The following is a 72089-nucleotide window of genomic DNA, read 5'->3' on the forward strand; positions in this document are numbered from 1 at the left end:
ATGTGCAAACTGAGGTAGTTAACTGTGAGGGATAATGGTAAGGTGCATCTAATGCTTATTAAAATGATTAAAGTAAAATAGTGCAATAGCCCAAGAATACACAAACAGTAGTAATGAGATAAAACTAAATACAAATTGAGATATTAATATTGAAAGAAACAAAGTGAGCGCGTGCCGCATATGGAAATTAACAGGAACGAAAAATATTAATAGCAACAAAAAAGTAATTATCAAGCAAAGCGATTTGCGTCTCTAATATAGCCGGTAACTGTCCACACCAATGACAGAGTGCAGTTGAGCCCTCATTAGCATGCAAGCTCAGCCCGCCATGGCTGGGAGGAGCTGAATATCTGTATGGCCTGGGGCGAAAACGACTTCCTCAGTCTGTCCGCTGAGCAGGACTGAGACAGCAGTCTGCCACTGAACATACTCCTCTGATTGGTGAGTGTGCTGTGCAGAGGGTGGCGGCGCATTGTCCACAGTTTGTCCAGCTCCATACCAACCACACAGCCAGCTCTCCTCACCAGCCCGTCCAGCCGCTTAGCATCCCTCTTCTCAATGTCCCTCCCTAGAGGAGAACGCTGGCGACAGCTGACTGGTAGAACATCAGGAGCAGTATCTTAAAGATGTTAATGACCCCTAGCCTCTTCTGGGAATAGAGCTGGCTTTACCCCTTCCTGTGAACAATGTCAGTGTTTGCCAACCAGTGTAGTTTGTCATCCAGCTGCAGCCCTAGGCACTTGCAGGCGCTGACCACCTCCACATTTACACCCTCAATAGACACCGGTTGGGAATGGGGTCTGGTCCTCTGGAAATCCACCACCACCATTTCTTTGTTCTTGGAGGTGTTCCACCAAGCTTGGAGATAAGTGTTGTTTTATGTAGCAATAGAGATTTTGAAAACAGTGCATGCAGATAGCGGAAGGAAGGATATAGGTGCCCAATGACATGCTTTATACCAATAGTACACATTTGGTAAATCAGACTATATAAAGAGCCAATTTGACGCCTCAGAGGGTACACTTTTTTCCTACTCCATTGCTATGGAAATCCGAGCCGTCGATGTGCCGGCAATTGCGTGAGAATTGCGGAGGTGTCGATGACGTGCACTGTTGTCGACCCACAGCCAGGGAGTTTTTAAACCAGGACACAGCTGATCACAGCAGTCCATTACTTCATCTGCAGACGTCAAGATGAGCATCTGGACAGCCGCTGAGATTTGGGAGATTCTAGCGTGTCCTCAGTCTCTGTAGCTGTCTTCATTGTCCGCTTTTTGTTGTAGCAGCAAGCTACTAACGGTCGCTACTTTCAAATTAAAAGCCCCCCGCTATGAACACAGCCCTAAACTCCAAAGGGGGGGAGTGTAAAGCTCTTATTTCGAAAACAAATTTGCCCTGCTTCACTGTTCAAGCCCAACTTGTGCAATCGGCAAACCAATTGAGTTTTTGGTTAAGGACCATTTAAAAAAATGAAAATCGATTTTTTATTTAACTTTCTGTGCCGCCGCTCCTCATGGGCTCCTGTAGTTCATAGTGGGCTCCGCCCTCCCCCCGCATTGACTCTCCACGTAGAAGCAAACACAACAAGCAGTGAGCAAAGACTTTGTTCCTAAAAAGGCACTGTCTCGTTAGTAGTTTGGTTTTGTGGTGTCGAACCTTGAACAAACCACCATCCGCTGCAAAGTTTGTTCAAAGGCTGTTGTAACTTAAGGCAGCGGACTGAACCTTTTCTTTCAGCATTTCAAACTGACGCCTGGATGGGACACTTGTTGTTCACTACGAGAAGACCGTGGCAGCCCACAAATACCCGCTAAAAAGCATCCAACATTAGGGGAATCATTTAATCATTGTGTCCTGTATGAGAAGAAAGGGTCCCGGTTGATGCAGTCACGTTGCATATCGCTAAAGACATGCTGCTCGTATATACAGTGGAAAAGCCGGAGGTTCATCCACATGCAGAAAATGTTCGACCCCAGGTTTGTGTTACGAAGCCACAAAGGGGCATAATGTCTCAAACCAGAGGAAGCAGACAGGCTCGTCTTCCTGGCCAAAAATGTGTAAAACAGAGAACAAGCACACACCTCATGTCCTGTACATCTACCAACATGTCATGTTTACTATGCAATGCATGCAGATGTTTAATTTAGATTACATATCCTTAGGGGATATAAAATACTTTTTTGTAAACAAAGGCACCTTTTGCAAAATAAAGTATTTAATGAAAGTTATATTCACACTTCATCAATACCAATTTGGAAACTGATCTGTTTTTATAAAAGCAAGCAATCTGACATGTTAAATGTATGTCTACAAAAGCATTTTATCAAAAAGGGACCCAGAATTTTCAAAAGGATGCACTTTTATATATTTTTTCAAGTGAGTTTGAAGCTTCACTGTTTACAATGCTAGGGCACATTTGTTATAAATCATAGCATTAAATAAAAGCGATGCTTTTAATAATTTCTTTGTAATTTGAAGTTTGTTCTTAAGAAAAACAAAAAAAACGAGTTTGGTGTGAAAAAAATCGGAGATTAAATTTTTAGGCCATATCGCCCAGCCCTACTTCACATTTTTACGCCTACCCCAGTGGCGGCCAAGTGACCGCTGTTTAGAAAAGAAGGAATATTACACCTCCCTTTTAGATAGACAAGGCAGGACATTGCAGCCTTTACCTTGCTGCAAATGTGCCACCTTTTATATCTAAAAGGGGCTATTCTGTTGCTTTCACTAGGAAAATAACAACAACAACAGCTCGGCGTATCTGCACAAATGATTCAGGAAATCACACACAGCATCCATCCAGTCACCAGGGCACAGAAATATTTAACAATGCTATTGTACACAAATAAAACAAACACTCAGCTCAGTCAGTTATCTTCATGCCTAGACGATTCAATAGTTTCTCCCATTTCCTTACAAGAAGGTAAATTCTGCAAGTGATGTTTCTTTAAACCAGACTGTGACGTTTCCCTCAACCTAATCAGTTGCTTTTGTTGCCTTAACCTAACAAAATTTAACCCAGCTTAAGACATTCAGAAGGTTCAGTTTGTCTGTTGCTGGTATGTTGCAACCGTTTCAGTTGTTTGGATATGATGATTTTGAACTTCTCTCTTCATTTATACTCAAGCAAAAAAATGCATACAGTATATAATTATTGTTGTATTATTATTACGATCTTGGAATAATGATTTATGATTTAAATGGAGTTATGTGGGGCAGTTGTGTATGCTATGCTAGGCACATCACTTCCTCACTTCCTCTAAATCTTGGAAAGAAGGACAAAACATGTAATTTACCAAAAATGTTCAACACAGCATCTGTCAGCGTGATGACAAAAACAAGGATTTCCATGAATATTCTGGCTGTCTTTGGACAGGTTTTCATATTACGAAGGAGGGAACAGTGTATTTAGTTAGCTAAGCTTTACATGGCAGCTAGGCAAGTATCAAGTCACGTTGTCTCCCTTTAGTCCTCTGCACACTGTATGAACATTTGCTTGAATTCTTTCCAAATCCTTTTTTCTAGAGTCATTTGCACAACAGCTCTTTACCGTTTTAGCAGCATTAGAACATTTTTTTTCTTTTTCTGTCTGAATGCACAGTAGCAGATGCTAACTGCCTTGCATTTGCCACTCACTGGGACAGTGCCAGTGCCAACTCATGACATCACATGAATAGCCCACCCTCTATAATTATAATCCATATAATTCTCCTCTGAAAACAGCCAGCCATGTTTAAATCTTAGAGCAGGCTGACAAAATTCTGCAGGCAGGGTAAATAAGGGCAGGATTTTATTTTTGGAGAGAACTGTTCCTTTAAGCCTTATTTATATCGACTTTAGAAGAAAGGACCAAGGAGAAAAGGTGTGCTCAGAGGTTGCACTAATAGAAACGCAGCGCAGAGCTTCTGCCCCTGTCACCGCTCACCTACCCTTGACCTCTCCGTGCAGACCCACCGCACAGCTGGGTCAGCAGAGGAACCTCTGTGACCCGAACAGACAACTCCTCACTCCGGAAAATGCAAATGAGCCCGGTAGCTCCGCCCTGGCGTGTGTTAGGTGGAAATCCACTGACACCTCCATCTGTTTAGTGAGAGGGAGGAAGGAGGGAACAGGAGGACGAGGAGGGGGAGGACAGAATGGGCAAATTGGCGAGACAGTGTCATACATATCTTGTCGGCGATGCAGTTTACTTCAGTGTTCATTGAAATTATATTTTTAACTTTGGTTTTCATTGATGCAAGGAGGAAACATTTTCATTTTGTCATGTTTTCCTCAACCTGTACTAGAGCTGTTGTGGAGCTTTGTAGCTGTAGAACACTGGCTGTACTCTGTGAGTCACCATTCATCACTCACTCGCACACACATATATGAACACATTTAAATGCACACTGCGCACAGACTCAAAGTTCAGAGAAAGGATTTACAGTGAGCTTGCTCGGTGAAGTACGCATGATATAGGCACTGTCACTTGATTTTGTGGTAGATCATCAAGCCCGGTCATAAATAACACTAGGATGCAAGGACAATGTTCCAGTTACCCTTGATGATGAAGACACTTCACTAAAATAGGAGGGTGGTAAAAATATCCCAGAGATTTAAGCATCCCGGGTTCTTTGTTCAATACTGTGTTTATGCTTTGTTTGTCCCTGCAGAGAACACAGGTCAGCACAAACAATAATCCCCATCCTCATTACTGCTGAGTGCCACTCAGCCAGTCTGTATTGAGCCCCTCTCCAGGGCTAATGTATTGTGGTGTCCTGTTATTTAACCTGTTAGTCTAGAAAAGTTCATATTCATGCGTGTAATATGGTCACAACAGGCACCGCGCAGGGTCTAATGGAGGCTTGATTGTAAATAAAAGCTACCAGAGAAGTACAAGTCAAATACAGGAAATGATGATGAGAGAAAGACTGCTTTTAAAAATAAACAAACCTGAAGCAGTTTGATTGACATTCCATCGAGTGTGCAATAAAAACATGATTTAGGAGAATCTTATCAAAACAGCCCAACACTGGCTTGATATTACCTGCAGTCTGCGCACACACACACACACACAAAAAACACGAGTTAGGAAAATGAATAAAAACGGAGATAACTGTTTGCGCAAGAACCCTGCAGTTTGACATTTTGGGAAATAAACGTATTCAGTTTCCTTCTGTGAGTTAGATGAGAGGATTGATACCAGTCTCAGGTATCTGTGTTAAGTACAAAGTGAGGGTAGGAAGCCTGAATGCCAGGTTGCCAGGTAAAGACAGTGAGGGCAGGTATCAATCTCGGAAGGCACAATGATGCCACACCTGTCAACCTCAACATGTCGATAAGACTCCAGGAAGTCACTGCACCGAGTCACCAAGACTGTAATGCCAAGTAAAAGCCTCCTTTTTGTTTGTGGATGGATTATTCAACACATGAGCGTTCACATGGCTGCCATTTTCCTCTGATGTCTGATGTCGTGGGCTACCACTGTGCTACAGGTTTCAGGTTGTATAAACATAGGGAATCCCTCAAACCAATCGCATTTGATATTTGACATAGCTGACATTACTGCTTGCTTATTATCTTGAGTTGATTTCATGCCCAGGCACAAATTATGTTGAAATTTGTGTTGATATGTTTACACCTTTTCTATCATGTAACCCTGTCAAGCAGTAATGTAAACTAGTAAGGGGTTGGATGCTAACATTAGCCGTTGTCTAATCGGTTATCAAATACATTGTTGCTGTTGCAAAAGTAACCCTAGATCCAGTCTTGCTTTACTATCTTTACTTAAAGTTTAATATAGGCAATTTAGTTTAGAAATTAAAACAACACATATGACATAGTATCTGGTTATACTGTCCAGTTACTAAAGGTGTATCAACACCTTTCAGCTAATCAGAATTGAGAATTCTTAGTGGCCATGGTGTAAAAATGTTTATAAATAATCATTGGAAATGTGGGCATGTATATTTTTTACCATGGGAGTGAGCGAAGACAGATAGACGGATCTTGCTCCATGTCGCCAGTGTTTATGCTAAGCTAAGCTAATCACCTCCAGATCTTTTTATCCCACAAGCAAATAGTACAGTTTAACTTTTTTATGTAACATCAGCAGACTCAATTTATTTAAGCTGTTGGCTTGGTTTCTTGACGTAGTTGGGTCCAGTCTCAAATACATACATTTGTACATGTGCCACTGTTTAAACTCTTGAATAAATGTTTGTGTGATTGTGGTTGAGGTCAGTCTTGTATAAAAAGCCAGCAACTTAAGTCATTGAATAGGAAGGCAGATACTGTCTGTAGGAATATTGATTTCCAATACCAGTGAACCACATTAAAGTTTCGATTGAGTTCCCTTTGTAAACCATTTACCAACTGTAGCAGAGCAATCAAATGAGCACTTGGATTGTAGAGTCTCCCTTCACTGAGCACCGACCTGATGTCAGCAGGATAAATCTAAAAGATACCAAATCTGACACATTTTGTGATCAAAAATATGTCATACTATTTGACCCAGTAAGTACAGGCTGAATAATCTGAGTGAATTCAGGCATTTTCTTTTCACCTTAAATGGTAGTTTTAGTGTTTATTTCTTGATTTGAAGGACCCTTGAGTCCTGTCTGCACCAGCTGTGAGCTGGTGAGTTCTTCTGGCATCTTGCTCAGAAACCACTGGGGAAACATACCTGGAAGCTGGAGCGAGTATTACAGTATTTGCCTGCAGTGCCAAATCCAACATCATCTGAAAACATGCCAATGTGAATTTGTTTGGAGTCAATCTCTGGATTAAACCTGCCATCATAATTGGCCTTGCCACTTCATCTCATGCAGAAAGCAAATAAAGTAAAGCGGATGAGTCAGTTTAACACTGTGCTGTATGAGAGATCAATCTTCTGTTTCTGATTCTTGTCTGAGCAACTCTACAAGACTCTTGTCTGCTGCTGCTCAAAGTTCATTGATGCTGAAGGCACGCTATATCCACTATCACCATGCGTCAATCATCAATCATGTGAAGTATGGACACATTCATCATCCTACCATGTTTTTCTTATGTGACTAATGCTTTGCTATTGTTGGCTTGCTGAGATGAAGTGCTTATGTATATGTTGCTGCCTCTGATTCTGTACAGTTTTGTGTTGGACAAGATAAAGTAGTCCCCTCCAGAATGGTTTAAGAACCTTTTCCCTGTACAACCATTTGCAATAAATAGTCAGTACAACAATTCAATGATGATTTATTTCTAAACCACACAAACTGTTATTAACCATACATTTTCTAAGCTATACTGAAGCATTTGTAACCTAAAACAAGACATTTAGAAACCATACCATTCCTGACCTATACCATACCATTACTACACCATACAAAACCATTTCTGCTCTATATAAAACTATTTCTAAACCATACCAAAACATTCCTAACCCATAATGAGACATTTCCAAACCATACCAACCTTTTCTAATCTATTACAAGCCATTACTACACCATACCGAATTTCAAACTTCTTCCTTCTGAACAATACTAAACAATTTCTACTCAATCCCATAACATTTAGAAAACCATCCCCAGCCAGTTTTAAAACATGCCATAACGTTTCTTAACTATACTGAAACAGTAATAACCCAAAATAAGACATTTCAAAACCTTGCCAGCTAACCTATTCCAAACCATTGCTACACCTTACCAAACAATTTATAAACCATAGCAAACAATTTTGACTCAATACCAAACCATTTCTAACTTATTACAAACCATTTTTAAACTATAGTAATCCACTTCAAACCCATACCAGACAAATTCTAAATGATACCAAACGGTTTCTAAACCATTGATCGGTATCACTGATACCATATCATTTAGGAACCATCCCAAACCATTTTAAACCATACCAACCATTCCTGACCCATACCAAACTATAAATTTACCATTCAAAACAAGTTGTAAGCCATTTCTGCTCAATATAAAACTATTTCTAAACCATACCAAACCATTTATCACCAATATCATATAATTTAGAAACCATACAATACCATATGTCAAGACATGTATAAATTATTGTTCATTTTATTGATTGTCCATAGTACAAACAGCTAAACTATCACACAAATACTAGAACAGCTTTACACCTGCTAACACTGCTTCCCTTACATAAGTGTATCTGATTTGAACTATGGTAGAAGATCTCATTGCTGAGGTTGAAATGTCAGGACTGAAGACTTTGCAGTACATAAATCTGGTATATTTAAAAGTTTAGTTACTTTATGGTGTCAGTTGCAGTAGGATTTTTGTATGTATTTGTATTCATACATTCAATCCACAGCTCTAATAAAGACAGAAATCAAAACTAGCTTTACATTAAAATGTTCTGATTTGAGAAATTCTGACTTTGCTCAGGCCAAGACTTCTTCAAAGCATTACTTTTGATTAATCATAATTAGCTTTCATTTGAGGAAGGCTTGTCCTTAGACAGCCCGACCTCACTGATATGAGCTTTAAGTTATAAGACAGTGAAGTTGACTCTCTGTGGGAGCAAATGTTTCCATTAAGCTGAGTCTCCATTGATCATCAGATTGAGCACACAAGTGTGTTAGATATGTAAAGTTAAAGAGAGGGAAGAAGCTGGCAGCTTGGGAGAGGAATCAGAATAGTTACTGCTCCTGTGGAATATTAAGTGAACTCCAGAAATTACTTTTTAAATGAGTAATGACTAATAAATAATAGATGTGACTTCTTTCGAATAATGAGCCCAACACTGCTCCCTTGGGTAGCGGTTCCATGCTACAGCCCAAACTTCTGCCCTAGCAGTCTTATCATCCTGTCCAGATCCCAGAAGCGACAGTGTAGCTCCTGATCCAGCTCAAACACCGCTGCCGTTACTCCACCAGGGCCTGTGGCTCTTGGCAGGGCTACACTTCCATTTAGGTCAACAGCACCAGCTCTGTACTATCTGACAACTGATAACACAATGAGACCATTAGTGTTGTAGGCTCGTAGCCCGGGTCCAGCCTGCTCAGTTCTACCTGTGCCGGCATCAGGCCAGAGGGCTTGTCTCCCAGAGATTAATGACCCCTGGTGCTGCGCAGAGTAGGCCACTCCTTGAGTGTGAAATACACCTCATCTGCCTGGCTGGAGCTCTGATTTATTCCTGCCTGCATGCTTGCCCTCGGTGTCTGCAGGGGGTTTGTCTGTGTTTGCGGTGTGTGTGAATGTGTGCATGTGTGTGTGCTTCATGTTAGTTCTCTCTGTGTTGGCCTGTTCTAAGCTTTGTGTTCAGAAGTGCAAAATCAAACTAATCTCTTCCAAAATTATGTAAATGTTTTGTTTTACCAGCTCGATCATGCATGCGTGCACTTGTGTATCTGTTTGCATCTGAAATGGCATTTGAATAAGCAGGCAATAACTTGGTGCTAATTTGATTTGAATCATTTCTGCTTTTTGTTTCTACCAGTTCAGTGTACTGTGTCTGTTGTTTTTTTTTTTTTATATGAATCCCATTATTTAACCACTTTTTCTATTGATTTACTCCCCTGCATGATATAGCTTTCATGCAAAAGACTGCCACATGGGTCATTGGGTCTTTTCCCCCTGGATTCTCATTGTGCAAGCCAAATAAAATGTTTGGATTTTACATTTCTGCAAACCACGGGTACGTTTAAATTTGTACATGTAATATGTATCACTTGAGCATTCCTACAATACATGCCCACTTATATTCTCATTCCATGAATATGAGCTGACTTCCATGTTGGGACATGAAGGGGTAATCTAATCTCAATATGTTAAAACTTTACATTTCTCTCAATGCCCATTTAGGTTCAATTTACAATTTTATCTTGTGACAATGCTGTTCTTATGATCTAGTTTAGGTTTAGCCTCAAATCCAAAGATGACATATTTTGGCTTAATTTGCCTGGTTGTGTCACCACAAACAGCTGTGTTGCCCAGCTTAACTCAACCCCACTGTCCTCCACCACTTGATATCTAAATCAGGTCATAAACATGTAGTGTGAACACGATATGACTTATTGTTAAAAATATATATATTGTATGTCTGAATCATAAAAGTTAATATATCAGTGGTTTGCAAAAACATTAACTGCCTACATTTTATTCTGGTGACTGGGAACAGAACTGGGTAAGCCCAAACATGAACTTGTCTTAACCTTAACCAACCAGATCAAAAGAGTTGTCACAATATAATATTTAAATAGAACATAAAAAAAGGAAAGTTGCAACATGTTCATGGTTAACAGAAAAGCTACATTGCCAACATTTACTTTTGCAGCCGAGTTGCTTCTTTTTGTGTATTTCACTCAGTATTACAATAGACTCTTCTCACCTGAAAGAAGAGGAACAACATAACTTTAAATGTTCATTTAATAGTAGTTATGCACTGAAGCTATTGCTGTCATAGTCTAACTCCAGAATGTACCCTCATAGCACTATCTGCTCTTCCTTCCACGCTTTACAAGGTACACATCAAACTCTGCTTTAATCAGTGTGTATGACTTCTGTTCTGTTAGACACCAATTAGAAAGACAAGAACCAGAGTAATCAAAATAGCTGGTATGTTTGGCAGAACTGTATGTCTGTATACTATTGGCTCCTTGTCTTGCTTCTTGTTTCATTTCATCTACCTGTGATGTGCTCAACAGGTATCAAAATCAAGAGGATTAAAAAAGCAGTACAAATCAAATCAAATCAATTGTATTTATATAGCCCAAAATCACAATCACATTGCCTCAGTGGGCTTTACAATCTGTACAGTGAACAACATCCTCTGTCCTTAGACCCTCGATTCGAGTGAGGAAAAACTTCACGTTGATGGAAAAAAAACCTTTTAACAGGGTAAAAAAAACAATGGAAGAAACCGCTGCTCTCTAACATACTATAGGGAGATGCTACAGCTGATAGCAGAGCCTAGGGGACCAAACAGTAAGAGCACTTCAATACCCATCATCCAAATCCTATCAAATGTGTGGCAGGTGATTTTTGGTGGTTCTGTGGACCTTAATTATGCCACGATGCAGGAATGCTGAATCACTGTACTTAGATCAACTTTGAGGTACTTGCAATTCACTTAAGTACATCCATATTATGCAACTTTATTTCTGCTTTACATTTTAAAGGGAGATGTTCTACTTTTTATTCAACTGCATGTATTAAATAACTGTAACCACTAAAGACTGTGCCAATCAAAGCCTCTGCACACCCACACAGGTGGTTTCAATTACCCTGGCTGATAAGAACTCTAGTCAGATGTAACAGCAAACTCATGTGGTGTCGGAATAATATGAAAAATGATCTCCCGATTGGGAAAATTGCTGTGAATAAACCCGCAAGTCAGAACAACAACCCAGAAAGTAAAAAAATTAATTAAAAGATGACGCCATCTACACAGAAACATGGTGTATGTAAGTTAAAGTAGTTCAAGTATTGCATATCAATTATTTGCTCACATATCATTTGTAATATGGAATTAGGTTTCTCACTGTCATGGTTTGGTTTCCTCTTCCTGTCTTTGTCTTCTTACCACCCTTTCTCTGTGTACAGCTGTGTTTCATTAGTGAATCAAGTTATGTGTATTTACGCCTGTGCCTTTCTTCACTCTGTGTTGGTTCACCTGTGTCTCTTTTTCGTTTCATAGTCTGCTATATGCGGACTATGCGGGTGCATAGGGCCCCCGCACCACTAGGGGGCCCCTTCAAGTTGCAAGTCCGTCCTCAATATCTGAGGAGTGACCCGACGGAAAAGGTGTGAAAAGTACCTGGCACTTTTATTAGTAGCACCTCTGCTGAGGTTCTAAGTGAGCCAAGGCGACACTATGCACGCTGATTGGTCAGATCTGGTCTCTACCACGCTGCGTTGCTATAACAACCAGTACTACTAAGCAAGGAGAGGCGAGTCCAGGTGCGCTGAGCCACCGGTACTGGTCATTAACAGCATGGCATTAAAACAAACCTATTGATCTGGTTCAGAAGATAGAAAAAATAAGAAACTAGATGAAGAAAAAGGCTCACATGATAAAGGTAAGGGTTTTTTTTTTATGAAGTGGGCTGGAGGGGGAGCTTTAATGCCGAATTTTCAACTTTTACAGAGTTAGTTGCGTTTTTTTCTTTACCACTTATATTAGAACATTTATTGTGACAATACCATTTGAACACATTTGCCTACATTCCTACAGTTTAGTTATGTTTTTTATGTATTACTTTCTTTTATTTAAAAAGAATCATAATAACACAAAGTAAATTAAAGTAAACTATAGTATATATCACTGTTAGTTCTGCCCACCGACCATATCATCAGTTAGGCACAGGTAGTCAACTTTGTAATACCTGTAAAATATGCACAAAATATTCCTTCAGTATCACATAGTGCTCACCAGTCATTTATCTTTGTTTTAAGTACAGTGTGTCAAAAACTGCGTAAAAGTGACAACTGCATGCTTAAAGAGACACTGTACTGTATCTTGCAATGTTTAATATAAAATATGCTTATGAATTTCTGCAGTAGTGTAACATAGCTCAATTATATAGTATGAATATTTGCCTAGGATCTATTTTTCTTGGTAACCTGAGGAGTTGTGTCTTCGCAGGAGTAATTCTGAAATATTTTGGAGCTGCGCACCAGCAAGCAGCATGACCGCCTTCAGAGCCACCTGACCAGGATGTTTAAGTTTAAAAAAATGTTGTACAATTTGAAAAAAACATTTTCAGGAATACTGCATCAGTTTCATTTATTGACCTATAGAGGATCCCCATCGTTTACCTTGTATTATCATTTTCTATCAGTTCAACTTGCTTGAGTGGGTCAACTTAAGATGTTTGATTTTAATTTGAGAGAGGTTTTCACGCCCCTATCCTGTTTTCCTCTTAAAATGTAATAGATTGTTGCATCTTTGTGGATGAGCTAAAAGGGTTAGGAATCTATCCATTGTAGTTGACAAAACAGGGGCCCCAAACAGCGTCTTTCATAGGGCCCCCAAAAAGACAGAAACAGCTCTGCTTGCGCCTGTTCCCTATGTTTCTAAATTGGTTCGAATGGCTTTGTGTTTTGTCCTCTGTTTTTGTCTTTCTATTTAGTTCCTGATTGTCCTCGTTGCTTTTTTTGTCACCTGCCTTTTTGTTGTGTTGAGTTTTTGGATTTTCTTTTTGGGATGTTATCTGTTTTTTAACCTCCCTGCCTCTGTGTGCCTTGCATTTGCTTGCTTTTTGACACACATAACAGTCACAATTAGCTGCTGTCCATGTGCAGTGACCTAGATTAGTTTGAAAAGTTATGTTATAACTTTGAAAAATTAGTGAGGCAGAGCAATATTTCAGTGGTTTTAGGGAATATACTGGTGCAACAACAGCTCTAGCTTTAAAATCACTTTGTAATACAACGCATCTTCTTTGTAGCATCCATGTTATTTGCACATTTAGACTTAAAAGCTTATGCAATTATTGTAGACTGAAAAACAACTTACCAGTGGGGAAATGGGTCAACCAGAGGAGCAGGTGAACGCACTGTATGTACATGTGCTGAAGTACTTTACTGAAGTCCAATTTTGAGGTTCTTGTAATAAACTTCACAGATGAGTTTACCCAGAATCTAAAATTCAGTCATTATCTATGGAAGCGAATTTGTACCATAATTCAAATTAAAATGCATTTACAGAAATGCTTTTTCATTTTAAGAATGTAGCTGCATTTTTTGACTCATAAATAAAATTAGTAATAAATCATCCAAATTGCATTTTCATTTTCTTCTTCAAGACTGCTCATTTTGTAACTTAATTCAAATGATAAAGAAAAGGACATTTAAGATTTAATATTCAAAAGATGGCCCAGCAAATAGGTACCAAAATTCAATTTGAAATGTCAAATTTGAAAATTAAAATGCATTAGCAGAAATGCTTTTTCATTTCAAAGTCAGAGCTGCATTTTTTGACTCATAAATAAAATTAGTAATAAATCATCCAAATTGCATTTTCATTTTCTTCTTCAAGACTGCTTATTATGTAACTTAATTCAAATGATAAGGAAAAGGACATTTAAGATACAATTTTCAAAAGATGACCCAGCAAATAGGTACCAAAATTCAATTTGAAATGTCAAATTTGAAAATTAAAATGCATTAGCCGAAATGCTTTCTCATTTCAAAGTCAGAGCTGCATTTTTGACTCATAAATAAAATTAGTAATAAATCATCCAGATTGCATTTTCATTTTCTTCTTCAAAACTGCTCATTTTGTTACACAAAGACAAAGAAAACTGCTTTTTCGTTTTGAAGCCCTCCCCCCGCAAAAAAAGGTCCAAAATTCAATTTGAATTCGCAATCCCAAGCGGCGCAGGAGAGTGACGTCAGCGGCCTCTCTTCTTCTTCAGCCCCCAGTCTGACCAACCGTGCTACGCATCTACGTTAGGGGGCGGCGGTGTGCTTATTCGACACTGGAGCAAGAGAAGGGACAAGAGGAGAGTGTGAAGGCTGTGTTGGTAGCATAGACTGTGGTACATGTTTTCAGAAACAGCGGGGAAATCACCACCATGTCCAGTCCTGTACTGCGGTCAAGCCAGCCATGGTTCGCGTTTGCTTGGTTAAATCAGCCGCACATTTTTTTTCCAGTGCGAAATTCTCTAACATTTACGGTGATCATAATGAAGCCGCTCTGAAGAGCTGCTGGCAGTGACGGTGGGTCAGACTGCAGACTCACAGTCAGACCCATGAAACACACACGGTACTTTACAGTCAGTATTCCCGGTAATAAACTGAAGGTTATCAGCTGGACCGTACATCGACGTCGCCCCCATATTGGATGTGGCAGCTCAGCCCCGTGAACTAATACAAGTCAATGGAGTGAACTTTATAAAGCTCCCTCTACAAAGTGCTATAATGTCTCTCTCTCTCCCACACCCCACGCACCTGCAGCGGGTCACAAAATCACCGGCCGCTTTATAGCCTGGAGCCCCGCCTTTCCGAAACCCCGCTGTTCCGAACATAGACTTCAATTCATCGTAATGGCGGGGTTTCCCTTTTTTTCAAAGACCCCGCTATTCCGAAAAGTCTATTGGGGAAACCCCTCCATTCCGAAAACCCCCCATTCCGAACGGACACAATCGGAAAGGAAACGGAGGCTGCACATTTATCCTTTTTTATTTTGTGGGTTAAAACGGATCATGTGGCTGATGAACCGCAAAACAAGCCTACTTCATCTTATTGACATAACGCTCATTATGCTTCAGCTGGACAAATGGCTGTGTTGAATTGAAATTATTTTATCATGCTAAATATCCGAAATTGTATGAAAATTGCTCCAATGCGTTATACCGATCTTCGGACATATTCAGACACAGCCTGATATGGGTTCTGAGCAAAGGAATGTCTGTTTTCTCCCCCGGTCTGTTGTCAGCAGGAGCGGGGGCTGCAGGCTCGCGCCTGGGTGAAGTGGGCTCAAGCCAGAGTTCAGCCGAGAGAGAAAAATTGTGTATTTCTTTTGCTCTGTGGGAGATCTCCCACAACAGAGTGGATGAGAAACCAAGGGGGACAGATCTGCCCAGCAAACATCAGAACGCAGAGTGCAGCCTTTGTCTGTCACCTGGTTCAGCACCCTGGACAGCTGCCTGCGTAACTGGATGTGGGAATTTGATGCATTTGAAGCCGCGACATTTGGTCAGAAACGTCATATATAATAACATTGTTTCGAGTCGTAAACAGTTCTGTAAGTGGAAGAAATAACAATCAATTAGGCTATTAGTGTTAGTCCTTCCTCATATAAAGTTGCATTACGTTGCACAGCTGGAGACCGCTAACAAAGTTAGAGACAAGAGAGACAATGTATGACATCCCGCGAAATGATGTGCGGTCAATATGACCGCTTATGGCTGAAATAGGTAAAACAAATCACATTTTCTTTTCCTTTTGTGTAATTTATATAAAAAACTATTCTCAATTAAAATACAGACACTTTTAGAAAATGGTTAGAAGTCTGTAATGTTTGCATTTTCTTCACATCGCAGATTGATAACTTAATTGTGATAATGTTCGAAGTTATTATTATTATTATTATTATTATTATTATTATTTCACATAAACACACACACAGCAAGTATAATGGTACTGTGCTAGGTATTTTCGTGGTTCTTGGTGCTTGGAGCAATGTTTTTGTTGTGGCATTCATGCCAATAAAGCGAATTTGAAATGAATTGAATTAATAAACCTTTAGATTCTTGCCTATAGACTGATAAGTGTTGTGTTTACAAATGAGCGATACATCCAGATTTCTTGAGATTTGTATTGTCAATGGGAATTAAAATTTAAATGTCAGGCGATGTTTTCTTCATGGAAATTATTTTTCGGGCAAACAATTATAAGAGAGAGGGAGCGCGGACAGGGGATCCGTTGTGTGACAGCCGAGCGGAGGGTCAGCAGCTGGATTTTGCACGCACGATCAGTAGTATTAGTAGGTGTTTAAGGTTTATTACGTTTGCGGACATTATTACATTCAATGTAATAATGTAACAGCCTTTGCGTGCGCACAGTTTGCGTGTGTAGGCCCGTGGTCATGATAATCCGTCTATGGCTATAAGAGATGGATACACAATCAATTTCATGTAGTTTTTATTGAATCAAAAATACATAGGTAGCCTATGTCTTCTCCTCTGCTTTTTTTTTTTTTTTTTCCAAAGACAAACTGAGCAGCACTGCTCAATCCACTCAATCCGCTCCAGCTCCACCCACCCGGCGCTCCTCCGAGTGCCGACAGGACTGCCAGCTCTCCGGCGCCCCGGAGCGTGGCTTCCCCGTGAACACCCCCTCCTACTCTGACTTTGTCCGTGTTACAATAAACACTCCATGCATCCAGCTACAGCCTCCTGTCCGCTTCTGGGTCTCACCTTTGCTAAAGACACCTAACATTAACAGATCAAAACAGAGTAAACGGCAGCTATCCGACATCAGATCCACGCTCCTGCCTGCCCCAGCCAGCCCCCACACACCGGCCTGTCGCCTGCGCAGCCGCGCGGGAGGGGACAGGAGAGACCCTGGCGCTGCTGCAGAGGAGCCGTGGACTGCGATGACTCTGAGCAGCATGTGAATTACAATATAATCTATTTCTCGCCTTTCCCCCGATGATCTGAATAAGTCGCTAAATTTGTCGCTAGTCGCTTTTTAGAAATAATGTCGTTTAGAGGGTCTGAAAAGTCGCTAGGTCTAGCGAGACAGTCGCCATGTTGGCAACACTGATGAAGCGAGGCCGCTGACGTCACTCTCCTGCGCCGCTTGGGATTGCGAATTCAAATTGAATTTTGGACCTTTTTTTGCGGGGGGAGGGCTTCAAAACGAAAAAGCAGTTTTCTTTGTCTTTGTGAAACAAAATGAGCAGTCTTGAAGAAGAAAATGAAAATGCAATCTGGATGATTTATTACTAATTTTATTTATGAGTCAAAAATGCAGCTCTGACTTTGAAATGAGAAAGCATTTCGGCTAATGCATTTTAATTTTCAAATTTGACATTTCAAATTGAATTTTGGTACCTATTTGCTGGGCCATCTTTTGAAAATTATATCTTAAATGTCCTTTTCCTTATCATTTGAATTAAGTTACATAATAAGCAGTCTTGAAGAAGAAAATGAAAATGCAATTTGGATGATTTATTACTAATTTTATTTATGAGTCAAAAAATGCAGCTTTGACTTTGAAATGAAAAAGCATTTCTGCTAATGCATTTTAATTTTCAAATTTGACATTTCAAATTGAATTTTGGTACCTATTTGCTGGGCCATCTTTTGAATATTAAATCTTAAATGTCCTTTTCTTTATCATTTGAATTAAGTTACAAAATGAGCAGTCTTGAAGAAGAAAATGAAAATGCAATTTGGATGATTTATTACTAATTTTATTTATGAGTCAAAAAATGCAGCTACATTCTTAAAATGAAAAAGCATTTCTGTAAATGCATTTTAATTTGAATTATGGTACAAATTCGCTTCCATAATTATCTGCTCAGCCTCATGCATGTTACAGCAATACGGTCTGTGCCCTCAACCAGGCTCCCAGCAAATTGCGAAAACTCCAGCAGAGCTGATTTAGAAACACAGTGTGGCTGTGAAGTGCCTGCTCAGGCATCTAAGTGCTGACCAATCAGAGCAGACTGGGCTTATTAGAGGGGAGGCATTAAAGAGACAGGCAGTTAAAACAGAGCATTTAGACAGAGGCTGAATAGAGGTGCTGCAGCAATTTAAGGCGCTACATTTTATTTTGTTCTCTGAACTTCCGAAAAGCTAATGCTTTTAGCTTAGCAGCTACAGTAATGATTTTGGCTATGAAAACAGAGAAAATATCCATCCATCCATCCATTTTCGTCCGCTTATCCGGGGCCGGGTCGCGGGGGAAGCTGCCTGAGCAGGGACAACCAGACCTCCCTCTCCCCGGACACTGCCTCCAGCTCTTTCGGGAGGATCCCAAGGCGTTCCCAGGCCAGCTGAGTGACATAGTCACACCAGCGTGTCCTGGGTCTTCCTCGGGGTCTCCTCCCGGCGGGACATGCCAGGAACACCTCCCGAGGGAGGCGTCCCGGGGGCATCCGAAACAGATGCCCGAGCCACCTCAGCTGGCTTCTCTCGATGTGGAGGAGCAGCGGCTCTACTCTGAGCTCCTCCTGGGTGACAGAGCTCTTCACCCTATCTCTAAGGGAGCGTCCTGCCACCCTGCGGAGGAAACTCATTTCGGCCGCTTGTATCCGGGATCTTATTCTTTCGGTCCCTCGAGCACACTGCAGAGGGTACAGAGCTGGTCCAGTGTTCCACGGCCAGGACGAAAACCGCATTGTTCCTCCTGGATCCGAGGTTCGACTATCGGCCGAATTCTCCTCTCCAGTACCCTGGAATAGACTTTCCCAGGGAGGCTGAGGAGTGTGATCCCCCGATAGTTGGAACACACCCTCCGGTCCCCCTTTTTAAATAGGGGGACCACAACCCCGGTCTGCCAGTCCAGAGGCACTGTCCCCGACTGCCACGCGATGCTGCAGAGACATGTCAGCCAAGACAGCCCCACAACATCCAGAGGCTTGAGGTACTCAGGGCGGATCTCATCCACCCCCGGTGCTTTGCCACTGAGGAGCCTCCGGACTACCTCAGTGACTTCGGCTTGGGTGATGGATGGGTCAACCTCTGAGTCCCCAGCCTCTGCTTCCTCTATGGAAGGCGTGTCAGTGGGGTTGAGGAGATCCTCAAAGTATTCCTTCCACTGCCCGACGATGTCCCCAGTTGAGATCAAACACTGTAAACAGTGTTGGTGGAGGTCTGCTTCCCCCTCCTGAGGTGCCAGATGGTTTGCCAGAATTTCTTCGAGGCCGACCGGTAGTCCTCCTCCATGGCCTCGCTGAACTCTTCCCAGACCCGAGTTTTTGCTTCCGAGACTGCCCGTGCTGCCGCACGCTTGGCCTGCCGGTACCCGTCAGCTACCTCAGGAGTCCCCCGGGCCAGCCAGGCTCGGTAGGACTCCTTCTTCAGCTTGACAGCAACCCTTACTTCCGGGGTCCACCACTGGGTTCGGGGATTGCCGCCGCGACAGGCACTGGAGACCTTACGGCCACAGCTCCGGACAGCCGTGTCAACAATGGAAGTGGAGAACATGGTCCATTCGGACTCAATGTCCCCAGCCTCCCTCGGGATCTGGTCAAAGCTCTCCCGGAGGTGGGGGTTAAAGATCTCCCTGGCAGAGGGTTCCGCCAGACGTTCCCAGCAGACCCTCACAATACATTTGGGTCTGTCCAGCTTCCTCCCCCGCCAGCGGATCCAACTCACCACCAGGTGGTGATCAGTAGACAGCTCAGCCCCTCTCTTCACCCGAGTGTCCAAGACATACGGCCGGAGGTCAGATGACACGACCACAAAGTCGATCATTGACCTCCGGCCTAGGGTGTCCTGGTGCCACATATGGACACCCTTATGCTTGAACATGGTGTTTGTTATGGACAAACTGTGACTAGGACAGAAGTCCAGTAATAAAACACCACTCGGGTTCAGATTGGGGAGGCCGTTCCTCCCAATCACACCCCTCCAGGTAACACTGTCGCTGCCCACGTGGGCGTTGAAGTCCCCCAGTAGAACGACGGAGTCCCCAGTTGGAGCACTCTCCAGTACCCCTCCCAGGGACTCCAGGAAGGCCGGGTACTCTGCACCGCTGTTCGGCCCATAAGCCGAGACAACGGTGAGAGTCCTATCCCTGACCCGAAGGTGCAGGGAAGCGACCCTCTCATTCACTGGGGAAAACTCCAACACATGGCGGCTGAGCTGAGGGGCTATAAGCAAGCCCACACCAGCTCGCCGCCTCTCACCGCGGGCAACTCCAGAGTAGAAGAGAGTCCAGCCACTCCCAAGGAGTTGGGTTCCAGAGCCCAGACTGTGTATGGAGGTGAGCCCGACTATTTCTAGCCGGTATCGCTCAACCTCCCGCACCAGCTCAGGCTCTTTCACCCCCAGCGAGGTGACATTCCATGTCCCTATGGTTAGAGTCACCATCCGGGGATTGGGTCACCAGGGCCCCCGCCCACAACTGCCACCCATATCCCACTGCACCGGCCCCTTCTGAACCCTCCCGCGAGGGGTGAGCCCACGGGAGGGCGGGCCCACGTTGCTCGTTCGAGCTGCGAGCCCCAACCCCAGGCCTGGCTCCAGGGTGGGGCCCCGGTGACGCCAATGCGTGGCGACGTGAACGTCCTTGATGTTTTTTCTGTCATTAGGGGCTTGTGAACCGATCTTAGTCTGACCCGTCACCTAGGACCTGTTTGCCTTGGGAGACCCTACCAGGGGCATTAAGCCCCAGACAACATAGCTCCTAGGATCATTCGGGTGCTCAAACCCCTCCACCACGATAAGGTGCCGGTTCAAGGAGGAGAAAATATTGTCTTTGCAAATCCCCCCAAAAAGTTTTAAAATGAGTCCCTAACTTCTTCAGTGGTTTAGAAGAAATTCTCAACTCTGTTTTGCTGTGAAGGTCCAGAAATGTTTTTTGGACAATGAAACTTCCCCAGGCTTTCATTTTTGTGCGGACTAATCCGTGACTTGAATACGCTTTAAAAGAAAATATGATAGATTTTTTATTCCATTACATGTATTTCACAGATTTAGTAACATTGCAATTAAAGATTCTGCACACCCAATAGGTGTTTTTAATCACTCTGTCTGATTAGACCGCGAGTCAGGTGTAAGTTTGCAGGAGCCATACTGGGAATTATGAAGTATTTATGTCAACAACAGGTATATCAAAAAAACAACATATGAAGACTCAGTCAAGTGTAGTTTGTATACAGGCTACGGCCCAGCGAATAGATCTGAATAGACAATATAAGTGAAAAAACACAGGATAAAATGTGATATATTATTAGAGATTGAACAACAGGTGCTGAGAGGCTCTTCTGATAACACAAGGAGGAAACAATATCAGGCATCATGAGTCACAAACTGACTCCAAACCCAGCCAGACACACCAAAGCTCTGCATTCCACAGAGATTCCGTCAATGCTCTCAAACTAAAACACTCTTATTACCACACAACCCGCCTCCAAAATCATCTGCCCAGCCGCAGCCAGCCTCTCAGACGGGATCAACAGTGCCATCACACAATGGCAAATGGCACAAATCACCTGCTCAATCAACACTTCATATCACTACCATCTGGTCGGAGACACGGGACCTTGAAATGGAGAGGAGCCCCCTTCAGCAGGAGTCCTCGGCCTTCTGTCATACCAGCTCTGAATAAACTGCTATTGCTATACTATAACATGGGCATGGACATATACGTTTTATGCATTGTCTATTTCTGTCTGCAAATCTTCCTCTTGCACAATAAATCTAAGTCAGCAAAGTGCAGACTTACAGGAGGACAGCAGGACTCCCATTGTGTTGGATTCCCACGCTGTGTGATGATGTCGCAGCCCATCGGAAGAATTTCTCCGCTGCCACCTGTAGTTCTGTTGTTTTGGGATAGATACTCTAAATGGTTTGCCAACTCCAAATTGAATGGTGAAGGGGAAAGCTTAAAATGCTTTAAAACATCTGTTATGAATCTCTGTGTTATGACCATAATATAATGTCACTGAATCACTTTAATTATTCATGACAAGGTCAACAACAGTGTTTGTGTTAACGTGCTACAAAAGAACATGTCACAATAAAATGAACGTAAGGACACATATTATGCTTTTTCTTTTTTTCCTTTCCTTCATTGTTCCATATAAGTACTTGGGTATGTTAAAGGTTCTGAAAGTAAAAAGGGCTCATGTCCACATCGACAGAAGCTCATCTCTCCCACAAAAAAATAGTGCTCCTGAAACCCCTCATCGCCTTTAATTCTATTATAAATGTGAATATTTTATGCCTAGCAGCTAGTTTGGAAATTGAAAATTTGGTTGTGAGGCGTGAGTTAGCTGACCAATCAGAGGAGACTGGGGATTTGGGAGGAGGGCCTTAAAGAGACAGGAGATAACACAGAGGGGGAATAAATTGCTACAGCACTGGACAGTAAAAGAAAGTTTGTTGTTGTGGTTTTTGAGCATTAAAGCATGTAAACCTAATACTGATAAAAAAATAAATTCTGAACTTAAAAATGTGTATAATTTGTCTCCTTTAAGCACTGTCAGTGTAATATAATGGGTTTCTAATAGGGCTTATTCAGTCATATTATAACAGTAAGTATGTCAAGTCACCAGGGCCACCAAAATAAAGTTTTTGCCTACTTGTCTGGGCTCAAACAACGTGAAAAAACATTCACACCAATGAAACTCACAACACTCATTATCGATGTTTGTTTTCTCTTTGAATTTATCCACACAATGCCACTCCCACCACTGTGCCAACAATATACTCCTATTATGCATATATATATATATATATATATATATATATATATATATATACATACATTCCACTCAATGGGAAGCCAAACAGCTCAAGCAACCTGAAAAAACACCTTGAGAGGGTGCCAACACTGAGTTAACTGCAGTAACTTTGTTGCTAGCAAATAAAAGGGACAGGATGTGCGTGTGAGATGTGGGTGTGCGATCTGAAGCAACAGAAGTTAGATTTCTATAGATCTTCTGTGAAGATGCTTGAACCCTGAGAAGTGACAAGGTCTGTGGCAGAGTATGTTGTCAAAGACATGCAGCACCTGTCTACAGTAGAATCACCAGCTTATAAAAAGCCTTTCAGCAAAATTCCTGCCAGCACCAATTATGACGTAAGCTAACGTTGCTATAGAGACCAGCTTATGCTGAGGAGTAGTGATGTTATCAGGAACCCTCCGGCATTGGATTTGTAATTAACTGCTGTGATTTCTTGCTATGAAACAATGTTAACCTCTTCCATTTTGTAACGCCTGCAAAAGCAGTGCAATTTGTAACACATAACTGTATGTGGACGGTAATAATGTAAAGTAACTTTACATTTACATTCAAATACATTAGATTTAGGAAGTATATTAATGTTAAGACAACATGGATTTAAATAATGCTTAAACACAACATTTAGCTATTGTTATTATCTGTAATGTACAGTTTACTGGCGGTTTAATCTAATATTGGACCATGAAGCAGATAAAGGCCGTTATGTGGGAAATGAAAATTATATAATTATGCACACGGACAATCCACTTCTACAGCGAAAGACACCCAGAGACATTCCTGGTCATCTTACTGCTCTGAGGTCAGCACTGTCATAACTCAGACATAAGAGCTTCAGCTTACAGACACTGATGTCATTTGGGTGCTGACATAATGCACAAATAACACACAATCTATAATATAAAAGAAATATCATCAAAAGACCTTGAGACTCATTTCAAATGATAAAAAGATGAGTTGTCACAGTTTGTCACAGAGAAAAAAAAAACAACCTTTTACTTCACTTTCACTTTTCATCCAGAGAAAAACACACACCTCCTGAACTTGGATGGATGGTTAACAGGACAGGAAACATAAAAAAAAAACATTATTGCGAAATTAAAATACTATTTTTACCTGTTTTATACTTTCAACTCTTTTTAAAATAGAATCCAAAACTATACATACAGTATAGGTGAGTCACATGTAGATATTACTTCCCTTTGATGGGTTATGCTGAGAGGGACAGTGACTTTATGACCTGCTTCAAAGGCCAACTGACCAGTTTATGGTGTGATAGCCATTCAGGAGACTGCTATTTCAGACATAATGCCAACATTTGTAAATCCTACACCATGGGATAATTTTAATGAGATGATGGGAAATTTTCCATCCATGTTTGTGCAAATTAAGCTAGATATTTTACAATTTGCAGCCATAAAAAAGCAGGTATTTCAAATGAGACATTTGGACAATGTCCAGCTGTGGTTGTAGCCACAGAACTGAGAAAAGCAAAACATGATCTTTTTCAGCACAGAAACCCAAACGCCATCAAATGTTGTTAATGCACTGCACGTTGCTGAAAACCACGTATGTGTCAAAACTTTACTTCGCATTCATTTTCATCTTGTGACAATGTTATGTCAAAAAACCCCACTTGATTAAGATCAAAGTTCATGTTTTGGCCTAAAATACCTAGTTTGATCACCATAAACACAGCTGAAGACGTCCAGAGCTCGTCCAAAACATCCGGTTTTGTCCACACAAACACATCTCGAGATTTTCGGATTTCCAACAAATTATCTTTTCTTTTTTTTTTAACCACAACCACAGCCGGTAACTGTCCCATGGTCTCCTTCGAAACACAGACTTGAACAGCAGTTACTGGCTTAACACCACCACCATCCCTTCCACCTCCCAATGGGAAAGTCAGGTCATAAACATATCGTGTGAATGTGATATAACAGGCTTATGAAAGATGACAGATTTGCATTAAAATGAACGTCCATAGGCTGAACAAAGAGATTAAGCATCTGGTCTTACAGCAGTCGCAGTTTAGTTGCATGACCACATACCTCTGGAGAAATGTCTGGGGTTATCCTGAGAACCACCAGAAAAGACACGATTGAGAAGGTAATGGCACAGATGAACTGTGACTGGATTCAACCAATTAATATGCAAAGCTCATTACATGCTGTGCTGAGCTGTCCCACTCTTCAAATCCTCTTCTATTTCCACATTTCATCACAAATGTGCTTTCTGTAAATAGTGTCATCAGAAGACAATCCTACTATTTTTCTTTGTGTGACAACACCTGTTTACGCCGGCATTCAAAGATTTGCATAAAACAAATGATCATATTGAGCGTGAATATTAATTGTGGTCCGTGGAGACTATATGAGTACTATACTAGAGTAGTTTTACTAAACAAATTCAACTAGAGGTTAACCCACAAGCTTTACCCAGGGACTGATATGAGAGGTTTTCAATTTTTTTTATGTTGTCATGAGATGGTTGTACATTAATTCTGCCTTACAATAATTTATGCAGAATCACAACTAAACTCTTGCTCACCCCACTGAAATATAGCAGTGCACTGTGTTACATTTACAGTATAAGCAAACAAATCAATATTTTGGTCGAATGAGTCTGTGTGATGAAAAAAGAGGTCACTTGCGGCTGTAAACACACAGATAATTATCATTCAGCTTAGAATTAGCTCTATGGAATACTTTAACATCTTTCAGTTTATGTTTGACTTTGGTTTCTTTTTTTAGCGGCTAAGTTTACTGTTTTTATACAAATGAGTATCATCATCCAGCACTGGCATTTTCTCACAAAAGGAAGAAATGCTATATCCACTGTACGCTGATGGAAGACAGATATAGTTTCTAGCTAAGGAAGTTTGGCAATTACAAAAAGTAATTGCTGGAATTCAAATACATTCTGATAATGCATCTTGCCTGTTTGCTAACATGTTAGCCAAATCAACCTGGTGACACCAAATGTTCAGGTTGCGGTGGGGTTCAGCACCTGAGTGGACTCAAAATGGGAGTCTTCAAAAAAAAATAAAAAGACTCCAAATACATACTGTAACTAGAGACGTCATGATGACTCAGTAGTCATTACTGGATTCATAAAATGAGACCCCATCTATTCGCCCTGCATTTTAATACCTGTTTGAGCTGCGTCTTGCACAGTTGTCTTTGTGCTACTGTATTGACAAACTCTCCACAGACAGACACATAAAAACAAATTGCTTCTGGGGTAGCCCCCGCTACAAAAGGTTCCTCCAGGACCACATCTTGAGATGATGAGTCAAAAGAGGGATTTTGGGTCGTTCACTAATGGGAAGGTCAGACGGCCAATTTCTGGAACCCCCAGCTGCACATCATAGTATCCTTGGACAAGACACTGAACCCCAAATTGCTCCCGCTGGCCGTTCCAACAGTGAGTGAGTGTGTGAATGGCTGAGTGTAGAAATATCGCTGGGTGGCCTGAATAGGAAGAGTTACATCACTTCTTGAGCAGGTCGGCTGCTTGCATGGCAGCCTCTGCCATCAGTATATGAATGTGGATGAGAATGGGTGAAAGTGTTGTAAAGCGCTTTAAATAGATGGTGGACTAGAAAAGCGCTATATAAAGTCCATTTACAATAAACAATGACAACACACACACAAAACAAGGTGGAAACATTACCAGCCGACACTGTTGCAGCTGGTAAAATTGATAGTAAAACTAAGTAAATGCAGAAGACCCGTTGGAAAAGGAAATGTAATAAAAACTGGAAATGTATCATCTTAAAGAGATAAAAAAAAATCAATACATGTGTAATATGCCTAAACTGAAGGTTAGCTGTTTTTAATTCAGTGAAAATTAGTGAAAAAAATCAGAGGAATGGTGTTCTTCCCTCTCACATGGTTTGCATCTAATCCTATTGTCACCATGCAAGGGAATTCCTGTGGAATCACATTATCAGCCTTTCCCCCCCATTTCTCGGCTACAAGTCACCTCACCCCCACCTTGTCCTCTGTAAATGCTTAGCACCCATTTACATCAACTGGCACCACCAAACGGCCCTCAAGATGGATAGCTTTGCTTATCGGCCTTTTGTTGGCAGTTTGTCTTGGTTATAAGCAAACAAGGGGAGAGTTGTGCTGCTAATGACCTTGGGGGGGGGGTTGGCGAGGAGGGGGGCTGAATGCTATTTTTGTGTATCTGTCTGTATGTCTGTGAGGTTGCTGCACACTGGCAGGTACAGATGAATACGCTGTACGCGTGGACTCGGCTGCATACTATATGCATTTGACCTCCTCTCATGGCTGGACTCTCCTGCCGGGGATAAATCATGAGGATCTGTGGCAGGCTAACCCCGCTGAGGTGATTCATGGAGCTGCCTTCATGACCTTCCATTCAGGAACACAGCTGGGCCCACTTGCCCAATGTGCCCATTCATCCCTGCGACTAGACAACAGCGTCTCTATGGCCGTATAATGCGTGTTAGCAGGGCAGAGAGAAAGATAAACCCTGAAGTCACTGATGTTAAAGATGCTTTAGGTAATAGGTTTATACATGCACTTTTCGATGATAATGTCAGCTGTCCCATGATAAAGCTATTGCTTTTTAGAGCTGACAGAGTCATCCTGCAGCGAGTCAAGTCCACTCTTAACCAATCAAGGTGATTTCATTAAAGGTAAGAACCATGGTGTGTTTGAGAAGAGCAGCTCCTGTCCGTGTCTGGTGCTCAAATGTGCCTATTTAAAGTGATTAGCAACACTAAACATGCTGCGTACATGCTGGGCTGCCTGATGTGTGGCGAGGTTCCTGCCTGCGATGCCGGCTGTTTCTCAGTCTGGGAGCCGCGTCCCTGTTCACCCAGCCGTTTCCTGCTGTACGTCCCTGCTTCCCCTACATCCCTTTAACCAACCTGTTGCTGACACATGCCTCATTTATGTTATTTCGTGTGCTTTTTTACTTATTTATCAGACGCTAACAGAAGCACTGACTGAGGGCACCACTACTGTGCAGATATAAGTCATATGTTTTTGGTACCAAAACCAAATTTTTTTTTTGTTCGTTGTTCGTTTGTTTTTCTGGTAAGCCTTAATAAAAGTCATGGACTGCATGGGTTCACCTTTGGCATCACACTCTTGACATTTTTACTCTGAAGTAATGTTACAGAAGATATATTACAGAGTTATTGGCAGTGTCTTTTAACATTATCAGTATTTGAAAAATTTAACAGCAATCTTTTCTACCTTTTTTGTGGATTTGTAAACCTGCGACTCACCAGCAAAGCTCAGCATGGGAACTGACCCATTACCTTCAATTTTCTCCAACCATCCAACCATTCTACAACTCAAGGGACCCGACATGTTAATTGTAATACTTGTGAATGGACCAGTACGCTAATCAAATAAGGTCCTAGATGCTGCTGTGCAGTTCTGACAAAAACTGTAGGGGCAAACAACAGGGATCTTAATAGATAATCATAAATAAACAATTGAATGAAGAGACATGTGCCGACTGCAGGAGAAACACCATGCATGTTTTCACACTTATCCCAAACTGCCTGGATCCCTTAATTGGTCTTTTAAATTTAACAACATGACACAATGAATCAACACATATGAGCTGTTCTGAAAGATGCAATGTTAATTCTTTGTGGTCATTCGTAGAATTTGCGGAAAATAAGGACATAACTATCATTTCACCAACGTGAAATGTTTAGTGTGCAGAATTAGCTACCTTCTGGCTCTCTATGCCACGTACGGACAGAAAGACAGACAGACAGACAGACAGATAGATAGATAGATAGATAGATAGATAGATAGATAGACAGATAGATAGATAGATAGATAGATAGATAGATAGATAGATAGATAGATAGATAGATAGAATGTACGTTTCTGCAAACCACCAATAAACTTTATGTTTCTTTCACTTCAATTTTCAATTTTATGTTGAGACAACTCTGTGCTTATGGTCAGGTTAGGTGAAGGTAAAAAAACACTTGGATAAGGTCATGCTTTGGCATTGAATATCTGGTTTGGTAAACACAGTCTTGAACTACAGTCCCTGGCTCTGGAAAACTCCACTTATGTGAAACTCCAGCACCATCCCCTCTACCTCCTCTTATGAAAGGGTTAGGTTTGGAGAAGAGATGGATGGATGGATGGAACTAACCATTTGGAGTACAGGTAAGTACATCAAACGTAGACTGACTGTAGAATACTGTCGTAGAGAAACACAACTTGTAAAGCTTCATTGCATTAAAATGTTATACACACATCATTGTGTCCGCAGCAGCATTATAATTCTGTGTACACAGTCATTTACTTTGTTGTGATGACACTTTTTGCAATGGACGTCATTCAGGCTATAACTAATTGGGTCTCATGCCAATTAATTATATATTCAAGTTAGCTGCAAGCAGGTCACATCCTTGTGCCTTTTCTATACGCTTGCTGTACAGTGAAGAACAATAAGCAGGCAGCTGTAGCTCCCTGATAATCACTGAATAACTTACTTGACTAGGAGTGTTCAATATTCTTCAGTTTATGAAAGGCTTTCACTGTCGCTACTGTACCGCAAGTGTAACCTCGACCCCCTCTTGCCTCCGGGCTTTCTTTATCCTCCCCTTCCACCGAACCCCCACCCCCCTCTGTGGCATCCCAGCTGCCCTCCATCACTTTTCCAGGCCAACTGCAGTCAGCGTCCTGTTCTCTCCATTTTTCACTAATCCAAACTCTACTGTGCAGAGGACACTGTGCATTTCATAAAAGCAGCCCCCGCTGTTAACAAATGGCTAATCAATAGAACCATTTCGTCAAAGGGACCTCAGTGTGAGTATTCATCTCACTAGTTGTGCGGCTCTCTATTTTCTCTGTGTTGTGAATAAAGCGGACAAGACCACGGTCAATAAACAAACAAAATAACAACTGCCGATATTATAATGGAAGTAATTGTACCTTGAAACATTTTTCTGCCGTTTAAAGCCGTGTTGCCATCTATTTGTGTACAAACTCAAACTCTATACCTCCACAGCTTTCGGCTCCCACCTCCCAGGCAAACAGAGAACTTGGAAAGAGCAAAATAGAGCCAAATCTGCAGTGACATAATGGCAAGAATCAATATGACTTTTCCTTCCTAAATGGAAGATAATGGTATCACAATGGAGGCGTGGGGAGCTTGTCTACTCAGCCAGTCCTGATTGATCTGTTACTGCAAGAGTCACTTTGGGACCCGTGAGGTGTCTGGACACATTAGCCTCACCGCGTGTGAGCCAACGCACACACACACTCACCCAGGGCTCACTTCGTCTCTTCAAACGTATTTCGTCGTCAGATCCTCTTACACAGTCATACATCATCATTATGTGTTACACATAGATTCCATTTCATGTGTTCCAGGATTCATAGTATCTACATTAAATTACTTATTTATATCGCCTCCTTGCCATTAGCGATTTCCTGTATTCCTGCACTCGTTTTTTATTATCAGTTCTAGATTTGCAGGCTATAACCCACATCACAGAAAATGTACAACTGTGCACTCAAATGCCTTCTAATATTAATTGTTTACATCTAAATGAAAGCATCTCTAGAGCAGCTAGATCATATTAGAAATAAGGCCTATGTGGCCAGTTTTGGGCAAGTTGCTGAATAAAAGGCAATCATTTACTTTTGACTGTCACTTCAGATGTGCCTCAATTAAATAATGAATTACTTGTTAAAAATAGAAGTACATTGCTTTCTTGTCATATAACTATTAATACTCAACCCAGCTGGGAAAGGCACCTTAAAACAACAAACTTAACTCCTAAGCCTTCACAACCACGTATAACATCTGCTGTATTATATTAGCTATGTAGAAATAAAAAGCAAGCATTATAGTTTAACAAACAGCCAGCCTTCAATTTGAAGGATACTTAATGAATATTAACAGCTAGCTAACCCCATTAACTACACACAGCTACCCTGACTCCTTAATGCACTGTAGAGTTACTAGTGGCTAATGTTAGCAAGCCAGCAAAGAAGACACATTTTATGGTTTTCAGCATGTTTCCCTTCCCTCAGTCTCATGTTTCTCATGTTTTGGTCTGTCCACTGAGTTCATAAAGGAATCTAGCATTACCACATCACGGTTGTATGCAGCATATCATAATCATATCATATCATATCATATCATATCATATCATATGCAAGCTTGAGTTAAAAAAAATATTTTGGGCCACGAAACCTAATCAATTCATCTGTGCGTCCAGGTGAACATATGAACAATACCACATTTAAAGAAATTTCCTCAAGGCTTTTGTTTGCGATTTCATTCACAGAAATGGGATGGACGGATTAACTGACAAAGGGGCTAAATTCTCACCAAAGAAAAGGTAAGCAAAGGTAAGCGATGAAGGTAGGGTTAGGGTAACTTGCCATTTTCACTATGTAAGTTGCAAGCTCTGAGGTATGTTGTTTTTGTTCCTCCTAGCAACAGGGATTTGAAAAAAATAACACACAGATGGTGGATGGGAGGAGACAGCTGACAGATATTCGCCCAATGAGCAACACAATGGTGCCACTGCTGCACTGTGGGTTTGATTTCCAACTGGTGCAGCACCTTTCTGTGTGAAGTTAGCATGTTTCTCACTGCACTTGTGTGGGTTTTATCCAGGTGATCGGGTTTCCCCCACCATCAAATGTATTATAAGGTTAATTCTGTAGTCAGTGCCGTTGACTAAGGCGCTGGCTGTCCACAGCTCCTTAGGGGTGGCTTAAGCGTAGATAGAGACAATTTTGACTTTTAATATTTAGTAAGGGCCACTATCTTTACTCAGTCTGAATCAAGTGATGTGAGTGCCAAAATAAAACCATGGAAAAGGAGCTTGGAGTGGATATTATTGTAAAGCAAACAACATTTTCATGCAAACACCATGTGACTTGGCAGATCCGTTAATTAACATTTCCCATTATGCTGATACAATCATAATCCCGGCAACATTGTTTCTTTGAAATGAACAGTCCTGACTTGCTTTTGACACCATAACTTTAACCATAACATTACCAATTTCAGTTTTCTGCAAGAGGAATATTTCTTCATTTGTCAACAGGTTCGAATTAAAGATAAAAGGTGTTGTTACAGATAAATCACACAAGTCTAAATATAATTTATGCTATGTGACGGCTGATGTAGCGTCTCCTTTTTCTTCCATGACAACAAAGAAAAAGTAGTTGGCCTTGAATTTTCCAACGCTTCTGGCCCATCTATTGGTGGAGGGTTTAAAGGCATCTTTGCTCTTCACATACCTTGCCTGACAAGTTGCTCTCATTACCTGCAAACCTCCAATCAGCTGCACATTCTGTGCTGTACCCTGTTGAGATGGCTTGTGTTCTCTAAATTGCAGTGCATGACGAATACACTTTTTCTGCCTCGATGAGTCCACCATTAATAAAGGCCAGTTCTCGGTTCCCTTCGTTTTTTGCCTTGACTGACACTTTTATTCTCTGTGCGGCTTGAGTACCCAGTCTTAGTAACAAAATGGGGACATATTTATAGGTTTATATGAACATTTCAAGGTTTATTTTGATGTCTCTTTCATATCAAGCTGTGTGACAGGGAAACTTAATTAGAGCCACCAAAAGGAGGAAATGAAACCCACTATGAGCAGTCATGAAGAAACAGAAACTGCTGTTAGATGCTGGAAGAGGAGCAGTGAGTTCTTTGGCATTCCATTGGTCCACTGATGCCTCAGCGTATCCCTCATGTAGCATATTAATTTGCTATCAGGCATATTTTTTTCAGTCAACATTTATGTTACAGATGTTTTAACTGAATGGATAATCTGCTATATTTCAGCTTTGTTGCTAAAACAACCTATGACAGAAATATATTCGTCAACATTGCAAAAGGAAACTGCAGGTTTTCTGTTAAGATCAGCCGACTTTGAGGGAATCACTTCCCATGGCATTTTCGATCATTCAACCTGATCAGCCCTGCTGTCACAGGGAGGAGAGGAATTAAAAGAGCCATGCATATCCAACGTGGATTGAGGACTGGTTAATGGCTAATGTCCATTTGCAGGAAAATTAAATGGACAAAAGTGGGCTCAGGCTGTCCAGTGACTATAGTGGCCACAACTTCACAGAGACCTGTCTCCACCAGTGTAAAGATTATGATCATACTATCATCACCATCTACTACAGAAGTATGGTACATTCCAACTGAACTGTTGGCAGTCAAGATTAGAAGTCAGATTCCTGATCTGAAATCGAAAAGTAGGGTGCTTCTTGCCAACTCCAGCCTCAAAGATGGCTGCTCTGCATTTCAACATCTGTCTTAACCCTTCTGTCTTACTCATGTCCCACTAAATCAGTCTCACACACAGTACTGTCTAACTCCTATTTGTGGACATACTGCTTCGGTGCTATTACTTAGTATTGCTAATAATGGCTAACCTGGCTAGAACTGGTAATCTGACTTGTTGTAGGTAAGGTACGGTAAATGGAAGCAGCATTATGAATTGAGAAATCACTGTATATTTGCTCTGTTTTGTACAATGAACTACAAACTTCCTGTACATACTGTTTTCTCTGATGGCTAATCAATTACCTTGTTACCCTTTTAATTAAGATATACCGATATAGTTAAGTAAAAACAATTATCATGACGCAAAAAATATTTATGTCAAATGCAATTTTATTTGCATAACATTTGCATATGGACCATCCTCATAGCTGCATTTTTGCATCTCATGTACATAACTTTGCATGCAAGCAGCTGCTATTAAAAAATAAATTTACAGGCAAATGTAATACAATGTATTAATGTAATGTATTGTAATGTGTTACATATATGCATTTTATATATGAAGTTGCAGTCAGGACATGTTAAACTAAGGGTAAAGACTGATTCTGGTGCCTCTAAGAGCTCAGACAAACTCTTAAAGTGCAGATAATCAGTGTGTACAGCATGTACCTTAGCCTTTATCACCCATGGTGGCCATGAAAGCCATCTGTTTTATAGATACCTGTTTCTATGTAAAAAAAAAATATGAATAAATAAAAAATCTTGCAAAAAGATAAAGCTGACATAAAAAGAATGAACTTCTCATCATTTTGCCTTCAGCATATACATTTTGCTACAACAACATAAAAAAATTAATGAACTGTACTTGCTCACATGAAAATCCCTTCCACACATATTTTAAGACATACAAAGAACTTCTCTACAGTCTGACATGGTTTTTGTGTTTAAGTTTATAGTTACCACATACAAATCCTTGAGATTGTGCCGATTCCTTTTACCTCATTAAAAAATATAACTGCTGTACACAAGATGTCTCCCACATCCATTCTCAGTGCGGGTGCACTGGATGATTCCAATGTCAACATAACAGCTTTGTATGTAAAATAGTGAACCAAGACTGGCTCCAAACTACTTGTGATGTCTCAAATCATGCTCATAAGCACATGCAAAATTGACAGTTGACACACAAATTGACAACAGTTTTAAGGGAAGTTATCCAGTTGCTACTTTTCTGTCTCATTTCAAAAGTAAAGTGTAAAAAGCAGCAAGTTGTGTTTTAATTCAGATGACAGAGGTGGAGGACGATGCGGTGAAAGAAAAGACTAACAATAATGTATGGCTTCATTTTTGCTACCTTGGTCTTTCAAAAAGGCACCTCTCTTTTGTCTTCACCTTCATTAATTCACCAACTTTGATAAGTGAAGGAAGGAGTGAGACAAGTGAGAAAGGACATTGCTCACAGAGAACAAAGTGAGAGTCAGCTTTCCCCCTGCCCAACTTACAGTACACCAGAGAGAGCGAGGAAAACAACTTTCAACACATAAATATTTAAATGTTTCATTAGATGCTGTCTCGTGAGGAGACTAAGGAGAGCTTGGGGATTTAGCTCCAGCGGCAGGCCCAAAGTCAAACCCAGTCAAAGATGAATACATCCTGTCAATAAGAACAAGGGGCGTTTGGAGATGGTGAATTAAATATATGAATATGTAAATGAATTATATACGTACACCTAGAATGAAGCATCAATATCTCTTAAAATATGCATGTTTGACAAGTGATCAGCCATACATCGTGTAAGTGCAACACGCAGACCTGTAAACAACTTTGTCTAGAAGGTGTAATTCATGCATTTGTGTCTGTACATGTGTCATATATAAGGATCTCATTTATGATGTGTATGTGACTTTCACAATAAAATTGCTCAAAAACATGAATACAGCATGTTCAATTTCTAAATCATTTAATAGAACTGTTTCATTTTGCACTCCATTTAAATGTGTTATTATCGTCACATCGTCACTGTAAATAACTCACCACTCTTACAACATCACAGCAGACAGCAAACAGCAGACAGACAGTCATGGTAATTTCCTGTAGAATGCGAAGCCAATTTTTAAGTGTCATAATACATATGTGTTAAATACATATCGATGAAAAGACGTGAATACATGAACTTTTTCATCATAGTTACAAATATTGCAATTTCAGCAAAACAGTTGTGAAAAATAACGATACATTTGCATGTTGTCGGACTTTGCTGAGTTTAGTGTTGGAAGGCCTTGTTGTAGGAGTATGTTTAGGAGATTTTGCCTTCTGGAGGAATAATCACCCGTAGTCACATCAGAATCTGCTGTGATACGTATGAGGGGCAGTTTACTGGTGGGACAAGGGCTCAAAGAATACATTTAAAACCTTTTTGTCCTTACTCCTGTGTATTAACCTGATGGCAGCAGCGATCCCTGCATGGAGGTGAACTTTATTGTCAGGGGTTTATGGACTGTGCTGCCTTGAACTGGTGGGGAAAAAAATATATTTTATGAACATATAGAGGGCAAATTAACACTCACCCGAGTAATGCAAAGAAACACAAATACCCTTGTGATTAAAAAAACCCCCCAAAAAACTAATGCGAGTAATACCAGCTGAAAATGTATTTTCTATTTGGTGTGAACACATATTATAGACTCTAATATGTGTGAAGTTGGTGGAGCATTTAGCAGCTAAAGAGCCAGATAGTTCCTTCAGGGATAGATTGAAACCAAAAATAAAGCTAAAAAGAAGACTGACTATTCGACTTCATCAGGTGGCCAACACATGACTCCAAATGAAAGTTGATTTATAACGACTGGATGTGTAGCTAATTGAGCCCCTGTTTGCTAACACAATTCCTTTATCAGCTTGAGAAGTTAATGTTGTTTCCCAAATGTCCCAAAACAAAAAAGAAATTATTACTGGTTTAACTTATTTCGTATTAACTGGTTATAAGCTTTATTAATGCCCTATAAATGATCATGAATGAATCATGAGTAAATGATCAATTCATCATTAGTAAAGCCACTAATTACATTGTATCCTCTATAAAGGACACCTTTTGACCAATAACCAAATTAGGTTGTAAAAATGCAATTTCATCTTCTCCATAAGTCATTGTAAATATTTACTCATTATCCATACATATCATTCACACTTATGCTGCATTCACATGGGTTCAGGCAGATGGTAGAAGCCGGAAGGATCTGGACAGCACAGGAATGGAAAATAGTCCAACATAATGGTAGGACGGCTAAACGAATGTTGTATTTCTTTACAAACTCTGGAATGAAATATCTTAAGTGAAATTATTTCATGACTATTACTTCACTGAATCAGTGAGGGTGATGTAAAATGTGGTTGTAATTTTTCATGGCAAAGGACATCAAAAAGTAAAAGGTATTTTAACTCGGGGACATTGCCTGTATTCTCTGCCGGCATCACCTTATTTTACGGTCCCTAAATTATATCCTATTTGTGGTCTGCCTGAATCCACATGAATGCAGCATTATGCTTGCTCTAAATACTCCATGCATTCCAAAGATTCACAAATGTTCCTCCACTTAAATCTCCGTATTCCCATACGTCAGGTCTTGAATAAAGATGAGGAAAATGTCTGTTTCTACATAAGCCTGTCCGGGAGCAAAAACAGCAGATCCAAACTCCCTAAATGTTGACAGACAAAGATTTTCAACTTATTCACATCTCTCTCTGGACCTCTTCCTCTGTTTTTATGCCATATTTATAAAGAAAAAAAGTCGAAGAGAAGTTTTGGTTTGAAAGGCCAATTATAATGAGTAACCACCTCTGTGTACATAAGCGGAGTTTAATCGTGGCCCTGGGCCACAGCCTCAATGGTGTCACAGTAATCTACTGTGATACCATTTAGAATGTGATCTGCCATCCATTTCATAAAAATAACCTACTTCCACCATGCATTCATTAGGACGCAGCAACAACACACTTCTCAGTCGATTAACTGCAAATTCGTACGCAGAATAAAGAGTATTATTTAGAGTGATGAAATGTAATTTGACAATTCATGTTGTAAAACAGAGTTAATAAGGTTGGCATAACAGAACAGTTATGTAAAAAGTACCAAACAGCAGGCCAAACGGTAATTAAAGCTACAATTTAACACACACAAAAGTATAGAATTGGTCTCGATTTATCTATAAATATGTATAGAAGTACTTTAATAAAAAGTCACAGTTTAATCAGACTGTGTTGTTTGTATAAGAAAACAACACAGATAGTGACATTAACCCTATTTCTTATTAAAGATTTCTCCATTTGGTTGCTTCCTCCATCTCAGTCTGAACTTCTCATGAATCCCATGGTCCTTCATTTGCTTCTCCATCTACAAGACAGAATATAAAAGGGTATCATTGACACAAACTTCTTCTAATAATGGGTGACAGAGTTGTCAGAAGACTTTATGTGGTAGACTTTGAAAGATCAAGCCGAGCCAAAGTGAATTGAAGATCCTGGCACATCTCATCATGCACCTTTGACACAGTCTATAAATATATGCTTCTCTTCCTCGCCACTAAACTGAAGGACTTCCCTAATTCATGTTCTAAACTAGTTCAGTCCCAGAATGCCATAAACACTTGTGTCATGAATGGTTGCAGCATCTGATCTTGAACCAGATTCAAATTAGAACCAGTTCTTTCCAAAAGTTGGACACGAGTGTTGGGGAGTACTACACAAGTACTACATTTGTGAAAAAAGTTGTAGTGACTCCAGATAGCACAATGATGGTTACTAGACCTTTGCAGCCCACTCTTCATCTCTGCTAACACAATTACAATCAGTATTCTACCAAACTGTTTTTCTGAAGACTGATAGTCAAACAAGTTCGAAACAATATTTATTTTTGCAAGAAGTTCCTTTATTGCTTGCAAGCAAGAGTCACATATCAGCAGCGCATAGATGATGACTGAAGAGAGGCAGTCTGTCATAATCTTTTGTAATAACTCAAAACAATAAAGCATTATTCCAATCATCTCAACATCCGCCTAATGATACACATAAGACTTATTTATACACTTCAACAATTGTTGTGTGTCATATACGGACATTGTTTATGCGTCATACATCAACCTATTCTCAGAACACATATACACAGAAGAGGCTTCACACACCCTCTTCACCATGAACTCCTTAACCGAGTTCCTGCTATGATGGTTTTTTATGGCACATTTCACCATATACAATACATCCATTCATACTAATCAAACAGATGATTATCATGAGACAGACACAAGATTTCACTTTACATAAATAATAATGTTGTATCTATATTGTTAAGTTTGAACAACATATCAGAAAAATAAGGGACATTTGAGAACTTTCCTCACATGCCTGAGTCAATAAGCTAAATTAAACAAGAAGTTTACCAACTGCAGCGCCTTTAATAACACTCATCAAATTAGTCTTAGCAGTATTTCACACTATGCTAATATTGTACTGTTTAATGTATAGATTGTATTCCGATATTTGAATGTAAAAAATAAAAAGTGTTTCACAAAAATTGGCAGAAAGTTTGACCAGCTGAAATAAGCTGCCTCTAATTTATTATCAATTCACAAAATACATATTTTGGAACACCTTTACTAAATGAAATTAATTTAACTTCTGAGGTAGCAAGACTGTGAGATTATGTGATCTCACAAGTCCATCTTGCAAGGCTTTAAGCAATGTGTTCATTTGAAAACAACAATGGAGGGTTTGTTTCATTGAAAAAAAGAGCAAAGAACGTTGAAGTTAGCCCATCATAGATAATGATAGACAGATGGTGACAGGCCAAGTGTTTTGTTTCAATGATGCCTTGAGGATACATTCTTACTCTTGCAGTACCCTGACTGAAATGTTGTACAAACATTCATGGTCCTCAGATGTTCAACCCAGTGTCTTTTATGTTCCCCTGACTTCTCCTCTAGCTCCATGAGGTCAAAGATTATGAGAATAGTGAAATATCCCATCAACCATTGGATTTATTGCCATGGACTTTGGTACATATATTTAAGCTTAATAAACCGAACCTCAAACTAAATAACTTACTTAACTCTTCACTTAGCATACACGTTAAATCAAAATGTTTATTTGTCCAACACCTGCAAATCTAATGACATTCCCAGTGGCCAAAGCTTGTGTGTAGCAATATTAACATGCTTACATATAATGCAAAGTGGCATGGTGTGTGTAGCATTGTCAACATGAGCAAGTTAGCATTAGCATTAAGGTGAGGCACATGGCAGCTGGCGTGGCTGCTGACTCTTGCTAACACTCAGAGGATCAGAGGAGGGGTGAGACTTACATGCTTTAAAACAGCTTCCTGCACTGCCGGATCATTCAGGTCCGCAGATCCTTCAACCTTCAGCACAACCTTAAGCAGCTTCATTAGAGGAACTGCGGAATATGGATAAAAATCATGTTCTTCTTGCGCACTGCTAATCATTTTAATGTCTGCAGAACCAGTTATAATAGAATTTTGTCCAAAATTTTAAATAAAAGCTTTGACAAATCAGTTTTGACATTTCAGGCAAATATATGTTTAATTTATCAGTACAATCGGAATTGGAATTGATGCTTACCAGAACAGATGAATGGCATTTTCACGCTACAGGGATAATCAGCCCAATGTCCCAGTGAACATACACATTGTTCAAATGCACCATTATGGCCCTCTCCGCTCCCAAACCATCTGAATGAAGAGGTACTCTGGTCACTCCACCTCCAGCTGTTAGCAGTATAATGAAGTCCTATCCATACCAATCGGTCAGCACTTTCCATTATTTTTCTCACTGTTGCCCAGTCCTCTGCAGTCGCTATGGTCGCTAGGTCTGCAAAATTCTCTCTACAGTAACTCTGAGCTTCAGTCCAGGTTTTCAACAGCTGTACGTAGTGGTACTCTCTAGTGACGCCCAATGAGGGTCTCAGTAGGACTGAAAGAAATGGATTCAGTTACTGTTTGTAGAAGCTTGTAAGACACATTCAGCCAGTGAATCCTAATACATTAGATAGGGCTGGTAATAATGATGTACTAACCTAAAAGCAGCAGGATCACCAATCTTGTCTTATCCATTGTTGTACTGTCACACTGTAAATAATGTTTGGAAAAATTTAAAACATAACCTGATACACAGGGATCCGTAATTTAGCCATCGCCCAAGGTAGGATCTTTATTATCATGATCAGCTCTTACCGTCTGTCCCGAATGCCCAGGTCACTTTATCTTTGGAGCCCTTAAGCTTCAATACATTATGCAAACATGCAAATCATTGTGCAACATTTCCAACAGGGAAAACACAGAAGCCTTCACAAATCCTGTTCTTTACTGTTTCACAGGAGATGCAGAGGATTGTTTTGTGTTATGTTAAAATTATTAATGTCCAGTTTTATATATCTTTTTCTGGGAAAGCTGGGCTTTCTCACTTTGACGGAAGTCTGATTTTGAACACAGAACTGCAGACAGTTTATTGGTGTTAATCCTATTTTGTATTTTTTTTTTTCATTTTAGTGAGATTAATTATATATGTGTTGAACATATTTCTACTGAAGTTAGTATGCAATCAGCTATCCCTGGGCCCCAAAACCTCTTTTTGTCTGTGGTCCAAAGCTCCTGTGTTCTAGCGGTGTAAACACCAACACTCTCATGGTAGACGGCTAGCTGCGCAGCTAACTGAGCTGACAAGCTAACAGCAGCTACAGTTATGGTTGTATAAAAAGAATTCCGTTAGCAGCAGTTAGCAGTTGTTCTGGTGATATGCTTCCCCTATCTGTTCAGAGTTTGAATTCAATAAGGCTTATGGTTCTTGGATGTGTAGGTGTCATTTTCGAGCTTTTGTGCGATGAATGCTCGGTTTGTTGAATCGCACTCCAGTGACTTGGGGATAGATGTCTGGTTAAGTTGTTGAAACTCCTGCACACGTTTCTTTATAGATTATGCAAACCCAATGCATTCTACACATATATACCACAAAATTGAACATTCAGCTGCAATTTCATCCCAAAAACTAAGGAGACTGCTGCAGAGTTGCAGAGATCAGGTCATGTGTTAATACAATAATCATTTCTGCCCCAAATTTCTGTTTGATATTTTTATATTAAATTTGATATTTAATCCTGACTGTGGAGCTCAAAGCATTCTAAGGCTGGCTAAAGACGCCCGATGCCATTGGACTGAAGTCTCATCCAAATCATACACAGAATCCCTTTAAAATCCGAATCCCAGGGGAACTAACACATACCGTAGCTGATTTGGCTTTTTAAGTCAAGCTATGCCATGAGGGGGATATCACTGATGATGAATTTACTTTTAAAGTCGCTCTGATCTGATGTGGACATTAGAATCATTTTGACATGTAGAGAAACTGAAAACATGAGGCCTTTTTCATGAGATTTGCATGTCAGGGATGTGAACCCGCAAATGATGGATGACTATTTTTCCTATTTAAATTTTGGCATGACCTTGAAGTGTTTTGCCAGTGCTTTGAAAAGAGTAATAAAGGACACCTGAAAATCCATCATGCTCTCCTAAAAATTATGTTCAAATAAAAAAAAAAAATGATTTAACCAAATCAGTTTTTGATGGAATATAAATGCTGGGTGATGATGAAGGATAAAGGATGATGTTGACTGGCAGCATTCTTTTGAGTGATAGAAGTGAAAGGAAAGAGGGCTGGATGATGAGTGTACAAAGCATAGGACTTGGACAACAGAGAGCAGGGTATGCTATTTATCCAGCATGAGGCTTCATTAAGGCAATGGAAATACGCTGGTTAAGGTTTACGTTAAAGGAGAACTTCGGTCGATTTAACATGCAGTTTCATTGCTCAAGCTACCCTTGACTTGCCAGTACCGAAGACGCGAACACATTTGGTCCAGCCATTACAGAGCTCCGTGAATGGAGACTTAGCATGAACGCTAACAGCATGGGGCCAGAACTTTACACTGTGTTTTAAGCATCTTAACATGCTCCACATCTCACACCAAAAGTTATGCAACATCAGCAGACACCTTACAACACAGCACTGTAGCGTGTATGACTCAAAATGAATAAAAAAGTAGTTAAAACAGTGTGTTTGTGCAAGCAGCTACTTACCTGTTTGTTGACATCCGCGTCTTCCGGTAGCTAGACCAAACTAGTATATCCACTGAGTGTGCACTTAACAGGCTTAACAGGCTATTGTAAGGCTCATGGCTCATGACAGGCTGTAACATGGACATGTACATTATGAACAGAAACACGAAAATGCTGGATTACGTTTCCGTCTCTGCCAGTGAGGGTGTAAGCGCACGCTCGATGGATTGACTAGTTTGGTCTAGCTACCGGAAGACGCGGATGTCAACAAACAGGTACGTGGCTGCTTGCACAAACACACTGTTTTAACTACTTTTTTTTATTAATTTTGAGTCATACACGCTATAGTGCTGTGTTGTAAGGTGTCTGCTGATGTTGCATAACTTTTGGTGTGAGATGTGGAGCATGTTAAGACGGTTAAAACACAGTGTAAAGTTCTGACCCCATGCTGTTAGCGTTCAATGCTAAATCTGCGTTCACGGAGCTCTGTAATGGTTGGACCAAATGTGTTCGTGTCTTCGGTACTGGCAAGTCAAGGGTAGCTTGAGCAATGAAGCTGCATGTTTAAATCGACCGAAGTTCTCCTTTAAGGCAAAGATTGTGGTTTTGGTAAAATATGACTGAGCACATTCAGTTTTGTGTCACAGATGCCTCCCGACCTAAACCAAGTGCCCTGAATGCTTAAACATGGGATTGCTATAAAAACTGCAGTCCTGCTTTAGTCATTTCAAGGAGATTTTGATGGAGAAAATCAATGAAATTTTTGATCGAAAATTCCTCAAATTCCTCATTAGGTTGATGGAAAAGGTTCTTTCAGATTTCCAGGGCAAAGTGTTACCACACTTAAATAAGATATTAATATACTTAGATTGCTGTCATGGATAGCTCAATGTATGCCATTTCTGTCTCTCAGTCAAAACAATGACAAGAAAACAGTTTGACGATCTGGTGAGGGGCTCGTGGGATTTGTCGTCTTCATTCTTAAACAACCACCATTGCCAATATAAATGCATCTGATGTGAACTCAGTCACAAATGTTCACAGATTAGGTAATGTTTCAAAGTTCTATTCATGTTGTGTTAAATCACTTTTCCAGACTTCCTTCCTCACTCTCTGACATATCATCTTGTGATTTCCGAGAAGTTTTAGCAACAGGTGTCTAAATGTGACCCATCCTTCCCCTGAATGAACTTGTGGACTTCTCTGGGTTTGAACGAATGGAATAATGTAAGTACATGAATAACAAAATATTACAACAAAGATCATTTCTATAGATTGTAATACAGAAATGTTTCATATTTTATCTTTAATCTTAAGACATGTGTACAGATGCAGTACCATACGAGGTCACAGCCCTGAATTCTAGATTCATGTTTCTCTTTGTTTGCTTGCATTCATATTCAAGTGTTTATGCATTTTCTGTGTGCCTGTGTGTATACACAAGCCCTGGACGGAATTACAAGGAAAGTGGATTCCTTCTTGTCCTTGGTAAGATATGCATGAGTAAGAAAAGAATAAAAAGAATCAATCTCCAAAATAATTCTCAAGTTGGGCCAGAGTTCAGCCAGGATGCTTTACATATAAAGCATATCCATTTTGTACTGTACGGCAACTGAAAGTTTAAGCCTGAGAGTAATTTCTGTGCTGAAAAGGAACTGTGGTCCGTTTTTGGCCCGCAGTTTTCCCTGCATCAGCTCCCTGCCAATTGTTTCGGGTGGCGAAAAGCTTCTCAGAATAAATTACTACAGAATCAAACAATCCCCAGTCTTTGATTCTGTATATGATAAATGATTGATTATGGTCATTAGCGAGATAGAACGCTAAGCCCTCCTCTGCGCTCAAACTAATTGTGGTCTGCAAAGGCTGGAAGTTCTTAGTGATCTGACTCAGGTAATTATGCTGCACTTTCATTTTCCCACCGAGGTCTTGCAAGAGTCTTCTAGCCACACGTTAAAATGACCTGGCATTACTGCTAATCTGTCCTTCGAAGCCACAGCTCTCCTCCTCTCTCCTCTAATAACATTCATTTGTTATCCTCTCCCTCACACAATCAGTCGAGGAGAGATTCTCTCTGCGGGTATTAGCCTAAAAAGTGAGGACTGAGGGACGCAAGTCATCATTAGGGTAACTCAATTGGGAGTAATCCAGATTCAAAGAGACGGTGGACGGTGGTGCCGGAAGGGATCTAACTCGCGGGACAAATCTCATGTAACTACCGCGGTGTGTCTCCAAATGTTGGGATTATCTCAGAGAGGAGAAGCACAGCACATTACGACTTAGGCCGGGATCACAGAGAGCAGGATGTATTACTCTGATCAAAGCTCACAAATTTAAATGGACTGTCTGTAGCAATAACGATGAAGCGCGTATTAGAGATTTTCCATTCTGTATTGAGTAATTTAACTGGGAAGTTTGTTTGCTGTTAGTTTCCACTATTATTCAGCCCCACGATGTTTCCATAACACTCTGATGGGACACATTCTTTATTTTAAGACTTTGAAATATAGCAAGCTGGTGAAATCAATTATATTGAAAATCAAGTCAAGCCAGGTCAAGTCATCTCTTATTGTGTATCTTTTTGCGACGTGAGAGGGATATTGTGACAGTGTCCACGAAGGCCTCAGACTGGGTCACACTGACAGTCACCATTTTGGGATAGGGGCCAGCTGAGTTTGAATTCCCATTCGTCTTTGCATTATCTGCGGGCGCTGGGCTCTGCCAATGTTGTACCTTGTCACAAATTCTGTTTATGGTTTTAATGGAGAGAATCTGTCATGCAGATGCTTCTCTGTAATGATCGATTCTGTTGTTCTTTTGACCTCAGTCATCAGACCAGTGGTGGCTGGTCAAAAAAGGGTGCAAGCACAACCAAGCCACCACTCCCCACGTGAAGGAATAACATGGACTTGGTCTAAACTGCAGTAAAAATGTCTGGTAAAATTTTTTTATATATCTGAACATCTTCTCTTGGGGTAGCAACTCCCAGCTCAAGAGAAGTAATCTACCATATTTCAGCAGTTTACCATGACCTCAGAGGTAGAAGAAGGGCGCTTAAGTTTCCACATCACACCTGTGTAACGTTCAGACATCTGTTTAGGACAAAACCCTGTGGAGGTACTTAGAGTGTGTGTTAATATGAAGGAGATGCAGGGCACGCCTAGGGGAAATCTAGCATGTGTTGACAATGTCCTGAGATTCCCCAGGGGAAGATTGAGGACTATCTAAGAAGAAGGATATAAGGAAATAACTTTCAGCTAATTGTATACCACAGGAAACAGCAACATCAGCTGTCCATTGACAAGAGGAATCAGTGTTATTTAAGGTCCTCAACCAGAGTTATGTGCTCTCTGCTGCGAGGATAGAACTTTCTGATGGTCCAGAGGTTGCGACACTGAATATCACTTGCATATATAAAATATACCTTATATATTAAGGCTGACATCTTTGCCATTCCTCGGTGGAAACGTGGAAATGTAATCAGGAAGGCACACATGGGAGTTCAGTCCCCATGGCTCAAAGGACCTGGAATTTCTTTGTTGAAAAAGGGCCTCTGCCTCATTATCCCAGATGTGTTATTATGGATCCCTCTGCTTTTCTTGCTGAGACCCATCCTACCCTGTCTCTGATTGGTTGCCTTTATTGGTTGGGTTGTTTAGGTTAAGGCATAAGAAGTGACACTGGTTAGGGTAAGGCAAATATATCAGGGTAAGGCAATCGCAGACCCAATAAGGCAGGTCACTGCAAATCCAATCTGATGCATCCCAGACCTCATGTAAAAAACTGAAATGAATGGAGGGATGATCATCTTAAATAAACTTGGTGAGGGGAAATGAATAAGAAATGTTCTTGCAGTAGGAGGCTTTATTTGTTTTGAGTGAGCTAAATAAGGGTTAATAAAAAGCCTCAAGCAACAATCATGTTACTCCATCATCATGAATGAAATGCAGTGTAATTCAGTTCAAATTTGCAACCCGTCACTAGCTGCACACACAGAAGAATGCAGCAATCTCTCTCTTATGACATCAATGCAATTACCCTCACACGAAATCATCTCGTACATCTGCCGTCCTACAGATGTCAGGGCGCCTGCAGCGTCATACATTCCATTCATGACAATCCTGATCATTTGTTTATGTGCAGATTTGTCAGTGACTGTTGCTCCATTATTACACATTGTCAGGAGCAACCCCAGAACTATACATCATTTGCTATATTACTATGAATTATGTATTAGTCTCATGTATGAGGCTGTGCATGTGTGTGGTCTTATGAGCTGGATGCGATGGCTACAGCAGCAAAATGCTTAGGGATGTATCTGCTCCTTGGCAATGGTTCATTTTGTGGTGATCATTGATTGTGATGTTGATCACTCACCCGAGCACATGCAAACAGATGTACAGCAAAGACATGGACATCACTGATAAACCCTCAAAAGGGCTGCGGTCACATTTGAATGGCACTAATGCAGATTGTTATGCTCCCACTTACTATGCAATTTAATTTTGGCTTAGTATTGAGCAATTTATTCACTCTGGAAGCATACTGTTTGCAACACAATATTGATAAGAAAATTAATGTTCCAATGTCTAATTTTCAGCAATACAACATAGCAGTATTTCAATTACATTATTCAGATGAGAAAAAAAACAAACAAACAGTAAAATGAGAAAAGACCGGGGATCCAATAAAGTTGTAATCCTTGTGTTTTATTAAATCATTCATTATTTATATATTTGATCAGACTCTGTGTTTGGGGCTACACAGTCACTGTTCAGTATTTGTATTCATCACTCTTGCGGTTTCGGACACATTTTTTACTGGATGATCTTTGTGTTTTGATAATTTCCACTACTAAATTAACATCTTTGACGTCTCTTCTCATGCAAACCACACACTCCAATGCTTTTTTTTAATCAGGACTATTTTTGATTGCCAATATTTGAGCAGGGAGGTTTAAGCTTCACAAGCTTGTTATGTGCTTCAATCATATCCAACATCTTGTTACCATGCAACTGTTCCACACTACGACCGACTTCAATCCTGGCATTAACGATTTGATCCGTGTCCGGGTATCATATTCTATCTGGATTAAGAAAACTTGGTTCTAATAAGAATATGACTGGACTGCACAGACCACAGCTGGAGGTGGTCTGACTCAGTCAGGTTTATATCCAATCTGTACAGTTTGGGCATATTCTCCAGAAAAATAATGAATTATTCATTAAGTTGAAAGGCCACTGTACTGCACCTCTTGTATGGCAAGGGCTACAAGTAGTTGCACTAGCTAGCAAGTCTATCCTTGCAAGACGAGATTTTAAAATTAATGAAGCACATTTGTGACACTGCTTCTTTCACCTGAATAGGCATGGTTCGGGACATAGCAGTCCATGTCAGCCCATGTTGTTTTTCAATCATTTTTATATTTGACCTCACATCTACAAATGGACAAAGACTATTTTCAAGCTGGCTCTTGGCTTGGCTCTGGCACATGACTTCCAAGCAGACAGTGGGTCCCTGTCCTGTGTGTGCATAGAGGTTTTTTTATTTAACATTTTTGGGGTATTTAAAAGAATATATTCAGTTTTGAGTTGCAGTTCAGTTAGGTTTAGGCAACAGAACTATGTGGTTAGGTTTATGTTACAATACTATTTGGATGAGTTTTGGTAATATAACTACTAGATTAGCTTTGACCAACAAAACCACTTTGTTAAGTTAAGGTGACAAAACTATGTGGTTAGGTTTAGGTAACAAAGCAACTTTGTTAGGTTTAGGCAACACATCTCCTTGTTTAGGTTTAGGCAGCAAAGTTGCTTGTTAGGTTTTTGTAAAAATTAAGGTTTGGATTAAAATAATAAATCACTCACTTACTTTTGATTTTACATGGACACAAACAGCAATGTTCACAAAAAATTAAAAATCCTCTTCATCCAATGCGAGCTAACGAGAACGGGACGGAAAATGGGATGCTGTCAAATTCTATTGACCGTTGAATGTTCAAGCCAAGCCAAAGCTCTACACAAGCTTGAGGTAACAAAATCAGATAACAAATGGTGATGTTGCTGCACAGCTTGGCTGACCTTACTGTGATGTAGTGGCTCACTGGGGAGTCCAGGGATTTGGCCAGTGACTTACTGATGACCTTCCATTCGTTGATCTTATTAAGGAACTAAATTCAAATTTGTAGTTCTCTCTGTAACTGAGTTTTCATAATGATAAAAAAAAATACCCCCAACAGGAACATCTCAAGCAAGACATCATCACATATTTACAATCATATGATTTTCTCAAACATAGGCAAACACAGCTGAGGTTATCATCAGACATCATAGTAGGAAAAGCAGAGGCTTTCGAAATAACATGATGGCTACATTTGATTCAAGGATCCCAGTAAGTCATGACAGTGTGACAGGGAGCCAGCATGCACAAAACAGGACCCTGGAGCAGTGACATGCCAATATCTCTTCTCTTTCCTTTGGAAACTGGAAAGTTCCCGGAAGAAACTACTTTTGTTGTTTTTGCCATGTTTTTTTTTTGCTGCTTTCACCACTTGCTGAAGCTTACCTCTCTGCTGTCCCTCTGGATATTTCAGGATCACAGAAGTACATGATGACAGGAGGACTTGTCGTATGACCCGGCAATATTTTTTATTTGTCTTTTGCGGCAATCCACACCAAAGGCTTGAAAGCGTCACTTCTTGCATCTCCAGTGTGGCCCTGTGGCAGACCAGTGACGCAGATTCCATCTCCGGCTCTGTATTGTCACTTATCTCCTGCTGCCAGCAGACCAGGTATGACACTTTTCTTTTTTTTCCAGGGGTGATGAAATGATTTGACAGTGCCTTCAGTGCTTTCAGAATATCAACTGGCCTCTACCTTGCTCATCGGTTTTTTTTCCCGCTGCACCTCTTTCGGGTACAATATCTGGTTGGTGTATCAGACAGCGGACTCCGAAGACATTCAAATGGCATGGCTTCAGTGCCCATTACCGGGCTTCTGCCTCATTACTGAAATCCCTTTTTGTAATCCTTACTTGATGAAAGCGTTAGCTAAATCAACAACAGAGATAAAAGCAGTCAAGCTTGTCAAATCATGTCTATCTGGATGGCTTAAAGCACCATCCAGCCAAGGCTAGTTGCATGACAAGTACATGAACTGGCAAAGAAGATAAGACTACCGCTAAATTCCTGTTAAAGTTTTCGAAAGTGTGCTCAACATCAAGTCGTATTTATGCAAGCTGGAGATTGTATTATACCGCACAAAATTGTCGCCAGATGCGTCACCATCTTGTGCAGTTTCTCTCTGCACACTAAATAAAGTGGAGATGCAACACAAACTGCATTGGAGGAGAGGATATTGCTCCAGACACCACTTACACGTCACTCTCTCTTGCACAATATCAAAGACATTAAATTCTTTATACTTGCGCTCAATGCCCGTAATACATTACATTCAGACATGTACTCATTGTCATTGTTTTGCATCATCACTCAAAGATGTAGTCTTGCAAATGTCACATCTCTCAGAGCACTACATTATGTGATTTTGTATCAAACAGTAGTATCTCTAGATGTGCAATCTTGGAAAAGAATTGTTAAGGTATCAATGGTCATTATCAATATACAGCTTGTTGCCATCACTACCACTGCAATGTGTGACTTTTGTATATATATATATATATATATACATATATATATATATATATATATATATATATAAGAAACATTTTTTTTGTATCGTCTGTCCAGTATTTTATATTATCAACAATTTGCAGGGTCCATGCTAAACAGCAACATATTAGCATTGTAGTTTGAGCATGTTGGCTACATTAAGCTCACAGAAAAGCCAGTATAGCTTTAGTGGCTTTGTCTTCAGCTCAATCTCATGTCCAATTTTAACCCCTTCACCCAGTGCTTGAAATCTCTAGATCAACCCCTTAAAACCCTCATACGTCACCCGCTGCATTGGATGGCATTTATGTAAACAGACGCTTTTCCGGACTTTTCCAACATGCTGCAGGGATTCTTTTTATGTACTGTTGCAATCCTGCTATTATCATAATGGCATTCGCCATTAATCTAAGGAGAGAGATAATGTTACACAATGCATAAGTTGTCACAAACCCGGCCGCACAGCCACGACAACAGGAAAGCCTGGATGCTCCCAATTCATTCACGCTATCAATGAAGTCACCAAATACAAAAATGACCAACACAACTCATGCTCCTACCGTTCCAGTCTGTAATGATATTAGAGGAGTGGTACCTAGTGCAGCAACTTAACTGCCGGGCTTTGGTTAAATTTCGAGGATCACATGCCATCATAGGGAGAAATACAACATTGAATCATGGCGAAAAACAGCAATAACACTATACGCAAGCTTACTAGCAGGTTAGCCACAAAGATATCAGCAAACTTGCAGTGAGTGTTTTATGCTTCTTACAAACAAAAGGATCATAAGTCATTGAAACAACAGAAAATTCTGATAACCCTCAGTTATAATGTGTGCCCATGAGAAACACCCTACCCCTAGCAAGAAACAAGCAAATCGGAAGGCTAGGGCTAAGTGGGGGCGGCTGTAGCTCAGCGGGTAGAGCAGGTCAGATAGTGATCGGAAGGCTGCTGGAGTTTAGCTGCATGTCGAAGTGTCTTGAGCAAGATACTGAAACCCAAATTGTACCTGCTGTGCGGCTGGCACCTTGCATCGCGGCCTCTGCCATCAGTGAGGGCCCTGCGATGAGCTGGCGACTGTCCTCCCCCAGAGACAGCTGGGATTGGCTCCAGCAACCCCCCCCCCCCCCCCCCCCCCCGACCCCATAAAAGGAATAAAGTGGTTACACACAGTGGATGGATGTGCTTAGTGGTTTCTTTGGATTGAGCCTTGTTGTATTTTCACATATCGATCCAAAGATTTGTGGGTCTCTGTATGATCAGCAATGACTCCTGCATATCAACATTTGTTTGTAGCGTGAGTTTTGAGTCCACCTTTGTCTTATACACCTATTTCATTGGCAGGAGTGAATCTGTCACTGAGAGTGTGGACACAACTATGTGTAACCAAAAGCAGTGATTCAAATACAGCCTGAGTGTGTAAAGCAGCAAGACAGTCTGTTGCCATGTGCACCGGCAGTTGAAATGAGTCTGTTTGCATATCCTGGGTACACAAACACATAGTTTCTAGTCATATATGCGTTTCCTGGAGCAGAAGGTCAGCCATGTTGCAGCCGAGCAGTGGAGCAGTTATAGGGGTTCAGTACCTGGAGCGAGACACAATGAATGTGATGGGGGTTTTCTTTCTGTCTCTCTCTCGTGATGTGTCTGTCTCCCTCTGGCTGTCAGCTCCAGGTGAGACAGGTGACTGCTGTTCCTTTCTTCTTACTAAATCCACCCATATGGGATGGTATATCCAGACAGAATGATGACACATATCTCCATGGAAACACTGCTTTATCCATCCTCTAACCAGATTCTGCCTCATCTCTCTCTCTCTCTCTCTCTCTCTCATGGCTTGCCCCCTTCCACAGAAGATTGAAAACCCTTGAATGTCCGGACCCCTGCAGGGAGCCCTCGATCTGCATAAAAAACGTTCCCTCTCTGGGCCACAACAACACACACACATACACACACACACACACACACTTGTGCTACTTAATAAATTGTGTTCAGCCACTGGCCTGCTGTGCCCCGTGGGTCAGTGTGTGGAGCAAAGAGACATTAATCATTCTGCACAAGTGCGTGTAAGCAAACACTGGCTGCACATCTTGTGTGTTTGTGTGTGTGTGGGTGTGGGTGTGTTTGTACAATATGTTTCTAAGTTTATTTTCTAAATGTATAGCCCTACCCCTCTGTACATGTACTCTTTTTTTGTATATGTATGTGTATGCATGGGTGACACTACTTCTGTTCAAACTAAGACGTCTCCTGTGTGTGTGTGTGCGTGCGTGCGTGTGTGTGTGTGCGCGCGCGTGCGTGTGTGTTTTATTGTGTGTCTGAGGTAAATGTCGATCGACCTGTCTGCATGCCCTCAGGCCTCTTTCTCCATCCCCCTTTACAGTGAGCCTGTATCTCTCCACCACAGCTTTATTGCTTTTTTCTCTCCTCCCTCTCTTTACTTCCCTCTCATTTGTGTGACGCTCTGTGCGCCTTTGTGCTCCCAGTTTTGCTTGTACAATTCATTCCGCTCCCCTCTGGAACCTTTTCTTTTTTTTTCTTTTTTCACCTTCCCTCAATCTCACTCCCTCACATGCATTATCTATTAGCTGTGGCTTGTCAGGGCTCCAGTCCTGTGTAATGGGAGACAGGCGGGGCAGATTGCGCAGCATCACATTAATTTGCCGTGGCTAACTGTTCGTACACCGGAGTAGAAATCGATGTGCCACCCCCAACCTTTATCTCCCCAGCGTCATCACCGCTGACACCAGTACACCAGCCCTTTCCAGCACCCACAGTGCCTTTTATCTGCCAGCTAAAACTCACATCACCAGAGCCGGTCTTCAGGAGTTTTCCTCCTGCAAAATCAGGTTTCTCCCCAACAAACCAGCTATATTGTCACAAGGATTACAATATCTCTTTTTAGCCTGGCTCTATGGACAGGCAGTGTCAGTCTTTTGGTCTGTCCACCGTTTTGTGACTTACTGAGTTAACATCAAAGATAGTGACTGGATTGTCATTTGGAGACAAAAATCCATGGTCTCCATGGGATGAATCAAAATGACTTTGGTGATCGTCAGAATTTTCCACCTTTCATTACCATAAGGTTTTTGCTTTTTAGGGACAGGACTTGACAACTATTAGATTAATTGCTACAAAATTTGGTACAGATGTTCAGCGTTCCCAAAGGTCATAATCAGTCATATAATCAGTGATGCCCTGATGCCTTTTCCTTTACACCACCATTGGGTTCACAGTTTTGCTCATGAGTGAAATATCTCAACAACTGTTGAATGGATCGTCATGAGATTTGGGACAAAGATTAGTGGTCCCAGAGGATGAATCCTAATGTTTTAAGACTAGGTTATCTCCTGACTTCTCTGCCTTTTACCACCTTGAGGTTTACTATTTTACTTTTAAGGACATTTCCTGAATTATATTGGATGAATTGCAGCGTTCCCAAAGGCTGAGTCATTACACATTTGGTATTCCACAATTTTTCTTTAGTGCCACCATGAAGTTGATCTTTTTGGTTTGGTTGTTGTATCTCAAAAAATATTCAATGTATTGTTGGGGATTTAAGCTCAGATTTCCATGATGCCAAGAGGATGAATCCTGACACCCCCCCCCCCCCCCCCCTTTCAAAATTTTCACTTACTCTCTGAAACATCTCAACATCTGCATGATGGATTGGCAGAAAATTGTAGATGTTTATGTTTGCCAGTAACCTGATGCTCCAGATGGTTTGTTTCACAAAATGGTTGTTCCACAAAACTATCTGGAGAGGCGCCACTGGGAACTGTTTGGAAAAGGGCAGGCACTTTCAAAAAATACTTGGCAGGTGATCGGAGGAACCATCTGTCTATCAACGTCTATCACAGGCTAACTTCAGCCAATCAGATCAGCATTAGGAAAGTGCTACCGCCAAGAGAGCCACATAGTAGAACAAACTCTCTGAGACCAGTCGAGAGAAGAGCGAAACATTCTTTTCCATCCTGAAAGCCTTCGGTGTTTTTGCTCTTCTTTCAATTAAATATACTCTCCAGTTCCGATTTCGCTGATGCTATAGATGCTACACTACCCTCTTGAGTTGCCGCCACTGCTGTATTAGAGTGGTTTTGCTGGTCATAACATCTTAACCACACCTGTTCCTTATCAGGGTCTTATGGTTCAGCATCTGTGTGTTGGGCCACAAGTAAATATCGTAAAAACTGTCAAGATGGATTTGCAAGATCATATGATCATGTGAGATCTCCCAAATCCAGCTACAGTGGAAACCGCTTATAGTGAGCACGTTGGTCCAGAGCCAATTTGATCACTATAAGCGGCTGATTGCTATAACCGAACCAGCTCTGGATGGGACAACGGTCTCCTCTTCTTCATCCTCCCCCTCCTCCCCCTCCTCCTTGCTGCGCGCAGCACTGGTACCCGCACCAAAGCGCTCCTGTACCTCCGAGATGATGTCCTCTACTACGTTTTTCATTAAGAGAAAATTACTTCCTTTTTCCAGCCATGATTCGCGCGCTTGCTGCCCGGTGTCAACGCGTTACGTTAGCTAAGGCAGAGGCAGACGTCCAGCAAGGAATCATGGGAATAAAAAATAAAATACACGTAGTTTTAAAATTATTTTTGCATGTTTTCATTCATAAAATGACCAAAAATGAACACTATTAGCGGATTTCTTGATTACTATGAACAAATTATTTAAACAGCATTTGTATAGAAATGATTCTGTCCCAAGCCTTTTGATCCATATAAGCGGTTGATTACTATATCCGTGATCACTATAAGCGGTTTCCACTGTACCTCACAAGATAAGGTTGCTAGACAATGAGCTCTAAATGAAACTGCAAAAGCTAGTTCATTGATCGATTGATGTCCATCAACAGTAACCTATCAGCCTATTTAGATAATCAAACAATCAATCAAGGACCACTTCTGTGTAGTAGATCTGACCCACATGTAGGCCATACCGTGCCTACATGTATGCCAAGAGCAAACCGAATAAACCAGAACTGTCAGTCAACTTTTTATTCTTGAGGGCTGGATTTCGGCCAGACTTGGGCAAGTTCTTGTTTATTCAGTTTGCCCTTGGCTGATGTGGCCGTGTTATGGTCTGCTTTGGGCTTCATTCCACAAGGGATGTGGGCCAGATGCACGTGTCTGCTACAATTTTGTAATCTGAGAATTGGGTTTGGGTAAAATGCTTTGACAAGTATTAAAATATTTTGCCATGACATTTTTTGTAAAGATGTGTATGTCCCTGAAGCGAAATAACACAATTCTCTCAATTTGCTTCTAATGTCATCATCAATAAAATGTTTCCAGTCCTTTGCTTTATGACCAAATACCTGCAAAAGTAATAGCAGTCCCCTAAGCCTCAGCTTATTATGTCACACTCTACACTAAGGTTATAACTTGATACACTGGCCAAGCATCTGCATGTTAGCGTTGTCATTGCGTGCACATTAGAATTAAGCTCAAAGCCTGGCCTGGCTGTGGACTCGGTCTTGTTCTACAGTCAGCAGGTAAACACTTCTTCTTCACTGTTTATCTGTAGACTTCCTCTGATCAGTAATTCTTCCACACACTTGTGTTTTTTTTCATTATGCAAAGTTGCCAGTTGCATCGTCTCACACCTTCAAAAGTAAGGATGATTTAGTTTGCTTGCCTGCGAATGATCAAGGGAACCAAACAGCGTTGATGTCCAATGTTCTTGTCATCCTGTCCCTCGATATAATCAAAGTGGTTGGAATACTTTCACTGAGAAAGACTAATTACGCTGGAGACAAATCAGGAGATGGAGGCCACATTCTGATACCAACAACACATTTCTGACAAACATTACTGAAAATGAAACTCATTACAGTCTTAAAATGGGAAATAAATATAATTACAGTAGCATCAAGCTAGGAGGTTATGCTCTTTGCTCGTTGTGCGTGTGAGCTTTCAAGTGTGTTAACTATGTGTCACTTGTCCTTCCGTGGGAGAGATGTTTTGATGAAGCACCAAACACCTCTCCACATGACCCATTTATCAATAAAGGCTTTTTTTTATCAGAGAGGACTGCATGAAAGGCAGAAAGTATTTCAGCTTTTGTTGTGTGTTTCTTTCTTGCTAAGCCATCAAACCGTATGAGGCCCAAGATGTTACAGCATGAAACTGTTGGAGTTTTTGTTTATTTTATCTCCTCATGTGGAAGGAGTGGGCATGGAGGCAGATGCCAAGTTAGGAGTTGAGCTTACTTCCTAGCCCTATTCCGTTTGAAGTGAATTAAAGAATGTCTCTTCATCATTTTTATTTTTTTTTTTGTAATGAAATATTTAATTCCACCAAGACTGAGAAGAGATTAATTAAAATGGTGACTTGCAAGCGAAATGTCCTTTTCTTCCTCCCCTCTCATTTTATTGTCTGTGATTAGGAATGTTCTCTCGTACTCCGGGAACACAGGGAATATTCTCAGCTAACTAGAAACTTCTGTCTGAGAGGCTGAGCTGATTTTAGAAATGCTGACTTATTGATGTGTTTTCTTCGTGTCAATTATTGATGGCCTTTGAAATGCATCACTCCCTGGTTTATATTTCAGCAGGTCTGAGGCCAACTTATTAACAGTGCTGTAAACTTTTGTCCAAAACCAGAATCAGGACCAGAGACAGATCCCACTAACAGAAACCCCCAATTTCCACTGGATACATGTCCGCTTCGTTGTGGCTCCGATCCGGTTTTGCTCCGATGTCCGCCATCCGGCAATCTCCACCGGTTGCGGTTTGAGTCCACCACGGCGCAGTACGGTAGACAGCTGGCTCACGAGGCCAAGGATTTCCCGCGATAATCACTCACGACCGCAGTTATAGGTCTGTGTTATTAAAATCAACAACACAAAGTGTTCCCGACCGAAGGATCAGCAGAAGAGCTTGTGTTTGTCTCTTTTGTGAGATTTATGTGCTGGTGTCAACACAGAGTGTTTTATTTTGAAAGGTAACCGGATGCTGTTTGTTATATCGGCGCTTGACTTCCTGTCTGCTCCGTGCTAAATTCAGCTGAATTGCTGCGTCGTGCTCCAGCATCCGCCAGATATAGAAGTCCTGCGTATCTGTGCCGGAGGGCTCCGGACTGCAGGAGCTGGGACGGAGCGGACACGCAGCGCAGCGGACCTGGTTAGGGATTGACACACAGACTAAAGTGAAACGTACCTGCTCCGCTGGCGTGGCGGAGACGCAACGCAGCGGAGACGTATCCAGTGGAAATTGAGGGTAAGCCTTTACTTTGTCAGAGCTCCATGAACTCTCGAGTGTGTTCTACGTATTAATAGCATATGCACGTGTTCCTACTGGATGGTAGTAGTTGCTGCAGAATCTTCCTCAGAATATTATAAAGGAGTGCAACTGATGGAGCTGCTAGTTTTGTGGAAGTTTAAATTGGCCTTTGTCCCACATATAAACTAGTATGGCACTCAGTAGAGCACATACCTCCGCCAAGGCTAGACAATTCTCATTTGTACTCACTCATAGATGCCAGTCACCTAAATAGGCCTGATTTTTTCATTAAGATCCATACATTACGCCCTTAGACGGAAATGTCAAGAAACGCCCTATCTCAAAGAAAGTGAGAAAAGATTCTGGATCCTTCCCTTTGTTAATGGGATCTATTCTGGGCTGAGACCCATCATCTACCAGAGTTTAGCTTAAATCCATCCAGTAGTTTTTATGTAATCCAGTTGACAAACCAACCAAACAAACAAACCATAATAATACTCATACATATCATACCTCTTCCTCATACATCTGCTGCTGAGTCAGAAGCCAAATCAGTGTTTGTCTACTGATTTTCTTTGTTTTTTTATTTGTCGAACAATTTAGTCCATAAAATATCAGAAGACAGTGAAAAATGCTTGTTTTTGTCCAAACAACTCATCAAAACAGGCTGAGAAACCCCTCAAATATTCACACTGAATAACATTGAATTTTTCACTTTTTGCACTTTTCTGGAAAAATAACTATGATGAATCAATTGTGGAAATGTTGTGTATTAACTTTCTGTCAAAACAGAAATCAGTCAACAAAAGATGTCAGCTCTGCCTGTGATGTATAAATCTTTCATCCGCTTTCTTCTTCTCAGCTATTCTACGCGCTGTTTGTTGATGTAAAGTTGGAGAAAATTTGACATGTCTGACAGCCACAGGGACGTTGTTAGACTTTTATTTAGAATGAACACAGCCCTGGATTAAGATAATGCATATGGCTGCAATGATGTGGGATGTCTGCGTCAGAAACGAGAGACAATGAAATATGATCCAGGTTGTCCATTTTCAGGAATAAATCTATGAATCTGAAGAATTATCAGATGCCAAAACACTGTTTATAATAAACAGGATTTATATCTCTGAAAGGTTATCACAATGATAAACATTTTATCTTCCCACGTGGTGGTCTCCAGGTAAACAGTACAACTCCAATGTCACACAAAGTCATCTACCAGGAATGTGTGCTTGCCCATATTTGATTGGTTACTGCAGCAAGTAGCCAGCTGACATTGCATGGCATTTTTTCCAGCAACATTTTAGTCAGCAGCCCCTGTGTCAGCATCCCCTGTGTGTCAGCAGAGTCTAGTGCACTTCAAATGAATGAGGGGCTACAATTTTGGCTAATGGTCTGAATGTGGCCTCACTTGTCATTTTCGATGACAAGAATGACTTCCACTCCACATTTATAAATACAATGTAAAAGTGTGCTATTCATCACATAGAATGCAGTATTCAATGAAATTGCACATGAAAGGTCCCTAATTGAATGAAGGTGAAATTTACATGTCTTTTTTATGATAAAGCTCGATACACAAGGAAATGCACACATGCTGTATTCTGAGGGGGGGTTAAGAGCACTGGGAATAATTGGTCGCTACCACAGGAGCTTCGGAGAGAATACGTAATGTCAAAACTGATATTTTTCACATTCTATTGACAATCATTTTATTTTTGAATGTTTTCAACTAAAATTACTTCAAATTGCACTATTAAATGGGCTGTCAGTACACCTGTAACATTAAGATGTCATGATCATACAGTCACCACCCTTGGCCACGCGCCTAGCATGCCTGTTGTTGCAAAACCACCGGCAAACCCTGTGTGTAAACACAATGAGTGGTGCCTCCTCAGGCCTGTGAGAGTGGACCAATAACTGGGCTTTTAGGGAGGGGGTGCCAAAAACCTCTGGCACATTTTCTAAAATAGTTTCTTTTGTTTTGTTTTAAAAGGACGACCTGAAGGAGCTCGAAAGGAGGAAAGCTAAACACCTACTTAAATCCCACCTTTACTCCTTTCTGTCCCATCTTTTGTCTGGTATGCTCCCTCTTTATTTCTATCATTATTGTCAGTGCACCAGAACCCACTATAGTGCAGTGACAAGACCATGATCACTGACCCGCTTCCCACAATGGTATTTTAAACCGAATCATAGAAAACTGGCAGTTGATTTACATTTAGGCAATGTGTGAAATCACCAACCTTGTGTTTTTTTAAATGTCACCTTTTGCTGTAAATTTAACGTTTAAAGACTTATGGTAAACTCAATGGTCCGACGCATCTGCTGTTCCTCCTGAGCTTACTTCATGCACTGTAATGCTTTGCTAGCATCTTTGATAAGGTGAAAGAAGGTAAATTCAGGCAGCCATTTTAGTATGAGTTCCCCAAACTAACGTTGAAAGTGTTGTTATAATGAGATATGAGCACATCAAATGCATATTTTAGATGAATGAGATGCACATGCTTTGAAATAACATCATAGAAAATGACAAATTGTTTGTAATGTGTGATGCAGGGTTTTTCTACCTGCGAGTTGTAAACTTGTGCATTTCATCCGTGCACCCTGGCTACAATCATATTTGTAATACGGATTGAATTATTTGAGATAGAATTTGCAACATGGAATGTTTTCTACATCCTCTGCCTCCATGTTGCGTCAAATCACATTTTGATTACGTGGTGAACCGCACACCAACTCCACACCTAATATTTATTTTTAATGCGATAAATATAATAAGACCTTTTACAGAATTTGCATATTATTAGTATGTACTGTTAAGAGTTCAGACACATCATATGAATTCCGTGGCTGTATGGAAGCACAGTGCTGCTCGATGACTGACTTTCTCTGCATATCAACAACGATCCACCTCGCACTGCACACTCACACACGCGCGTAGACACACAGACTCACATCCCCGGTACACTCATGCATCAGAATGAGAAACGGCAAGGTGTCCTAATCTTAACGGGAGGGAGTGGGGGCATTTGTAATTTCTTATCCGCCGCTAATTACCGCGGTAACAAGACCCAGGAGAAGTGACGGCTGCTGGTTTAGACGTCTGCCGGCTTGACAGCAGGGTTAATTAACAGCCTTCCACCAAGATTAAGATGGGACAAAAACTAAATAGATCAAGATACACACTCACGCACACACACAAATACTCGAGCACATGCACACTTACAAGCATGCACTTATGCAGGCACGCACATACACACACACTAAACAGCCCTTCCACTAAGAGTTTAGATTAAGATAGCCACACTGTCCCATCTATTTCGGCAGGAAATTAGCCTCCCACTCAGTTGGACAGGCTCGGCAGACACGGGGCCATTCGCCTCCAAACTTATGCGTGCATTCCTACACCTGTGTGACTTATTGATACTGGCACATGCATGGGAGGATAATTTTGTTGATCCTCTGAATATGGCTCACGAGAGAAAGCAGGGAGAGCAAATGGCATTAAGGGGCTGACAGCTACATGGCTACAAACTCTTTAATGCTCATGTTGTATTCCCCGCTGAGCACATACAATGATCCTATCCATCTTACCGCTCGCTGTAATGTCATAAAAGTGTGTCTCTGGGTCTGAGAGATTTGTCTAAGCCTGCCTAATATGTCCCCATCTCCACCCCGTCTGGTGGAGGGAGCAGTCATGCAGACACACACCCGGGCTCTCAGTGCCAGGTTAATGTGGCACCATATTCATTGGGCTGTGGCGTGTGCAGCCTCCCTTACCAGCTGTCCTAATGTAACTCCTTCAGAAGAAGACTCCATTTGGACGCAGAGTCTGTATGAATAAAAGAAAGCACTTCCTCCCGCGCTGCCTCTGCTTGCTGCTATCTTTGGCCTGCAGGGTCAGGGGATTGGAACCTGGAGACATACTGTTGGTGTGTTTTGCCCCACAGGGACACGGCAGAGTTGGAGAGAGGGGTTAGAGAAAGACAGGAGGAGAGAGTGAGTCGGTCAGCAACATGTCAGTTTTTCACATGGTGCAAACAGATGTAAGTAGACAATGTGTCAAACATTTCAAAACTCAACTTCAAGTGCTCTGTGTTTCATAAACATGGCATCATACAAATGCTTATGAATTCATCCTAAATACATGTGGCTCATTAACATAGAGATCATTGTAAAATTGCCAATGCTAAACACGTTGTTAAGGGAGTAAATGACCATGCACTACGGTATATATGCAAATAAGAGGTGATGGCCACACGCCTCCCTGGAGTTCCATTTTCACAAGGTCACTTACCAGAATAGGCTGTACATACATGGTGACTGCTCATCTTATGGTTAGGTACTGTTGCCATGGTCACCAGTAGTATTAATATGCTGTTGAATGATTGTTAACTGACGAAGTCCCTCAGTTGCTGTTGCTGGGTCGGACACGCTTGACAATGAGAAACGAGGCGACGCCTGTCCTGTTTAGTCGGCTGCTGCAGTTTAGTTTCTGGGCTTTAAGGTTGTCAGTGAACATCCCTTTTGTTCTGCCAGGTATGTCACCTGCACCTCTTCTTGGGATCAGTCAGGTCATCCACGTACTACAGAGCAAGGCGATGCTGTTGTTGGCTAACCTAAGATGTAACTATATACAATCTGATGTGTACGTGAAGATTGTGGCGTCCGTATAATGTGACTTGACATTGTCTTGAAATGTTACCTTTGAACTTTTGGTGGAGGTGTTGATGTTCAGTTGGTGGTCAGGACGAACATTACCACACAGCCTTGTCCGCTCTTTAGAGTCTACAAAATTAGCCTTCGGTTTTGGGAATTGAACTCAATGCCTTCCACCTGGTAAAGGTGTCTTTCAACCACTTTGTTAACTAGTTTTACTTTATAGTATAGACAATCTTAGTGTGTAAGTTTGACAGGAAACAAGACAGTTGACCGAGGTTTACCCGGGTACTAAGCCTGCTCATCTGTTACTGAACCAAAGAGTGCAAATTGTGGAATTGTTGTTGAAGTGTGGAACTGATTTCTGAGGTGTCTCAGTACACAAAGTTAATGGAAACCTACCAGCTGATTGAAGTATTTTTTGTTGTACAGAAGTACAGAAGCTTTTACTGTGAATGCTTTTGTTTTGACGCAAGAGCTAAGCAACGCCATCATCAAAATATTTTGCTGAAGCTTTTTGTAAATTACTGATGCAATGATTAGTTTTATGTATGTAATAGGTAGCACAAGTTATTTTGGTGAGAGAGAAGCCTAATTAAACCTAATTGGGCCAGGTTTTCCACCAGCATTGGCCGCACTCAGTCTGGTATTTTCTTCGGCTTGAAAACCCCTTTTGACCGTCTGTGGGGAACTTCGTTGCTCAGAATGCTGAAGAGAAATGAGACACAAACATATGGAAGGTTCATTCAAATGGAGCAGCACAAAGTAAAATGTCGGTATAATTGTGTGAAATTTGGACCAAGGCTTCATCCATATGTATACTAGGACTTTTCAGAATCAACTTATAATGTGTACATTTTTCAAAACTTCTGTGAAAAAGATGACATCATCAGCTCAGTTCACAAATTCTCATTGTTGTTTTGTGTAATGTGTAATGAGCAACGACAACTCGGATAACCAGTTTTGGTTTACATTGTGAGTTCTTTGTGAGCAAGGCTTGATTAAAGTAACAGTTTTCACAACATAACTTATTTTGTTGTTTTTGGATCATTTTGTTTAAATAAAATAAGGCCACTTATAATGCTCATAATGTTCTTCTCTGATGTTTGATGTATCATTAACATCAACCCGGCATGCTTGTTTGAGCGTTTGGAATCATTTTTGCATTGTCATGCGGACAGAGATATTTTGCAAAATGAATGCTGTGTGGACAGCATTTTCTTCCTATATGGAGGGGAAAATAGTATTCTGAAAATAGTAATGTATGGACAATTGTGTTGAGAATAGACGTCGGAGAACCATTTTAGAAACGACAGCAAACTAAATATTTGGAGCAAATACTTGGAAATAGTAAAATAGTGCTTAAAATGTTAATAAACTAGTTAAATCAACCATTGTCCAAATGGTGGATGTTTAAGAATCTGCATCAAAAACAATTTATGGTTAAAACATGAACGTGATGAGCCGGCGACCTGTCCAGTGTCGGCTGGGATTAGCTCCAGCCCCCTGCAGCCCTGCACAGTTAATGGATGGATGGATGATTCCTACAGTAGCTGTTGTTCACAGCTGCTGTATGCTGTATGAAAAGCTTCTTCTTCAGTTCATTAATTAAATCCCTGCAGCCATCTGACAGCAACAGAACACTAAGCTGTAGTTTTTGATATGAGAAGTGTTGTTATTGTGAGAAATGTTTATCTTGACCAATCAAGAGTGATTGGTATATCCATTCCATCAATACTGTTTTGGTTTCGCATGGTGGCTGCCCACTGCTCCTCTGGGATGGGTTAAAGGTGCAATTTGTGAAATATGGCCAGAACAGCTGGGTAATTATATTTAGCCACTTAGCTCTTTGCTCAGCTAGCTGTGGAGCCAGTGACGTGAGAGTTTGCTTGGACTGGAACCTCAGATCACAGGCGGAATAACCACGGGCGACACAGCTGGACAACAAAATGGGACTGAAGAGGACAACTAGAGGTCAGTTTGAGGACAAGGCTCAGGATAGGCTTACAGTAAGGAGGTGATTTACAGCAGCTCTGACCAGCACTATGGCTTTGGGGAGGACCGACACTGCTGGCAGGAACCGGAGACAATTGCTTGTCAGCAGCAGGTGAAAACGGCATGTTAACCTGGAATTTGTTCAAAGAGTTTAAGTAATTTATGTTGGGTTTGAGTTATTAGTGTTTTTTTGTTTTTTTGTTTTGTTTTTTTAACAATGTATTCATGACACAATTAAGCTCATATTAGTTTGGTAAAATAAAGAGACCCAAGTTGACTTGATTTCAAATGTTTTACAGTTTACAGTTCTGTTTAGTAAAGAAAATAAAGGTCAAATATTTATTTTCTTGACATTTCATGAGTTTATATTCTTACTTTATTACACTTGATATCGATTACTTACAATTTGCTTTTAAATTGACCGTTAACCTATCTATGGCTGCTGCTATCTTGTCGCATTCATGTTCTTTTGGGCTGCCGGCACAGGATGTCTCTCTTCTTAATCCCATCTACAAAGTTGTGACTGGCTCAGCTGGAAACAGTAGTCAATGAGCACTGCACTGCCAAATTTAAATCACTGAAACAAACCATGACAGGGGCTATGATTTATAGGTTGGCAAACCAGGCAACAACCAGACAGGGCCTTTATGAATCGGAGTGGCACCCAGGCTCTCTCCTCTGTGCACTTTCACTATCTGCAATGTATAATGCAAAGCTGAGAGAGGGACAGCATGGAAAGAGGAAGGAGTCCTATGTCCTGCTAGCAAGTATAAGCTGCAGTGGCATGTCTGCTAACAGTTTCCTACGTTAGCACCCCCAGAGAGTCATGCCTCAATGACAGCACTGTGCTCAAAGAGGAACTGGGAGAGAGGGACCGACAAAATGGGGGAGGGAGGTAGAGGGGGGATAGAGTGAGGCGTCTGACCTTAAAGCAAAGGGAAAAGGAGCTACAGGAGGAAAGCTGCCGGAGAGAGCGAAGGACGGATGAATGAGGGAAGACAAGTTTGGAAGTTGTACAGCACTTAAGGGTGGGGGGGGGGGGGGTAATGGCCACCACGGCTGTCGATAAGGACACTGAAAAAGAGGCGAGAATGAGCGGGTGATGAAAAGAGAGGAGGGGAAGGGAGGGTAGGTGAGGGCGATGACAGGAGTGTTAGAGTCTGAGCAGCGGGGATGAGGAGGAGGAGGAGGAGGAGGAGGACGGAATGTCTAAAATTGAAATGCAGAGATGAGGACGGGGCTGGGGGCTGAAAGTTTCATGAGGGTGTCACTATGGAAGCACCACATTTTTCTCACACCATCTGTGAAGGAAGCATTCCTCTGGGGCAGCTGATGCAGAGCTTATGCGTGTAGCCGTGTGTATTTGCGCTCTGCAGTGTGTGTTCAGGGACTCGAGGCGGTCTGTCTGGCCGAAGGGCGTGTTTTCCCGTTATTCACGTATCAACAGTGAATTCAGCGGGGAGGATGAGACAAAAATGTAAGCAAAACAGAGAGAAAGAGACAGAAATATCCGTGTATGCCTGCTCCCTCTCTGTGTAATTTATGGCCTTCAGCTCCGCAATGCATTTCAATTGTGCTTTCCTAAAGCCCCTTTTCTATTTCACGCTGCTATTCAGCATCCTCCACAGCAGCCTAGTGATCTCTCTCATGTCCATTTTCATGCGCCTGCCACCACAAAGACCCTTTTTTTTTTTTCTGTCCCCGGAGGACCTCACGTAGCAAAACGCATTTAGTCCGTAAAAAAAAAAAGAAACGAGGAAGGTCTGCGCTCTATTTGTCGTTAATTGGCACGGTGCAACAATAGATTACCGAACATGACAGTGTCTTTTTCAGAGAAATCTATCTGCCGTGACCTTTCTGGCACTATTACAGCAAGGTCAGAGAGCACTGAGCAAAACCAATCAATACGATATTGAGTGAGAGACCGAGTCTGATGCAGGGGGACAGAAGGAGGGAGGAGATGAAAGGGGACACGAAAGAATAAAGAAAGTGGGATTGCAAACGGCAAGGAGGGAGAGAGGACTGACCAGGGAGGTGAAGGGATGGAAAACGAGGGAGGCGGAGAGATTGCGAGGTGTGGATGAAGCATTGAAAACGGTAAAAATGGAGGACAGAGAGGAAGGTCCTGAAGGTGGCTGCAATCTTGCGGGTGGCAGCAGAATCACTCCACAGCGGTGCCACAGGCACAAACACACAAAGCAAAACCCCTGGATGGCTGTTGTGTTGAGAGATGGTCAGTCAGGGGAGAATAGGCTGCAGCCACAGGCACAAACACAGATTGCCCTAGGGAGGAGTCTAATAACACTGTAAACAGTAAATTCTACACTGTATACTGCATGGTCGCTGTGGATGTATGTGAACATCTATATATTTTAGCATGTGAAGCATGTTGTGTTGTGGCTATCAAGAAGCCTGACCCACAGGCAGACAGGTAGAAAAACAAAAAGCGAGCTTGACTGACGAGAAGCTGTGGTCCCAAAAAATTATAGGCAAGCAACCAAACTGCCAAAAACAAGCCTGGGCAAATCCAGAAAATGATCGAGAAAAACAAAACTACCAACCCCGATAAAGCTCGGGGAACACAGGCAGGATTGCAAAAAAATGCCAGGGCAGGAAACATGAGGAGCAGACACAGTGACACCACAAACAAAATAGACAAACAAGGGAAAAAGACAATCTTGAATGCACAAGGGCTACTGAACAAATAAAACACAGAGAAAGGGTAAGACAGAGAGGAACAACAAGACACATGTCAGTGATTTCGACAAAATAAGATTAGTACCATCTAAACTGAGGACCAGACTCCTTGAGGCATTGACTTTACCGCTGAACATATACAGTTTGTACAACAAAATGGTACATAGTAATCATTTATGTAGGAGTTTTTAAACATTTACTTTTTGACACTTATTCATCCATTCATGCATACAGTGATGGCAGCGAGCATTCAGTTTCTTGCCCAAGAATCTTTGACATGTGGAGAGGAGGAGGCTGGAATCCAGCTTCCACTATGAGTGACAAAATTCTCTTTACATATACACATATACACATATACACATACCTGTACTTTTGTACACAATACTGCAGCTAGATCTACAGTGGCAGTTTGATGCTGAGGACACACAGGCAAGTTGGAAATGTCACAAAGCATTGGCCGCTTCCTTTTTTTGCTGTTTGGTCAGAGCGTGCCTCCACGGCTGGTACGCAATCTGGTCCTTTTAACTTCAGTGCTGCAGAAGAAGTGACACTCGGGTTATCCAGGAACACTTCAAATTGTCATGGTTTGGGTTTCTGGTTTAGTTGTTTCCTGTTTTATTTTGTAGAGAAGACGGATAAAGCTTGCCTTTTGTTTTTCTACATGCCACGTTGGTGTTTTGCGTTGGGGCCCTGTTTGGATAGACATAAAAAGCTTCATTTTATGAATCCATGAGGTTTTTATAGACAGAAGCTCTGTATGTGATTAGAAAAGTGCAGAGGAGAAAAAAATTCACCTTCTTTGTGTCCTCGATGTACGTCCAAGTGTCTGCACTAAACTTCCTCAGTGAAAATTATTTGTAGCCCTGTTGAAATCACCTGAACTATGTGCAAATCAGCCAAGTACAGTTGACCCAATTGACCCGATTATCTGATGTTTGCGAAGGACATCGTGTCTGATTTTCCTGTCGTGTGGGGTGTGTCAAGAGTGATTTTGTCCAGTCAGATCCGCTCGGAAGGCATCGGAAGGAGAGATCGTAAATAATGAAAATGTTTAATATTTGCGACTAGAATCCTGTAGTGTGTGGGGTGTTCTGAGCGGAGCCGAGCACCCACAGCGTGTGATGTCACGTGTACCGGACCAACAGCCAATCAAGACGCGAGCTGAGTCAGCTGTGTTCTCCGTCAGCCTTTTATTTACCTGTTACCATGGTTACCCGCTGTACCGGGTGCTCTCGAAGCTATCTGTAATACTTGTGACAATTTTTACGCACCTCCAACTCGCGCTGTAACGCATACAGTCGACACTCTCGCCGTCTCCATGAATTTTTCAGCCAGTAATAGGCCTAAAACAACCACCACTGCATCTTCCAGTTTGTCCACCATGTTTGTTTACACTAAAGTCACGTTTGACCACGCGAGATTTGTAATATTGTGCTTGAAGAACCTGATACTCTGCTGAAGAATCGGTTAGTGTGTGGTGTGCACTACGGAGAACACCACACACTATAAGATCAGCAGAGAGATATCTTGTGCGATCTGTCTTTTGTTATCATCAAGTGTGTGGTCTCCTAATCTGTGAAGGTTTGAAAAATCCTGTTGTGTGTACCCGCCATTACACTGAAGATTTAGATGAGAGCACACATTCTCTACATATGCTTAATACTGCAAATGATTTCGGGAAAAATATTATATTCAATGCATTATGTAAAATATATATATATATATATATATATATATATATATATATATTCAAATATATCAAAATATTGGTAGGGACAACTCTGTCTTTCCCAAACTTTGGTTGTGACTTGTCCCTATCGTCCCTATGCAAACTTACACCCTTGATCGAGACAATAATGGGCAGATTAATCAACAATGAAAAATAATTGTTGATTGTGGCCCTAAGCATTGGGTTTGTGTATACACAACCATAGCAGCAATAGTGAATTGAACTGTTGTTGTCTTTCCTATCTGTCCCAATTAGAGACAGTCTTCTTTCACTGCAAACATTTTGCATATTTTCCTTAGAGGACAAAAAGCCTGGGTCCCTAAAATGCTTAAATGTGTTCCATAATAAAAAAAAATATATATATATAAACAGAGCTCTGTAAAATCTCTCAAAGTTATGAACCCCTTGAGACAACTACTTGATCCATCCATACCAGTGTTGAGAGGGTACAACATTTTACATTTGTCCTTTTTTTAACCCTGTCTGCATGTGCATTTGCAGAATAATAACATTATTCCTCCACAGATTCTCCTCTTATTTTGAATTCTGTTCTTTTCTCTTCTCATCACACTCACACACACACACACACACACATACACACACACACACACACACACACACACACACACACACACACACACACACACATAAACGCACACACTCGGCCCCCCACTTCCTCTCTCTCTCTCAAAAGTACACTCGGCCCAGCAGTGCTCAAGCGTGATTCATGTGTGTTTCGCTTACTCTCCGTTCTGAGGTTGGAATATAAGACTGTTCCCTGCAACCACCTGTTCTCCCTGTAGGAAGAGGCAGGGAGATGGAGAGAAACTGAATACAGTACAAAGTTTGGAGGCTCCAGAAAGAACACGAAAGACAGGGGTTAGCGCGAAAAAAGGCGGAGAGCCTGAAAGTTTGAAAGAGTCGAGAGATAAAACAGAAAAAATAAGACAAGGAATAAAAAATGTTGAAAGGAATGAAACACCAGCTGAAAGACAGAGGTAGATGAGAGCAGTTTCACATTTCAGACTGGTGAATAGAGATATCAAGACAACACATATTAGCACTTGTGTGTGTGTGTGTGTGTATGGCTAACAGATAACGAGGCGACATGCGAGTGCTCTGTGTTTACTCTAATTAACTACATCAATACTGTCAGACAGCTTTTCGGGCTTTGATCAGCTCCCCGAGGCTGCCAAAAAGTCTGCAAAACACACCCGTCAATCACAGCCATCGTCCTTTTATGCTAATCTTATTCCAAAAAAAAAAAGACCCAAAACAAAGCAGCGGCAAAGTGATTAATTTACTTTCCCAGAGTGAAATACGTGCGACTGGTCAAGGCGGGTGGATGTGATGCGTTTCCTCTGATTGAGATTCCACCCTCATTCCCTTCTCACTCTCTGCTCCACCCGTAGCTCTTTCACACTCATGACATCCATTACTTTTTTTTTTTTTCACACACACACGCACACGCACACACACACACGAACACACACGAACACACACACACCTATGTACACATGCACCGCTGGCCCGACGCTGAATATGTAAATCGACATCTGCTCCAGTACCCAATCTCCAGCCCTCACCATGTGTCTGATATGCTAATGCAGCCAACACAGTTTCTTCACTCCACATCTTTCCCTTCTTTGCCTTCCCCCTGCTTCCTCTCCTCAGCGCCGGCTTACACGACGCCTGCCAAGGATGAGCAGATGAGGCAGAGGAGGGGGGAAGAGGGAGGCAAGAGAGAGTGAGGAGAGAGTGGCTTCAAACAAAACCTGATAATGATGTTGTTATGGACGGATGTTACACACACAAACAGGCATGTGAGCAACCACGAGAAACCGGGCTTATTAGAGAACAATAGCGGGGAATCCAGGAGAGAGATGCTGAGTGTAGGAGGAAGGACAAAGCTCCAACTCCTCTGGCGCTCCCTTGTTAACCGTGCGGTTACCACCCCGCCCTTCCACCCCTCCGCCCCCTGCCGCCGTCATTTTCCCCCGACAACTTATCAGCCTTAATGAGCTCAGAGGTCGACACCTTGCAGTCACTTTTGACGCTTCCTTGCTTCACCCTTGCAAACACGGCCTTTGCATTTGCATTGAGCGCCGAGATGGATGGCGTCCCATTCCATGGGCATTGTTCTCAATCCAAGTCCAGGAGTGTGCTTTGATTTATAAAGGATGAAATGGGACAAGACCTGTTTCCCAGAGATCCCCAGTTGGCGCAGCTTTTGCCGCTTTGACTGAGTTCTGAGTGAATACATGAATGCTAAAAGACTCTCCGCTTTGCTGGCTGCATGTGAGGCCACACTCGCTGTGAGGGGGCCCTGTTGAAAATGATATGGAACAGTATAGTTCCCGGCTGTTTATCCAAATGTTGTAAGGGGGTGAATCTCTGACACAAATTGGAGTTGTCCCACATAGCCTTACTGCTTTTCCATCACGGATGCAAAAGGGAACTAAAACTAACTCTAAGCAGTGAAAATTATTAAATAACCTCCTGGTTGGTCACGTGTTTCAAACACATAAAATGTCAATTCTGCGAACTTGGTTGTTTCTGTCAAAACAAAAAAAGTGTGCCGAATGTCGTGTTGGGAGGGCCGAATGGAACAGGGTGGCACAGCTGCTGTTCAGTTGATCAGAGATGGCCACTTCTAAAGGAGAGTGTTGAGTGCAGAGCCACACCTTCTGGAGGCATAAACACCCATTGTCACATGGAACCGGCTCTGAACCTCTGTCTGATGTTCATGTGCTGTAATGCTGACTGGGGACTGGAGCTGAAGGCGAAATGTACTTTACAACATGAACGTAAAAGAGGAAAGGGGGGGTAAAAAAAAGGGGAAGAACCGGAGTCTCTGGTGAGTGCTAAGTTTAGAAATTGACCTGGATGCAAACACACACATAAGCTGTCTAATGAAGCTAATGTTATTAATTTTTCTTCATGTTAATTCACTCACATTCAAATTCTTCCTTCCTCAGTTTATCACTAAAGTCAAAGTACCAAACGAACCGCATCATCACCTTGAGTTAACTTGTGGAGTTCTGTGGGTTCGAGCATTGTTGGAAACATAAGGGATTAATAGAGCTCAACAGTGAGGTTCCGGAAGTGAAAATGCCATTCATATTCTGCATAGAGATTTCGATTATTGGCCATAATGTCGTAACCATCCAAAGTAGACTCACCACGAGCTATTAGATTGTGAAACGATGGTATATGATCCTGTAGAAGCCACAAGTCCGTATGATATCAACCTGGTTTTAAGAAAAACATGTTTTATTCATGATGTCACGGAAAAGAACTACACTACCCACAATCCTATAGTGTTACAGCGACGTATCTGATTGGTGGAGCTCGCTGTTACCATGGAAATGTTTACCGAACCCGCAAATTTCATGTTAGCTAGTTACTGCTAACACTGAACTCTGAGTTTTTTTAGAGATGAGGAGAAGAGTGATGAAAGGGTTCACCCGAACATGAAATTCGCGGGTTCGGTAAACATTTCCATGGTAACAGCGAGCTCCACCAATCAGAGACGTCACTGTTACATTCGCAATTGTTTATGGGATGAGTAGTTCCTTTACTCTTAAGATAATTATGTACACAGTGTTGTACCTTTGCTTTTTTCTCCGTTTTCCAACATTTCTTTTGCGCCGAATTAAATGTTTTATGGTCATGATTCATCTCCTAGTTGATTGGCTTGGTACCAGGCCTAAAACTCTTTATATAAGGATTTTATGAAACGTCAATGGAGTGAATGAATGTCAAATTCACTTCCGGAACCGGAGCCATTAAAAAAGTGGGCGGTTAGAAGTTAAATTAATTAAATATTATATGTTTCAGAGCCTTTTG

The 72089-nt window shown here is 41.3% G+C and overlaps 1 long non-coding RNA gene across 1 annotated transcript; it reads right to left on the reverse strand.

Moving 5' to 3' along the window:
• Positions 1 to 35126: 35126 nt before the first annotated feature.
• Positions 35127 to 40005, reverse strand: LOC115579127 (uncharacterized). Its single transcript, XR_003983595.1, has 3 exons — positions 39767 to 40005; positions 39490 to 39581; positions 35127 to 37527 (listed from the first exon to the last, which is right to left on the reverse strand). It is a non-coding gene; the product is annotated as an uncharacterized LOC115579127 (long non-coding RNA).
• Between the last annotated feature and the right edge of the window lie 32084 nt (positions 40006 to 72089).

This window comes from Sparus aurata, chromosome 3 (assembly GCF_900880675.1).
Source record: "Sparus aurata chromosome 3, fSpaAur1.1, whole genome shotgun sequence".
Classification (NCBI taxonomy): Eukaryota; Metazoa; Chordata; class Actinopteri; order Spariformes; family Sparidae; genus Sparus; species Sparus aurata.